This window comes from Cupressus sempervirens, chromosome 1 (assembly GCF_028749045.1).
Source record: "Cupressus sempervirens isolate cs-2001-9-10 chromosome 1, ASM2874904v1, whole genome shotgun sequence".
Taxonomy (NCBI): Eukaryota; Viridiplantae; Streptophyta; class Pinopsida; order Cupressales; family Cupressaceae; genus Cupressus; species Cupressus sempervirens.
The window spans coordinates 341,360,322-341,424,451 of NC_143118.1; the positions used below are offsets into that span (position 1 = coordinate 341,360,322).

A 64,130-nucleotide genomic window follows, 5' to 3' on the forward strand; every position below is an offset into this window, starting at 1 on the left:
GAGACGATTGTTTGACAAGTCCAATATGGTGTTTTCTGGAATCACATACTCCAGGCGGTACTCATATCCCTTCGCTGCAATCGTCATATCCTGGTTGAGTTTTGATTTATTAACTTGTGGAGCAATAAAGCCCTTCAGATTTTCGAGATGGGAGGGAAGATTTCCAACGAATTTATTGTTGGATAAATCTAGCATCTGCAAGTGGGTGAGATTTGTAATCAATGGAGGAATACGTCCCTCAAGTGCATTATATCCCAGGCTTAAAACTCTCAGCTCCTGAAGACTTGCAACATACTCGGGAAGCCCACCTGTTATTCTGTTCTTCCTGAAATCCAAGTGCTGAATGTGGCTACAGTTGGTCAAAGATGCAGGTAGGTCTCCGGAGAAGCTGTTAGAATGAGCAGACACAATTTCCAATGACTGTGGAAATTCGACCTGTAGATTTCCGTGCAATGAATTGTTTGAAAGATTCATCTTACTCAGGATTGTGCAGTTCCTAATAGATCTTGGAAGTGTCCCATAGAATCTGTTGAAGCTCAGATCCAAATATTCGAGCACAGTGATATTGAAGAATGATTCTGCCAGCCTGTCTTCAATCTGGTTTCCCTCTAAGGCAAGAAGTGAGAGAGGGAGATGGAATATGCTTCTCGGCACACTCCCTGTAACTCCGCCCCATCCGAGATCCAGCCATCCAAGACTGCTACAATTCCCTATCTCTGGAGGAATAGAACCCTCAATCTTAGGCATTCCATACATTGATAATTGCTCAAGCTCCCTCAGATTTCCTAGCTCAGGTGGTATTTTACCTGACAGTACATGATTATCCCCCAAAAATAAAACATTCATGGAAGAGCAATTACCCAGGCTGGGGGGAATTCTGTCTTGTAATCTGTTGGACTGCAGGTATAGAGAATCTAAAAGCTGAAGGGATCCGAGTTCTTGGGGAATGCTTCCCGTTAAACTGTTGTGAGAGAGTGCTATCAAGGACAACTGAGTACAGTTACTAAGAGAAGGTGGGATATGACCGCTTAGTGAGTTTCCTTCCAAGTATATATAATTGAGATTTTTTATCAAACCCAAGACAGAAGGGATCGAACTTGTGAGATTGTTAAAGCCAATGGATATACCTTGGAGAGACGTGCAGTTGCTCAAAGAATATGGAATTCTTCCGGCTAGACGATTGTTGGACAGCCGGAGGTGCTCTAATTTACCCAGGCCACCGAATTCCGTTGGTATGTTCCCCGTGAGGTTGTTGAATGAAACCCTAATCCGCCGAAGCAGTGTACAGTTTGCCAGAGTTGCAGGGATCGGTCCCCACAACCGATTCCAGCTGAGGTCGAGAAATCCTAAAACTTTGAGCTGCCCAAGCTGCGTGGGGATCCTTCCAGTCAGATTATTACCGGAGAGATTCAAAGTGCGCAACAAGGAGAGGTCTCCCAAGGACGGTGAAATTGTACCTTGTAACCCCAAATTAGGGAGAATGATGGAGACTACCCTTTTAGTCTGTCTTCTGCACCAGATGCCATTCCACGAACACACGTTGTCTGCATTCTGAGCAGTCCAGTTGGAGAGGAATTGAGTTGGGTCATTTGTAATGCCTTTCCGGAGGGAAAAGAGAGCCTCAACATCCTTCTCATCGGTATAACTGGAAGCACCGCTCCATTCGGATTCTTCAGCAAGAAGCCTCCCAACCTTTTTATAGCGAAAGAGGTGGTCTACTTTATTCTCCATTTGAGAACACGAGCCATTGATGTAACCAAAGGACGCAGTAGCCTTGTTAACTGACAACACCAAGCAGAGTATATACAGAGGAACTGCTATTGCTACTGCTAACTCCATTGACATTTCTTCTCTCCCCCACTTCCAAACTTCGCCTTTTTAAGTAAAATTTATATGCACGGAATGTATCTTTACAGTATGGTGACACGCTAAGATTTGATTCTAAGTTAAAAATGTTAAATAGTTCGAAATGAACTTATTTAAGCAAACTTATTCTTCCTGATCCTCAGTTAGCAGTGAATAATGCTGCCGTACTTTTCAGACGTATGCACTGACGATCCCTTCAGTATAAGCCCAGTAAAAGACAGAAGACAAGAAATTTCTTCCGAGATTTTTCTCATACCAGAATTTTCTCAATTTTATTCGCCCCGTGAGAACGCGAGCCTTTGAAATAACCAAAGTCTGCAGTCTTGCTAAGATTTATTTTCCTCATTCCGCGTCAATCGCCTTATGACCGAGCACATTGACTAATGTCAACAGCTTAGTGTAGTGCTACTTTTAACGCGTATGAGCTGGTATGTATCACGATTATGCTACCGGCCGTATGGAATGGTGTATATCATAATGAACGGTAATTGAACAGATGATATGAGCTGGGGAAAATAATTTTCTTGACTTCCCTATGATATGGGTGATGTAAACTTTACCCTAGGATCGTATTGTTGGTGGATATTAATTTCTCCACCAACCTATCGTTCCTCTAACATCAGCAGCCCGCACTTCAGCCGTTCCAGCCAACAACCCACCGAAAGCAGCAGACAATTTGCCGTCTAACCACTGTCTAACACACCAGCTGCACCGTCCAGCATTAATTATCCATCTATCTCTCTTACTATCCAGCATTTATTATCCATCGACCTCTCTGCGATAGAAAGTCTAGCATCTACCATTTAATATTTATTTTATTATAAATATAATAAATTGAACCCGTGATTAGTAGAGCCCATTTTTGGGTTTCTCCATAGTTTCTCCTCTCTTCTAGTTTCTCCTCTCCATGATTTCTCATCTCCTCTGGTTTCTCTGTTATGTTGTATTGTGATTTCCAACACGTATGACTTCCCTTCCACAAGACTCCGCTGTAAAAAATTATTTTCTTGACTCTGCGTCAAGTGGCTCAAAGGGAAGTATGTTGAGCTTTCTTATTATGAAGCGCATTGACTATGTTCAAAGGGAAGTATGTTGAGCTTTCTTATTATGAAGCGCATTGACTATGTTCAAAATCATTATGTAATGTTAGTCGTCATGCGCATGCGTATGTACTGGTGACCTGTCATATAATGAATGAATGGGGTGGAGAATTTTCAAGCCACTACGAGACTAATACTTTAAAGAGATGAGGAATTATATTCTGTGTTATTTTTATGTTCCCATGTCAGCTTTTCAGTTCTATATCTTAATTAGACAACCAATAGTTCTGTGAAGCATTTCTTTTTTTTAATTCAATAGCCATTTAAGCTAATTTTACGTTTTTAGAACTTGTAAACTTTTAAGTTAGATTTTATCAGTTTTTCTAATGTACTTTTATAGATGAGTGAAGAGCTTAAGATTAAGGTTTTGGCTTTTGATTATTCACAAAAAAATTTATAGGGACCGTGGAGTGCAAAGTGGTCAAAAAGTTCAATTTCAAAATGCTCACCCAATTCTCTCTATATTCATGCACCAATAGTCACTCACTCAAACAACATCAATTAATACATTTAAATAATAATCCCACAACAACATATATAATTAATTTAGAGATCATAATTTAGGTGCAATTTTGCTAAGAGTTATTCATTTATTTGTTAATTTTGTTCATAAAATAAATATATTTATATGTTAATTAGTCAATAGGCTAAGTTATATGGCAACGTATCGACAGGAAATTGTGTCATAAATTAGACATGGCGGTTGCCCGAAAATTGCGGTGTCATAAAGCAGATATGAAAATCTAAATATGTACGCTGGATGTTTGCCAATTCTTTTTTGTATGAACAATAAATTTTGGTAACATGTATCTTATTTAATGTGCAAGCTTTATAGCAATCTGATGTGTTGGAGGGAGTTACTCAGTCCAAATTTAGCTATGCATGTCTACACAAATTTTCAACAAAATTTAAGTTCAAATATTAATTTTTAACTACTTCAATTTGTGCAGGGAGTTTTATTAAAATTTTGGAAACAATGTATTTTACAAATTTATTTATCACATTTTTACATATTTATTATATGTTTGAAATATAAAATATGTATTTGAATAGGAAAATAGTTTTTGATTTAGTTTCAAATATAAACCATACAATATTATACACTAAAAACTGGAAAACAAAATACAAAAAAATATAAGATCAATTCAAACATATGCAATTATATTATTTTAAAAAATTAATAATATGTATTGTAAAGAAAATAAAAAGAATTAAAAGATATTAAAATTATAATATGGAATAAAAATGTATATATAATGTAGAAAATTTTCATATCTGGTGATATATAATATGTATATGATATTTAAAATTTAAAATGTATATAATATGTATATGGTGATATATCACAATAGTGGTGATATGTCCTACATTTTCATATCTACTTTTGAAGTCCACAATTTTAGGCAAATGCCATGTCTAATCTGTGACACAATTTCCTATCGATATGTTGTCATATAACTTAGCCTATTGACTAATTAACATGTAAATACATTTATTTTATGAACAAAATTAACAAATAACTAAGTAATTCTCCATAGAAAAATTGCACCTAAATTATGATTCCTAAATTAATTATATATGTTGTTGTGGGATTATTATTTAAATGTAATATTGTATTGATAAAATTACTATCTCAAGCATAACATACTTTGTTGAATGAAAACATTATGAAATGTAAAACATATAAAGCATTCAACACATGTTTGACATTAAGATTTTTACGTGGAAACCCAATTTGGGAAAAATCCCGAGCAACATGTCACCACTTTTTCACTCTTTCAAAGTGAACTCTATTAGGAGAAAATATTGTTAAAGGTTTACAATACACACTATTAAATGTGACCTAGTTAGAGGATTTAATTACCCTATTAGGAGTGGCTTTGTTAGAGGACTTTGACCATTCCATTTAGAATGTCACCTTGTTGAATGATTTACATAGACTGTTAAGTTTTTCAAATGACTGTTAGAACAACCTCTATTAAAAGATTTTCAACACAAACTATTTACAATGATTAGAAAGAAAATAGTAGGTTTTGATCTTTATGATTACAACTCACTTTGTAGGTTTAGATCATTATTCAGTCTATGTATTGATTCATTGATAAGATTCCCATTGTCATTTATGTTCTTGATTCACTTGGAAACCCTTCAAGCAATCAATCTTCTCCTTTAAACAAAACTTAAGCCATCTACTTAGATTAACTTATCAATATTAGCAACATATGCGCAAGCAATCCCCTTGTGCTTTGATTTCACTCTCACAGACTTGCAGTCACCCTTGTGCATCTCTGATCCACCTTTCTCTGTGCACCTCTCTCAATCTCATACATCACAAGTTCAGCTCTATACCTCTTTAAATAGGTAATTCTTACTTTGCTATTTTTCATGATCACCGTAGATCTTAGGGTTTACGATCAGGTTTAGAATGATTCATTGTATTTGTCCATCTTCTTAATCATCCTCTAGAAACTTTTCTAGAATCTGTCAATTAGGTCTTTACCTAATCCTCACCTTTAATTTAATGATCCAACTCATCAATCTTCTCTTCAACACAATTTACATCTCCTAAGAAATCAATTGAGTCAGCCAGAAATTAGATTTTCTCAAATTTATTCTCAACACTATTACTCAACAATCTCTAAATTCTGACCCTCTGTCATCATTGAATTACTTGATTGCTATTAAACTTCTATCTCAGCATCAGTTATCTTTCTCGATCGATACTGATGCTCGATCAACACTAGATTTGCTCAACACTTACCATGGTTCGATTGGCACTAGCATCACTTGGCATTCCTTAACCTTCTACTCTATTGCTTGGCTTAGCTTAACATTTTTTATATAAATAATCACTTTGTCTCATTAAAGTCTATCTAATCAAATATCCATTGTAGCTTCCTTTCCACAACTCTATTTTCCTCTAGGTGCTATTGTTATGAGCAATTTTTCATATCCTTTTCATCAATCAAATAGATATGACATTTAGATTAGGTAGAGATATGTCTTATCAATATTTTTGACATTAATGACAAAACAACAATTGTTCCAATTGTTAGTTTTCAACACATGTAACATCCCACTGAAGAACCCAAGAGAAATAAATCTAACATGTCTCAATGTTTACTATATTTTAATAAAAGTGTGTACAAAATAAGATAACAATGTAGAAGCAATATACACATACACATATATTATACATATGCAATACAAATACACATTCCATTCTTCAAGGGTTCCTTTACATTGAGTCATGTTTAACAAATTTATATTAATTATTTTGAATTGCAAGTACAATAGCCATGATCATGAAGAAATAATAGATACACCATCACATAAGAAAACACATAAATACAACTTATACAATGAAGTACATCTAATGAATAACATCCACTGCACATGTCGCAGGGTATGCAAAAATAGATACAAGTACATCAAAATACAAGATACATGATAGCATATACATAATAACATATATACATCAATAGAATAGAAGTCTTCAAGATAGAAATAAGAATTATAATGGTAGAATTGCATCAAGGAGCATTTGATATCTATCAATCTGAGAGGGACCTAAATCATAAGAAGTAAATACTTCTTGATCGCATGGTCACCTAGTCAGGCTTCTACTCCCACCATGGAGGGAAGATAATGAATGATCCACATCTAAAAGATCAAACCATAAAATAATCTTAGGAAAGAAACCTCAATGGCCAATTCTACCTTAAGGGTACACAAACTACTAAAGAAGAAAGATAAACAAAATTGAAAAGATGATCAATCAACCCAACACCTCATACCAAAGTCAACATCCATAAGCCAAACACAAAAATAGTACCAAACCAAAAAGATCAAATTCTGAAGGATAAACCATTTTCAAACCGAGTTTCAAATGTTAATAGTGCAATAACTAACATATATCAACTATCATCAAAGAAATAAAATCATCAATAATAAATACACCAACAATATAAAAAAGCACTAGAGAAAAATTAAAAATCTATGGAAAAGACTCATGCTAGATACTAGGGAGTGTCATAACATGGCCAAACTACTTGAGTTACCTTGGAATGATCTCTCATTAGACTACAGACACTCAAGTATTGAGTTATCCTAGACTGGTCACTATGGACCCCATACCCTAAACGTGACACATAAGAAACTAGAATACCCTCTCATGATGATGAGAAAAACCAATCATACCTCTCGCTAGGTATCATCCCATTCACATCCTTAGATTGTACAAGAACTCAAGGCATGAGTGAGGAAAACATCTCTAACTTATAATTTTAGTGTATCTCAAGGAAAGTTCTAGGAGGATTATTTTAATTACTATGCTAAAATATGTTATCCTAGCATTAACAACTTTGAGCACTTGAACCCTATTAGAAGTCACTCTCAAAAATATGTACCTAGAAAACCTCCCCTAAGCACATAAACCATGAATGTGTCCCATACCACAGCACCCATAATGATCAAACTTGGTTTCTTAACAAGCAACCCAATAATAAGTTGGTTCTCAAACCTCAAGTGAACATCAATGCTCAACCAAATATATCTCATTAATGCCATTTTCAATTTAAATCACAAGGCACATTACGGCATCTAGTTAGATATATAAACATTATTAAAGAAAACACAAAAGCCTTTAGTGTACAATCTAGTTGTCTAACTAAATGACTCACATGAAAAACATCACAAAAAGAACAACATATAACTTAAAGTATGATCACAAGGAAGAAAATTAGGTTTTTGAGCATATATATGACAAATTAATTAGTCCAATCAAGATGAAAATTAGATCGTTTATTAAAATTCTAAGGGATTTATGAAATAAATAAATTAAAACATCTGGTTGATTTTAGTCATTGATAAATAAATCCTCACTTTAAATCTTAAATTTTGAGTTAATATTATAATTTATTAAATTAAAATCTAAATTAGATTGCATTATATTTGAGAATTCAATTTGAGAACTATATAAATGACATGATTTGTCATGTGTGTGTGTACGCATGTATGCACATGTGCATGTGCATACGTACGCACATGCACATGCGCACACACATAAACATGTACATCTGTGTGTGTGTGTGTGTGTGTGTGTGTGTGTGTGTGTGTGTGTGTGTGTGAGTGTGTGTGTGTGTGAGAGAGAGAGAGAGAGAGAGAGAGATTAGAATTTCAAAATTTATTTGTGTCAACATGAGATGTTTGATGAGATTGAAACACCTTAGGAGAATGTTTTTTATTTCTATAGTAAGACCCCTTGGTGCAGGAGCAGCCACATAAAATATTTTGGACTTGATTTCAGCATGAATAATTTATCCCAATTTTGTCTTTATGATAAGATATTTTCTTAGGATTCATACAGATTATTGTGGGCTCATTCTTCCCCATTCTATATTGATCTAGAGTATTATGTAAGTTGTTCTTCCTATTTTGGTAATAATCTAGAATTTTCCATAGACCGTCTTAGCAAGTATAAATAGAGTTTTAGGTTTAGGTTTAGGTTTAGGGCAAGTTTTTGGGATATGAAATTACAAGGAGAAGAAATTTATAGGAGAGAAAATGTATATACTATTCATTTGATGAATTAATTAAGAAGAATTTTATTATATATCTCTTGCTGGTGCTGGTTCCTTTTGATATTGCTTCTATTTAATTTATCTCTGCATCATTTTTGGTATCAGAGCTTGGGGAAACCTCCTGAGGCAATTAGGGCAATTAGATTTTATGTCTGGATCAGTTAGAAGCTAAAACATCAAACATGGTCACCAATGCTAAACTGGCAAAGAAGATGCAAGAACATGAGAAAATCAGTAAGTGGTTATTAGATGAATTTGAGAAGATGAAGGGTCGGATGGAAAAGAAAGCAAAGGTTTCATCAAAGCAAGAGGAAGAAGGGGAAGAAGAGGATACCCCTGAGCAAGAGGTGGTTAACTTACCTGCAAACCAAAGATACTTCATACAAGCCCTTAAAAGAGTTGGCAAGAAGGATGTCAGAGGTGACCTACCCATCTTCTCGGGAAAGATGGATGTTGATGTTGTTGTGGATTGGATAGAAGCCTTGAAAAACCATTTTGAATGTGAAAATATAGAAAAGAAGGATATGGTAAAAATTGCCAAGTCAAAGTTGAAGGGATTAGCCCTCACTTAGTGGAATTTCACTCAAGGAGAAAGGGTCAAAGAAGGTAAGAACATGATAACTTCATGGGAAAGGACGTGTGCCAAGGTGAGAGAAACATACTTACCTGAGGATTATGAAATCCAACTTCATCGAAGGAGACAAAGTTTAAGACAAAAGGAGCTAGATGTCACAACCTATACTGAAGAATTCCAAAAATTAAGCCTAAGGGAAAAACAGAGTGAATGTGAAAGTGTAAAATTTGCTAGATATCTTAATGGATTGAGGTTGAACACTCAAGAAGAACTTAATTTATATTGTCCTGATACAGTACAAAAGTGTTATCAACTAGCTTTGAAGGTGAAAGTCAAATTGAAAATAAGGCAAGAACAAAATAGTAGAGGAAGAGGAAGAAATCAAAGGGAAAGAGGAAATTTCCAAGGAAGAGAACAAAACCATGAAGATCACAAGGAGATAAAGCAAGAAACCAATCAAAGCGAAGGAAATTTCAAAGGTAACTTTAGAGGTAGAAGAGGCAATTCAAGAGGTGGATTTGGTGGTAGAAGGAAAAGTCTAATTATTTGTTTCAGTTGCAATAAGGAGGGACATTATGCATCTAGGTGTCCGGATAGCGCAAGTTCAAGTTCACAAGGTGAAAGAAGAACACATTTGGTATAAGATGATGAATGCCAAGAGAAGGAGATGGCTAACTCAGATAGTGTACTTGAAAGAGGAGAAAGTTTAATGATGAAAAGAAAACTTTTGAAAGTGCCTACTACCATGGAACCACCACAAAGGAAAACTATCTTTAGGACTGCTTACAAATCCAGAGGTAAGGTATGTAAAGTCATTACTGACTTAGGATCTACTGAGAATTTAGTTTCTCTTGAGATGGTTCAGAAGTTAAAACTTAGGAGGATACGTCATCCTTTTCCTTATAAGGTTTCATGGCTAACAACGGGTCAACAAACTCTTGTAAATGAGCAAGCATGGGTTGATTTTCATATTGGAATGTATAAGGACAAAATTTTGTGTGATATAGTTGACATGGATGCATGCCACCTATTATTTGGTAGGCCCTGGCAATATGATTCACAGGCACAACATGATGAGAAACTCAATATATACACCATCAAGAAGGATGGAAAAGTGATTAGATTGATTCCATTTGCTAATCATGAAGAAGTGGAAGAAAATAAAGAGAGGGAAGCCAAAATTATGATGGTTGATAAAAAGGAATTCTTACAGGACATGAAGGGTGAACCTAAACCTTGTTTTCTTTTGATGCCTAACTCACAACCACAAGAACCCATTGGAAATGATAGAAAGGAGGCTGAAACAAAGAAGGCAATTCCTAATGAAGTGAAAGAACTTTTGGATAAGTATGAAGGTTTGATTTCAAAAGGTATGCCAAAGTCCTTACCACCTATATGAGACATTAGTCATTGTATTGATTTCATTCCTTAAGCTACTTTACCCAATAAGGTTGCATACAAGATGACACCTCAACAAAATGAGGAGATTGCTAGACAAGTAAAGGAGTTACTCAATTCTAGCTTAATTACGAAAAGCTTAAGCCCATGTGTTGTACCTGCTATTCTGGCACCCAAGAAGGAAGGAACCTAGAGGTTGTGCATTGATTCTAGAGCCATTAATAAGATTACAATCAAATATAGGTTTCCAATGCCAAGAATTGAAGATTTGTTGGATTGTTTGGGAGGTGCAAAGTATTTCTCTAAAATTGACTTAAAAAGTGGGTACCATCAAATAAGGATAAGAGCTAGAGATCAATGGAAGACAACATTCAAAACCAATGATGGATTATATGAATGGAAGGTAATGCCATTTGGACTCTCTAATGCTCCTAGTAGCTTCACGAGACTTATGAATGAAATACTCAAAGCCTTCAATGGTAAGTTCATCATAGTATATTTAGATGACATAGGAATTTTTAGCAAGACAAAGGAAGAACACCTAGAGCACATTGACATGGTTTTGAGAAGACTTCATGAGGAGGAATTGGTAATAAATTTGGAAAAATGATTGTTCATGGAAGAGGAGCTAACATATCTTGGTTTTGTTATCTCCCAAGGTAGCGTGAAGATGGATAAAGATAAGGTAAGTGCTATATTATCCTGGCCACCCCCAAAAATAGTTGGAGATGTTAGAAGCTTTCATGATCTTGCTACATTTTATAAGAAATTCATAAGAAATTTCAGTTATATATATGCTCCTATGTTAGAAACTATTAAAGGGGGAAGGAAGTGTAAGGTTGCATGGAGTCAATAAAAAATTGAAGCTTTTGAATTGCTCAAGAAAAAGGTTAGTGAGAAGCCAATTCTTTCTTTACCTGATTTTAACAAAGTTTTCCAGTAGAATGTCATGCTAGCAAGGTTGTTATAGGGGCAGTTCTTAGTCAAGAAGGAAAACTAGTGGCTTTCTCAAGTGAAAAACTCAATGAAGCCAAGCAAAAATACTCTTCATATGACCTAGAAATGTATGCATTGGTTCAAGCTCTCAAAAGGTGGAGACACTACTTGTTGCTAAAGGAGTTTGTTGTGTGTACCGATAACCAAGCCCTTAGTTTTCTAAATAGCCAAGACAAATTAAGTCATAGGCACATGAAATGGGTGGAGTATTTACAAGCCTATACCTTCACCTTCAAGCATAAGAAGGGCATATCAAAAAAGGTTGTTGATGCTCTTAGTAGAAGGAATCTAATTGTCTCCCAAATACAGCTAGAAAGTGTGGGAATTGAAGCACTCAAGGACATGTATGTAGTAGATCCAGATTTTGGTAATATCTACAAGGTATATATGGAGTTTGGTGAAAGATACCATGCTGATTTTCCTAATTTTTTGATACAAGAAATACTTCTTTTCAAAGGAGGACAACTATGTGTACCCAAGTGCTCTATGAGGACAAACATTATCAAAGAGAAGCATAGTGGAAGAATGGGTGGACATTTTGGTTTGGATAAAACTTTAGAATTGGTTAGAAGGTACTACTATTGGCCTAAACTTCAAATTGATGTTAGAAACTTTGTGGAAACATGTATGATTTGTCAAAGGATCAAAGGAAGGACTACAAATGTAGGGCTTTATCAACCTTTCCTAATACCATCTAGACCCTCAGAAAGCATAATGATGGATTTTTTAATGGGGCTACCATGAACACAAAAGGGACATGATAGTGTATTTGTTGTAGTAGATAGGTTTATCAAAATGGCTCACTTCTTACCATGTAAGTTGACCTATGATGCCTCTCATATAGCATATCTCTTTTTCAAGGAAGTCATAAGGATTCGCGGGCTACCTCTCAACATAGTTTTAGACAAGGATGTGAAGTTTGTAGGACACTTTTGGAGAACTTTATGGAGGAAACTTGGAACCAATTTATCATTCTCATCAGCCTACCACCCTCAAACTGATGGCCAAATAGAGGTACTTAATAGAACTTTGGGCAATTTGTTAAGAACACTCACAAGACAACATGCAGCAAAATGGGATGTAATCCTACCCCAAGCTGAATTTGCATATAATGACTCCATCAATAGAAGTACAGGAAAGTCACCATTTCAAGTGGTGTATGGCATTCATCTTAGAGGGATTTTTGAGTTAAGAGATATGAGTTCACAGCAACAAGTTAGTGCCCAAGGAGAAGAATTTGCTACAACTATAAAAGAAATCCATGATGAAGTCAAAGCACAACTCCAACAAACCTCTGACAAGTATAAGAAGCATGCAAATCAGAAATGGAGACAATTAGAATTTGAAGTGGGAGATCTAGTATGGGAAAATCTCAAGAAAGAGAGGCTACCAAAAGGTAAATCTACCAAGCTTATGTTGAGAAAACTAGGTCCTTGTCAAATATTGAAGAATCTTGGAACCAATGCTTATGAGATTCAATTTCCACCTAAGATTGACATTTCTCCCATCTTCAACATAGCAAACCTCACACCATTCAAAGCACCCACTAAAGAAATTGATATAGGATAGATTGTTGATACAAAAGACATTCAATGTTTACCATTTAAGCAGACACAACAGCTAGAATGGATACTTGACACCAAATTCATAAAGAAAACAAGAGGAAAGGAGTCCCAATAGTATTTGGTAAAACTCAAAGGTTATTTGGATGTAGATGCCATTTGGATGATCGAACAAGATATCAAGAAGCACGGTACCACTCTACAAGTGCTCATCTCAAGTGGGCTTGAGATAAAATTTCTTGGGGAGTATGGTGTAGGAGCACCCACATAAAATATTTTGGAGGTGATTTTTGCATGAATAATTTATCCTAATTTTGTCTTTACGATAAGATCTTTTCTTGGGATTCATACAAATTATTGTGGGATCATTCTTCCCCATTCTATATTGATCTAGCGTATTCTATAAGTTGTTCTTCCTATTTTGGTAATAATCTAGAATTTTGCGTAGACTATCTTAGCAAGTATAAATAGAGTTTTAGGTTTAGGTTTAGGGCAAGTTTTTGGGATATGAAATTACAAGGAGAATAAATTTGTAGGAGAGAAAATTGATATTGCTTCCATTGAATTCATCTCTGCATCATCCCTTACATTAAATCCTTGAATTACCTAGTTTTATGATTAAGACATATTAGATTTGTTAAGTCCCTTAGATTATCTTGAAGTTTCTAGATTATGTTGTGTATGATTTTCTAGTGTAGCAATATTTGGACCACAAACCATGATCTATCAATGAGCTAAGAAAGTTTCAAAAACAATGATGACAAAATATATGTAAAACAAATATGATTATAACATAGATGTGTTATTTTAGTGTCCCAATCTAAATTTTAGTGTTATTCTCAGAGCATAAAGTTTTAAAGAATATTTATATCTTACATCAATGTAAATCTAAATTGATGTAAAGATACTTTCAAAACTTTTTTGCCTTAATCTATGATGCTTGATAAGATTGTATGGATCATGGTATTTAGAAATAGTTGAGGAGAATAATGTTTATTGCTATATTGAAGCTCCCTTTAGATAAATTCTTTCAATAGCTAGTTTTATCATTTTGAACAAAGCCCGAAAAGACAACATACATATATGTGATTGTAATGTAGATTTGTTATTAGAATTTCCAACTATAAATGCTCGTAGAATTATTTATCTATATTTTTTAATTGCACAATAAATTCTTATAGTAAGTTCTAAAGTGTAGCTTTAAATTAACACAAATTTATGCCAAGTGTAGTTAAATCAAGTATTATAAATAGATTAAAAGAAATTAAAACTTGAATTAAAACTTGAAAATTTGGTTCAATCTCAAGTAACATAAGATTGATAATAAATGTTTTTAAGTGCTAAAGAGTAGCTTTAAGTTACACAAATTTATGCCAAGTTTAATAAAAACAAGTAATATAGATAGAATAAAAGAAATAAAAATTTAAACTGAATATTTAAGTTTTTCATTGAATATCAAATAATATAAAATTGATAATGAATGTTTTAAGTTCTAAAATGTAGTCTTCAGTAAGATCAATATATACCAAGTCTAGTAAAACACAAGTAATATAAAGAAATCAAAATAAATAAAAATTTAAATTAAATTAATTTTTTTTGGGTTCAATTTCAAGTAACAGAAGATTGATCCTAAGAAAATAATTAGAATCTGAAGACAAAATTACATAGAAAATATTATCTTAAATTAAGTAAATTGTCTTTTTTAAATTAGTTAAAAAATAAAAATAAAAATTTACATAATATACAATTTCCCCTTAATATCAAATATTAGAAACATTAGAATGCCTTAAATGATTATGGTGCAATCTGAAGAAACAACTTAAACTTTGAAAAACAATGTGAGCTCCTTAACCTGGCCGAGATATAAGGTTAGGTTTCTGTTTAGATGTTTCCCAACTTATTTGATTTTGTCCAAGAGCTTCAGAATTACATTGATTTGTCAAAATGGAGTTCATTTAGCTATTTTCTTCAATGGATTAGGACTGAACAGAACAAGCTTTCAAACTGTATAGGTTCTGTTAGAATCAGTTCATTTGACTATTATTTCTCTTGAAATACGAATTGGGCCTTAAGTGAACGAATAGTTAAAATAAGATATTTTGTTCTCCACATAAACTTGTTCAAGACAGAGGTGGTTTACTGCAACCTGAAAGGGGCGATGCAGAGCTTCCAAATGACATACGGCTTGCTGAAGACGGTCTTCATTTGGCCATTTATTTTATTTATCAATATTGTCATTCCTTCTGCAGTAATTTGAAGTGCCACCTTAACAGACCTGAAATATTGGTGTATTCATGTGGTCTAACCATCGAATTGTGCTCTGTCAGTAAAAATTCATTTAATATATGAAACACCATAATTACCGTTCATTATGATATGCACCATTCCATACGGTTAGCATAATTGTGATCTACACCAGCTCGTACGCGTTAAAAGTAATACTACACTAAGCTTTTGACATTAGTCAATGTGCTCCCTCATGAGGCGATTGACGCGGAATGAGGAAAAGAAATCTTAACAACTTAACAAGACTACAGACGTTGGTTATATCGAAGGCTCGCGTTCTCACGTGGAGAATTTTTAGTTCCTGCCACAGCAGGAAACAATAGCGGAGGCTTTTCTATTAACTAGTTATTAAACTTATCTTCAACATCCAATAAAATTTCATCATTTAATTTTCATTTCTTAGTTTAATCAGTGAAGCTGCATGTTGTTTAACAGATCAATCATTCCAAAGTTTTTAAAATTGTACTATTGGTTGAGTTAACGGTGGCAGGATGGAAGGTAGATTCAAGAGGTAAGAGAACGCACATTCCTCTAGGAACTTCTCTGTTCGAGATGGACTTGAACTTGGTGCTTGCACATTTAACAATTTCATATTGGAACCGGCAGAAAAGAAAAGTTCTTTGTCCATTGAAAATTGTTTTGTTTGTGTTGTCTAGTTCTCCATTTCTGAAAATTGTGGTGCTGCCACATATATGATGATGTGTTTAAATATAGCTACTTGTTTATAATGGAATTCTATAATTGGTGTCATTTTGAATCGTCTTTTCCCTAGATAATTGCTAAGCAGAGCGATGGGGTTCCTGTCTATTCTCATGGCTCCAAGCAGCTTCAAATTGTAGTAGGCTTGCTTCTGGTACTATGTATTGCTCGCCTACATCATTGCTCCTCTATTTACGTTCTGCAATGCATATGAGTGTGGGTTAACTGACTGGAGTTTGGCCTCCAATTACAGAAAATCAGCAATATTCATCTTTGGGGTTTTAGCGGGAAACGATAATGGCGGTGCGTTTGCAGCTTTAGCTTCATGTGGGCTACTGCTATCTATTGTGAGCACTGCTTCAGATCTTGGCAGGATTTCGAGATTGTGTACTTATCCTCTCATACTTTCTGGCTTTTTTACAAGGATTTGGTTTTGAGATCCAAAATTGGAGAATGAGGTATGGCCATCTTGGGAGTAGAAGGGTTTTTTTCCCCTCCTTCCCTCCCTCATAACCGCCTCAAATTTTCATGCATATTTAGATGAAAATATTAATTTGAGACTAATTATTCATGGGCTTCAAGAAATTACTAAGAGTGGCAACATGAATATTAAAGTTGTTATTTTTGTGCACTCCTCTGTTAATTTCTCCTTTATTTTGGAACACTAATTTTAAAGGAATAGCCTAAAGAATAGGCATATTTTGGTCAAAATACCAGTTGTTTAGGTCTCGGATATGATGTATAAGGAGAGTCTATTAATTTAGGTCTAATTTCTGGAGTATTGAACACAATCATCATGATTTATGGCTAGAGCGTATTTTTGGTATGGGATGAGTATGTTAATTTAGGTATCAGATCAGATGTTTTGACCATGATAATAACAGTTTTTGGCTAGTTCATGTTAATTTAGGTATTAGACCTGATATATTGATCACAAGAATAACTATTAATATCTAGATAATTTAATGGAAAATGTTGTGTGACTGCTACAGTGTGCAGGTTCTGTTCATTGAAGGAATGGAGACAACAGCCTTTCCGTTGGAATGGACTATGAGTAAAATGGTGAGAAACTTCACATTGCCTAGAGGCTGCAGTCAAAAATTACATTTGTGGTAGGGAAGGAGTGTCTTGTATGATAATCTGATCTTTATTATATTTAAATTCTTTAGTAACTATACTCTACATTTTGTGAGGCCTGCAGGTGCAATCTAAAGTAGGGGTTCATACATTTCACAACAGTGTTAGATGCTAAAACATGGGACAAGTTCAACAAAGAAATCATTTGCACTAAAGGTTTGCAAATGCTTACAAGGACATATTGAGTCTGAAGAAGTTGCAGGCCTTATAGAGGTATTGTGAAAATAAATATTTTATAGTTGGACTCGTACACTTCATCTTTACCATCGCCTCCTTCTAAAATAAAATTCTTAGCTAGTTCCTTATGAATTAATTTACTCCATGTCACAACTATGAAAGCTATAAATTATTTTATTCATTTGGGAATGATAGCAATACCATTTTGAGACCATAATGATCATCACCATTTGTATTTAAACACAAACATCACATAAAAATGGACAGAAGAGTTGATCACTGAAACTTCTGACAACTGTGTACTATTATAAGTTAGCCAATAGTGTTGATTCAAGAATAGTACAAATGTAAGTTCTATGCAACTTCAACTTATAAGTTATAAGCACCAAGCATTGTTTGGGTAATTTATTGGTGGATGTTGCAATATTAGTCATGGCCTTACTTCTCTATTATTTCTATACTATCTAGTTAGTACTCCGGTTCAGCCAGCGTATGCAGCAATTTTCTTCCGTCAATACTACTATAGTTGTTTGCGATAACTCCCTTTCTGTAAAAAAAAATAAAAGTCATGGAATTTGATATCCTTTAGTTCTAGCATTGTTGCTTATTTTCTACAATGCATACATGTTGTGGTGGATTTCCTACCTTCTTATGGTTGTACATGCCCCCATCATGAGCACAAACTGAAATGCCATATTAAAACCAAACACAGGCATCATGTGCCTCCTAAAATCAAGCATAGTCACTATGAGCACATCAAGTTTAACCAGAAACATCATATGCACAGGCATGGAGGAAAGAATAGAAATCACAGATTTATCCATTACCATCCTATGAATTTTGATGCACCCTTTGGGTGTAGAGTCATCAAGGGCCCCATCATGATGAAGGAAAAGACATCGTGGACACTGCTGCGCATATGGTTATTATGACTCTGTCACTGGCCCAATAGCTGGGTGTGGGCCTCATGTGCCTATGCCTCCACCTCAAGGTAAAATTGTTGCTTTACTATTACATGGTATATTATATGACAAGGGTTTTATTATCAGCAGCTTAGAATAACTAGGCAACATGCAACAGGTTTGGCATTGTTTGCTTCTTATGTGCAGAGTAAGCCAACAAGATGTTTTTGCCTTTTAGTTGCACTAATTTTCTATTATGGGATGCATTGTACTAAGATATTGCTTGGTTACAAGCATACTTGCCATTACAGATTTATTTGGAATCTGTATTTGTGGATATATACATACTTGCCATTACAGATCTATTTGGTATTTACATATTTGTGGACATATTTCAGTATACTAGCTGGCTACAAGATTTTATGCAATTACATATCTATTTGGTATGTTTACCTTGTAATGTCCCTTGTCTGATTTATGGGATTTTGGGACATTGGACTCACGAATTCAATTCCATCAAAGACTCTAGATGGTTTTTTACATATACCTGCTCATCTTTTATAATGACTACTGGTTGGAGGCACTTTGTGTGATACCCCATGGTTTCATGATGTGAATAGGTTATTGGGGAAGATGCTAAGGGAATCCTACTTGTACACTATTACTTACAGTGATTAGGATTATTTGATAACATCATGGAATTACATATACCTATTCATCTTTTATAATAATGACTACAACTTGTTTGCAGACTCTAATTCTAGATAGAAGTTGACAATCCACATTATTAAAAATAATTAGTACCTTATTTGAAATTCCAGGGCAAACTAAAAGTCCTAGGAGACATTACATAGTAAAATCAATTGTAGCACATTTATACTGCTTATGTATCTAATGCCTGTACATTCTTCTACTTGTCTTTTCAATCCTTTACCAAGGTAAGAACAGAAGGGAAAGCCACAACCATAAGGAAGGGTAAAGCAAGTACAATTTAGAATCTTTCTGCCATTGTGCATCTGAGAAAATGCTCATTTGTTAGTATGAAGGGAAGTGCATGAATGTTGTAAACTCCTAGCTTGTGACGTGTTTATCATATTTCTATTATATGCATCCTAAATAGCACTCTTCTGCTTCTTGGCAAATTAATATAAGCTCTTTTCGCTAGTTAGAAAAAAATGATTGTCTGAAGCAATCAAAAATTTGTTTTGAACAGTATATCAGTATTCTTTTGATTAGTATATCAGCATTTTTCTTGAGAAGTGTTCACATGAACAACAATTTGAACAAAATCCTAGATAAAGTTTACTTGTATAAGATAAAGTTTACTTGTATAAGCGTACCAGTTTTGGACTGTATCTATACTGACTAAGAGGTTGTATTGTAAATTCATGAATTTCTTCTAGGTAGACTGTAACCCTTCAGTATAAACAACGTTAAAGTAGAAAATCTGGGCCTATAGGCTCAAATGATCCTTGTCAAGAGAATATAGGAACCACCTCTATTATGAGTTATGGTAGCTTAATATTACTGTTTTATTTGCTTTGGAAGTTCCAAAAAATTGTAGAATCAAAATTTGGTTGACAAAACTTTGGAGGAAAGTCAATTTTGGTTTTGTCTGCTGATTTGGAATACCTTGAATGTTTACCTACTCATTTGGAATAACTTGAATTTTACCCTACATGGAGTCCCATATGAAAACAATTGCTTTTGTGAGATACATGTTTGCTTGCAACTCCCTTGCATGGAGTTGCATATGCAAACTGTTTTTGTTGGATACAATCAATTCAACTTATATTGGATGACATGAATGTCAAATTGATTTGTAAATGAGAAAAAAAATTGTCCTTTTTAAATTATAATTGAAAATATTGTGGATACCCACATATGAGGGCTATGGTTAAGTCTCAGCATCAATTTTCAAACTATGTATGGATTATGGATTGCTTGTTTCAATTTTTTCCTTGTTACCCTTTTCATTTCATTGCAACTTCACCTGCATGTTCTGGATTTCACTCTAGAAATTGTTGGCAACGAGTTGGAATTTAATATGAATACAAAGATTTGTTTCTTATAAAAAGGTTTGAAAAGGCTTTGACTAAAATAAAAATTGGTCCCTTAGTGTATTTCCATTCAGCTTAGCTTAATACACACTGTCAAGGAATCCAATGCATTCCACTTTGCGCCAAATCTTCCACTTATCAAAAAATTCTGACTTCAGTTGTGTTGACATAAAACAAAGAACCTTCCAAATCTTTCTACTGTAATTAATTCATTATCTTTCTTTGTTTGTCCAAGAACAAATCAAGCAAAGTAAACAAGCAAAACCAAAACAATTAACCAAAAAAAATTCCAATCTTTGGCAGGAACTTGCTTGCCCTGTAGCTCTTGTTTTGAGAAAATTCAGGTATGAGAATAATCTCTGTAGAAATTTCTTGTCTTCTTCTTTTACTACAATTCATCAGTTTGGAAAAATAAGTTAATTTTGACCTATTTAACATTGCTTATTGATGACCCCTTTAAACAATATTAAGGAAGAAATTAAGTATGGAAAAATAAGTTAATTTCGAGCTATTTAACACTTTAAATTTAGGAATCAAGTCTTAGTGTGTCGCACTTAAGCCCTTTGCTCACCATTCTATAAAGATGCATTATGTGCCTATAGATATTATAAGGAATATCATGCCAAGTTGCACACTGGAGTTGAAAAATGTCCATCTCCTCATTCATGTCTCACCTCTTGCATTTTGGCTATAAATTTAGTCATCTTGCACTCATTTTGGTCTTCAACCTCTATCCTTAACATTCATATTCAAACAAATTAGGCCTAAACCACGCTTCCAGTACTCTCAATAGCATTCGTCCCATTATCATATTATCATTGTCATTTGCTTTCAATTATGTGCACTATAGGCAATTGGAGCTACATCAACAATGGAGAAAAAAGAAGGACATGAGAACAACAATTAATTAAAGAGGTTGTTTTACTTGTTTTAATTCCTTTACTTTTATTAGTTTTCATGGTAGATTAGATTGGGTTTTGTGGTTGCACATAGTATGCTAGGTTTTAACCCATTTTCTAGTCCTACGGTGGGATGGATATAGGTGATGAGAAAGATGCTCCTTCTATTGATTCACATAAAGATAGGATCTCTGAGGGCCATTCAGAAAATAAGTTGGATGGCATGAAAATAGATGATGATTCTAGGGAGAATTTCATCCAAAAAACTTATGATAATAAGATTTCCCATTCCCTTGTCAAGTCTCATAAGGGCATCACTTCCCCTTCCCCTACAAAGAAATCAAATAAAGGTAAAAATTCCCAAAAGAATAAGGTACATTAGACAAATATCGACAAGGATACTTTTGCTACTAGGATTGAGGATTATCATATCTCTAATTCTAAATATGTACATGTAAGTAGTGATAACAAGGAAGGATTTTGTAATTGATGAGACTAATACAACCTCTTCTTACATCAATTTTCTTAGCAAATCCAAGGAAAAAGATAATTTATTGTTGGGTATCGATAGTTAGACTTACAATGAAATTCGCTCTTTGGAAATAAAGTTAATAGCCTAGAGAAAAATACTAGAGGAGGAAAGTGATTTAAGGAGGAAGATGGAAGGAAATTATGATGATGATTTGAGTCAACTTAAGAATTTTGAGGATAGGATTAACAAGATCCTTAAGGACATTCATGACAGAATTCATTCTTTTGTCCTAAAACTAATGAATGACAAAGGAAAAGTGAAAGTGAACAAAACAAGGTATTGAGGTCAAGGTTGATCTAAACAACAAAGATAAAGATTTGGAGACTACAAAGGGACTCGACAAAAGGGTAAGGGTCAGACTCAACCAAAAGAATGTTAGCATCTATGGAGCCTCAAAGAATACTGAAGAAGAATCTGATGTGATGTAATGTTAATATAGGTGGTTAAAGATCTCAAGGATATTGTCTCGGTTTAGGTTATTTTTGCATTGTTGGTTGTTTTTTCTATTTCAGTGTTTTTGTTTGTTGTAGTCTATCTTACTATACGTATTATTTTTGTTAGTTGTTGGATGACTAGAAATCTATTATATATTACTCCAACATAGTTTTACTTTCTATCTTTTTTGAATATCTTATGTAATCTATACTTTCTGAACTAGGGTTTCAGGTCTCTGCAAAACCTATTTTTACCCTAATCTAAGAAATGAGGTATGGCATGGGGTGTTTATAATGGTAAGTCATAATCTTACCTTGTCCCTTTTTCTGTCATAATAACTATTACTAAAAATACATGTTGATAATTTTTACCTACAAAAAAATGCCAAAAGAAATTATGTACAATACTAATTATTTTTTACTATGTTAATAATAAATGAATACTACAAGACTATTGGTCAATTTATATTTTCAATGCACATCAAGTTGCACAAAAGTGTGTATTTGTTGTTAAACAATGAACTTCACTATTTACAAGGATAGATACAATGGCATGCTCCAAGATTTAAAATGTATTATATTTTATGTACTAAACATGTATTGTATTTATATACAAACATGCCCAACTATTGGTGTCACTTATAAACATGTGATATAATGGTACATAATATGTTTTACAAATAAAAATGAACTTCCAATGTTGTTTAGATTTTCGGTCATATTGAATTTAGTTAGGTCCTTCATGGGATAATGAACTATGGTCCCTTGATTGTGGAGGGATCTTTAACAATTAACACAAGGTGTTCAATGATTTTATTAAAGCCCCTCCCAAGAAATAATGCATATGACACATAGTAAACATGTTATAATCATGTATTATTATGTCTATTAATTAAGATATACTAATTTTTTTATGCACTTGGTAGATATTGGCATAGTAGGGGTTGGTATCTAGGTGACACTTTGAAATGGACTTGTTTTACCACTATGTATGATGGTTTCTACTTAGAGATATGTGATTATCTAGAAGCCAAAATCTTAGCTTTAAGAAATTAACTTGCACATAGTGACATATCAAAAAACATTAAAGTCTAGCATACAATTTATTATTTGTAGATGCACAAAATTAGAATGTGCAAATAGTGGGTCATTGATAACCTCGAATTACCAGTCTTAAAAGACTATCCCAATAATAAAAACACATTTGTACTAATAGTCTATAACACATGTACAAAGAGTTGATCACACATGCACAAATAGTCAACCACACATGTATAAATAGTTGATCTTTTTTTAGCCTTTTTAATATTTGTTTGTTGGTGATTGACTAATTTGTACACCACTATTGGGACATGTCATAAAGACTATTCTGACATTTCACCACAAGTATTGGTGTTTTATGAGTAAGTGATTATTGGAGCATGAACATAGTGAGAATTGGGTGAGCATTTTGAAATGACACTTTTTGACCAAAAGTTAAAACCTTAGGTTTAAGCTCTTCACTCATCTATAAAAGCACATAAGAAAAATTGATAAAATCTAACTTAAAATTTAGTAGTTCTAAAAGCATGAAATTAGCTTAAATTGCTATTGAATATTTTCCCTAGTTGAAAAAAAAAAATGCTTCACAAACTATTGGTTGTCTAATTAAGATATAGAATTGAAAAGCTGACATGGGAACATAAAAATAGCTCAAAATACAAGAACTCTTGTAGAGCTGAAGTCCCTACCTTATGGAACATAGTATACCATGCAACTTCAACATCTTTTTATTTTTTAAGTAATATAAAAATAAATAAAAAATACATTGTCAACAAGAGCTCTAGAAGAGCTTGAGTCCTTGTCTTTGCAATTATTGATTCATAGAATAAAAAATCATTTATCTTTAGACCATATCGATGTAATAGTCAAAGACATACAATGTTTTTGAAAAGAGAAGTTATAAGTTTTGACAAATTTAATTTTGATTTTTAATTAATATTATAAATTTTTGTTTTATAGAATAATGTTTCAACTAGCTGTTGTTTAAAAATATAGAACTTAATGTAATGCATTGTGAAATCATGAGATTTGGATTAATAGATTCATAACCAAGAAATTTAAGATTTTTAGAATTTTATTACATAAGTTAGAATTTAGAAAAAAAAATTTTTTTACAAAGTTTTATTAATATATACTAAAGTCTATATATATAAAGAAATACAACTCTTAATAGCAATAGTATATTTTAATAAAAAATCAAATTTAATAACTTACGATGATTATTGATTTATATAAAACTAATTTTTAAAATAATTTAAAATATATTAACGTTTTTAAAAACTATTTTTAAAACTAAAAATTGCGATAATTAATTTTTAGTTTTTTAATATTGAAAAAATGCAATTTACAAAGGAAAGAAGAGCAATTCACAGAGAACTATAGGAAAGAATGAAGAAAACATTACAATAGAGAAACAAGAGGCAAAACAACCACAAAGGTACATAGAGAAGAGTACACATTTTCAAATACAATTTATTAGAATCTGGATAAGAGGCTAAAGACTATGAAGCACCCCAATTTGTTGATTCTTGATTAGCTGAACTACTTGGTGTTGGATACATTGGACCTAATATGTTGTCGTGGTACTCTTCCTAGAATCTACCTACAGTTGAGTGAAAATAGAAGCAAGACAATAAAATATGTCTGAATAAAGTTTTAGAATTGCAAATTCTTGATGATCATAGGAGTTATCAAATACTGCTTTACAATGGACTTTCCAGATGTGCAATAAGATAGTTTGTCAAACACTTCTAGTAATGACATTATTTCGAAACCCAACTCCAAACAAAGCCAAAAGTTAATATTGATTAGACATTATTTTTGTTCAAAGTATTGTGAGGTGGAAAATAAAAACATTACTTTTTTTGAAAATCTAATGAACTTGTTACAAATGTGGAAAAAATGAAGTTGTAATGCATGATAATGAACTTGTCACAAATATGGAAAAGATAAATAATTAATGCATTCATTAATGCATGATAAAGTAGTTAGAAAATATTTGTATTTTTGTTGGAGAAAATTGAATTTTCTCCCTAGGAAAATAGTCATTAGCCAATTGAATAAAGGGATTTTTGTTTTCATAAATAGATTAAAAAATATACAAGCATATGACTTTAGAAATAGAATAATTTTTCACTAAAAATTAATATATGAGGGGTAAAAATAAACAATAGTTCCCTGTCTGGGTTTAATAAGATTTTATTTATGTACTATTTTTTAAGCATGTCCATACATTGTACCAACTTTTTAGTAAAAGTTGAAAGTAATATAAATTATCAATTTTATTTCTCAATTTTTATGTACTTGAATTCTTTTTAGAAGAATATCCTATAATACAAGTAAAAATATCCTTAAAATAATAAATTGGCATTATAAACTATTTTTTCAAAACACTATACAATTTATGTTTCCCCAAAAGAATTGAACATGTCTCATAATTCTAAAAATTCTATTTAATATATTATACATTTACATTTATAAATGATAAAATCAAATAACATTATATGCATTCAATACTAGTAATAGAAAACTATTTTTTTAACATAAGTATTGGTCTAAGATTTATGAGTGCACGTGCACATTTATATCTATTTATTAGCATACAATATATTTCAAGTGTGCTATTGAATATATATATCTCTAATGAAAAATATCAATTGTGTTAGTGACTCGTGAACTTTTATTTCCAAAAACTCATTATAAAAAAGAATAATGTTTGTTATTAGTTCCTGCCTACTACAGCAGGATACTAACGCATCTGCTAGATGCAAATAATTTTTTTATCCCACCAATAGTCAATTTTTTTTTTTTTCTCATATACAAATGTCTAATGTTCATACATTTATCTATGATTTCAAAATATGAAAAAAGCTAATTATCTTTATTGTGATTGGTTGGGAGTAAAAATATTGAGTAAAATTAATTTTCATTACATATAAATATAGAATTTTCAAAATCTTTGCAAATACATTGATTTATAAAACTCTATCAATGCATTAATTACAACTTTATCTTTTCCACATTTGTGGCAGTGGATTAAGTTTTTAAAAAACAATCATTTTTATCTTCCACCTCACAAATGAATGTCTAATCAATATTAATTATCACTATCTATTTTTCTTACCAAATTAAAATATAGATCTTTTAATCAAATATAGAGTTAATTTTTTATATTTCTTATTTTAAATAGATTTATTATTTAAGATGGTTTATGAAGAAGAAGTCATATGAATTTATAGAGCTAAATGTTTTATATTTCTTATTTTAAATATATTTATTATTAGCTTTACATTTTATAACTTTTTACATTTATAAATATAATAATATTAAAAGAATTATTTATTTGTAATTTTTATTTCAAACATATGTTAAACTATAAAAGTTCTTTTTATTTAAGTTCTAAAAATATAAATTTAATGATTATTTTGATAGATTAAAAAATCATCCTAGAAGTACAATTAAAATTTATATTATACAATTATGTTCTTTTGTTTAAAATTATTTAACTATATTTTATGATTATTTTGTTTAAATATTTAATATATTTTAATTTATTTGAAAACACAAATATGTGATATTCAATTATTAATAGATGCACAAAAAAATTTAATAAGTCATGGAAGACATCTTATTCATTCGCCAATATTTGTGTGTAGTGATACTAAGATATCAATCAATAAATGAATTTTTTTCAATGAGAAAATTCAATTCCTAGTTTCCATATATGTCTCTTATTTTTTGCACCATATTTCACATGTTGAACAAAATATTGGTGTAAATGCTTAATATTGCAATGCATTCACAATGCTAACTTCAACTATTATTCAAAATATGATTTCTTTTCCACTTCACTTTAACCCTATATTTATCCATTCCATGAAAACTCCACAACTATTAAGCATTTCAGCAGGAACTATGACACTTTGCATATCTTGTTAACATATCCACATTTTCATAGAAAAATAATGTCATAATTGCTTCTCAAGCAAACTTCTATCATTACAACATTCAGACCCCAATCACAAAATGACAAAAGTTTAAAAATATGATCATGTACATAACTTTTGTATTGCCTTTGAGAAACTTGCATATTAGACCATTCCTGTTTAAATTTTTTCTTTTAAGAAAGTATATTGTATTAATAAAAAAATAATTTTAGCTTATATTTTAGAAATGTTAAATTAAGAGAATTTGTTTTAAATTAAAACATAACAACAATTTTTATAAGATATTTTTAAATGTACTTGGAAAGAAGAGAAGATAAAGGTTGTATTCACAAATTAGAGAAAATACACAATAGTATGACATTTTGACAAAAATAAAAATTATTTTAACTAACTTTATTATCTTCACACTATATAGAAACAAAAAATTCAATCCTTAAACAAATTTTAATACAAAGATTAAACCTTAAATTAATAAAACTGATAGAATTTTGCCATTTTTGTGCATTTCTACAATGACATTCTATTCCAACTTCCATAGTCTTCTTAGTAATCTTGTAATAATTTTAAATTCTATTAAAATTAAATAGATAAATTTGCATCTCAAAATTTATTTATTTTTAAAAAATTTAAAGATACTCTTAAATATGAATTATAAATGATAAATTTATAATTTCTAAATTTTATAATATTAACTCTTAAAATATTTCAAAATTTTATAAAAATAATTACATAAATAAAATAAATGTAAAAATTAAAATGATAAAATGACTTCAGCACTATTTTTGATTTGACACTATTTTTATCCCATCTTTTCTATTAATTACTTCCCACCCTGCTGAAAATATTATTTCGGTCCTCATCTCTCGAGCTTTCTCGGCTCCTTATATTTATTGTCTTATTATATTACTTGGTGGAGCTTTTTTACTGGATCTGCTATTTTTGTTAATCTTTGTGGTCCTGAAAACAACTCTCCAAAATAAAGCCCTAACCCAAACCTCGACGAGGATAGTATTCAGTACCCTACTGCCAAAGCCCCTTACTCTTCACACTCAGAAAATTTATGGGTCTGATCGATGACGCCAGTAGAGAGGCCACAACTCCTCAATTGCAGATTTTAAAGGGCGAGTGAATTTCTGTTTATCACTTAAAAGAGCACTAATTTGGGGGTGTGAGTTAGGGTGTAGATGGAGTTGTACTGAATTGTGTAGGAGGAAGTTGTGGCTGCTGGATTAGCCATTGTTGTTTTTCCTGCTGCTATTATTGCCATTGTTTCTGCTGCTGTTGTTTTGGGGATTGAGTCTAACCGCATTCTGGCTCTATGGGAAATAAATTTACTACAAACATTGCCTCTCCTCAGATTCAGAGCAGCCCCCAAATGGCCTCGTTTCTGCATTAACATTTAGGAACACAAGTATTTTTGGGTGCTAAATAACACTCTGATCAACGATTACACAGTCATCATTGAATTCGATCCAAAATTTTCATGAACACACACAATCAACCAGAAAGAACAGATAGAACAGATAAGGGTATTATAAATTTTGAAAAACTGACATCTTCAATTGATAGAGTTCCAATAATTATTCTGGATTAAATGGTTTACAACCCCGTTTCTAAATTTGTCTGTGTTTGCAAAAGACGATAGCCAAGGCAACCATCAATGTCCATGAACTCCGTCTTTCAGCTTGGAGAATCTGTGTTGAAAAACAAGAGAATGTCTTGCCAACCGGGACAAACAGGGGCATGGATTCATGGACTGGACAGTTTTCAGAACATTACAGCAACAAAAGGAAGTGCCAGAAGCTTCCAGATAAATAGGAAGAATTTCTATTATTTTGTGGAATTTTAAAAAAATAGTCCCCAGCAAAATTGAAAATGGCCAATTGTAAAAAAGAAATTAATCAAGAAAAAATATTTTAAAAATAAAGCCATTATTAGAATTTAGAGTTTGACTAATTTTTAGCAAGGGACAAATGAAAACATTAGTTCCTGCGTATAAATAAGCTGGGACTAATAATTCCTTGTCTTTTTAAAATGTTAGTCTCGTAGTGGCGTGAAAATTCTCTACTCCATTAATTTATTAGTCCCTGCTGCTTTTTTAAGGCAGGGATTAATGTTTTCGGTGAACCCTTTTTAGTCCTTAATTTATTCGAAATATTTAAAAAAACAATTATGATGTAGTTATTGCTAATTTATGATTGGACGAAACAGAAATTAGTGGGGTTTTCAGGCCTTTTCAGATTTTAAAATTGAAATAAATTTCCTCCGCAGGCATTAAAAGACATTGATTGTTGCCATTACGAAAGGATAGAAACGCACTTATGGCGTGTCAGAAAGCATGAAACAATGATTAATTTAAGGCCACCGACTGCAGGATATAATGCATATATTTTTTCGTTGCAAGAAATGGCGGTTTAAGTTTTGTGAGATATTTGGGTTTTCCAAAACTTTCGTTTGGCTGAAGACTGTGTTTTCCCTCTGCATTGAAACCCTGTACGCGAGTTATCAGAAGAGAGAACAACAGTAAGAAATCTACAACTGAAGTTTCATAAACCTTTTCAATTTTTTTCCCATTTTGCAAAATCTAGTTGTGATGTTTGAAAAATCTTTCAGTTTTCGAAAATTGCTTTCTCAGTTTTAAAAATGTTTTCGTTTTTTAAGATTATAAAGTAGGTGTTAAAGATGGGGAGTGAATGGGTTAATTCATAGGCATTTTTTCCCTTGCATTTATTGTTCTCTACGTGATTCACTCCAAGCCAGGACGTATTTCGGTGTCTTGATTCTATTTTCGTCAATTTCTGATATATGGATATTTAATCGAACAAGTTCCCGACCAGCCCATTTTGCCTTTTACTGTAAGGAGTGAACAATCAATGTGGACTGTGTATTCAATGCCGAGGAAATGAAACCTACATAAACTTCAATATTTCCAATTACAAAAAATGCCAGAAACCAACATTTCCTCAGTCTTCGATCTGATAACTATTTCGAAAAGTTGAGGTTCTAAAAGTTAAAAGTTTTACAATAAAATTCGTATGTATAACTTCAAGCAAAACAGAAAAAACGACCCGAAACTTTGGCTTGCATTCGGCAAGCCTCTTTTTAGATCAAGCTGCCTCAAACTGGATTTATTTTTTTCCAAATAACAATAAACAAAGTTTTCTTTATTCCATTCATATTTTATAATTTTTCTACTATAAACATTATCTGTTGTGACTATCTTCTTTATAGTTTCTGAATAAAAAGTGTAATATGAACAAATTTCTGTAATTTAGTATTGGCATTTTGATTTTGATGTTAATGTATTTATTTTAGAAATAGCATACTGCTTGTTTAAACAAGTTCTTTTCATTGCATCTCATAAACTGTTTTTGCTACAATGAAACAAAGGCAGGGACTCAGGGTCTACCAGAGCCCTTGTTATATGACAAGTCACCAATACATACGGATGCGCATGACGACTAAACATTACATAATGATTTTGAACATAGTCAATGTGCTTCACAATGGCTACATAATGATTCTTGAGAAAGGTCAACAAAATTCCCTTTGAGGCAATTGACGCAGAGTCAAGAAAAAATATTTTTACAGCGGAGTCCTATGGAAGGGAAGTAATACGATCCTAGGGTAAAGTTTACATCACCCATACATAGGCGTGGGATGTAATTCCATGCTCATATCAGCTATTCAATTACCCTTCGTTATGATATAGCTACACCATTCCATAAGTGTGATTTACACCAGCTCTGACACGTTAAAAAATGTAGTACTAATCTTCTGACATTAGCCAATGTGCTCGGTCATGAGGGGATTGACGCGGAATGGGAAAAATAAATCTTTAACAAGATTGCAGACTTTGGTTACATCAAAGGCTTGCGTTCCCACGGGGAGTATAAAATTGAGAAAATCCTGGTATGAGGAAAGTCTCGGAAGAAATTTCTTGACTTCTATCTTTTAATGAAGGGGTCGTCAATGCACACGTTTGGTAAGTAGGGCAGCATTATTCACTGTTCACTGAGGAATTAAACTTAAAAAAATAAGTTAATTTCTAATTATTTAACATTTTAACTTATGAATCAAGTCTATATGTACACCCTCTGCTCACCATACTGTAAAGATACTTAAAAAGGCGAAGCTTGAAAGTGAAGAGGGAAGAAAGGCCAATGGAGGTAGCAGTAGCAATAGCAGTTCCTCTATATATACTCTGCTTGGCGTTGTCAGTTAAGGAGGCGGCTGCGTCCTTTGGTTACATCAATGGCTCGCGTTCTCAAATGGAGAATAAAGTAGACCACCTCTTTTGCTATAAAATGGTTGGGAGGCTTCTTGCTAAAGAACCCGAATGGAGCGGTTGTACCAGTTATACCGATGAGAAGGATGTTGAGGCTCTCTTGTCCTTCCGGAAAGCCATTACAAATGATCCAACTCAATTCCTCTCCAACTGGATTGCTCAAAATGCAGACAAGGTGTGTTCGTGGAATGGTATTTGGTGCAGAAGACGGACTAAAAGGGTATTCTCCATCATTCTCCCTAATTTGGGGTTGTAAGGTACAATTTCTCTGTCCTTGGAGACCTCTCCTTGTTGCGCACTTTGAATCTCTTTGGTAATAATCTCACTGGAAGGATCCCCTCGCAGCTCGGGCAGCTCAAAGTTTTAGGGTTTCTCGACCTCAGCTGGAATCTGTTGTGGGGACCGATTACTGCAACTCTCGCAAACTGTACACTGCTTCAGTGCATTAGGGTTTCATGCAACAACCCCACGGGGAACATACCAACAGAATTCGGTGGTCTGGGTAAGTTAGAGCACCTCCGGCTGTCCAACAATAGTCTAGGCGGAAGAATTCCAACTTCATTGAGCAATTGCACGTCTCTCCAAGGTATATCCATTGGCTATAATTATCTCATTGGTTTAATCCCTTCTGTGTTGGGTTCGTTAAAAAATCTCAATTATAATCTACTTGGAAGAAAACTCACTGAGCGGTCATATCCCACCTTCTCTTAGTAACTGTATCCAATTTTCCTACATAGCACTCTCTCACAACAGTTTAACGGGAAGCATTCCCCAAGAACTAGGATCCCTTCAGCTTTTAGATTCTCTATACCTGCAGTCCAACAGATTACAAGACAGAATTCCTCCCAGCCTGGGTAATTGCTCTTCCATGAATGTTTTGTTTTTGGGGGATAATCATGTACTGTCAGGTAAAATACCATCTGAGCTAGGAAATCTGAGGGAGCTTGAGCAATTATCAATGTATGGAATGCCTAAGATTGAGGGTTCTATTCCTCCAGAGATAGGGAATTGTAGCAGTCTTGTATGGCTGGATCTCGGATGGGGCGGAGTTACAGGGAGTGTGCCGAGAAGCATATTCCATCTCCCTCTCTCACTTCTTGCCCTAGAGGGAAACCAGTGTCATGTCCCCAATTTTCTGGTGACAGTTCAATTTAATTAATTTAATTAATGGTTGTCCAAGGACGACTAATTAGTTATTTTAATTAAATAAATAAATATTAAAAGATGACCTTGTATTTAATAAAGTGACTTTAGTATTTAATAAAGTTACTTGGAGTATTTAATAAAGTCACTTGAGGGATAAGATCAAAAAGGGTTCTAGAAGTCTCTGGAGAGGATGGAGGAAAAGAATAAATAGGCACCCCGGGGCTCCATTCGAATCAAGCGGTTGTGTTATCTCTCTTTGATTTTCAGATTGTGATTCAATCACAGGTGCATTGTGGAACCTAGGGTTTCGGCAATTGTCACAGTTGGCCATTGAGAACGATAACTCTCAATTGGTACGCGATTTTGAGGGTGTGAAATATCATCCGAATTATTGCAGATTGGAGGTGACGCTGCAGTCATTTCATCAGGGACAAATCTGTGACCTAAGGTCAAATCTGAGGATCAGTGATTATTGGAAGGTAAGCTAGAGCGGAATTAATTGTCACTTAGACAAACTATTGCAGTATTGAGTGGAAAGACGAAGAGGAGCCGGGAAGAGAGTTAAAGACAAGAATCCGATTGTGGTCAACAGATCCAGATATCGCAGGATTGATGATCCATTAATCTGCTAATCGGAGTGAGTTCCCTTGTCATTTGGCGCCTTACTTTCCATACATTTCAGTCATTGAATGTATTGTTTCTTTGCGGGGGATCCAAGGAGATTTCAGGCCAGAGCAAGGGGGTCGGGGTGCATTTGTACGGGCCGGCAATTAAGTCCAGACACCGTTCCCACCACTGTTTAGAATCTGCTCTCCCGCAGCAAGCCGATTAATTGGAAGTCGCACTCAATCTACATCTAAGTGGATAGACCGCGGAGGGAATTGAATTTCGCTTCAAGCCGACTGTAGAAGAAAAAACCAGTCTCCGGTTTAATCACATTCTCCTGCGAGGAGCCGGGACAACGAGCAGAGGGAGGTCATCGGGCAGAGAGGCGTTTCCCATATAAACTCCGGCGGCTTCTTCCGCAAGATGTCACTGCAGTCGGTAAGAAATCGCATGCACTCCTATTAATTACAAGGGGGCACGGGTCAGACCATCTAAAACTGTCATTGGCACTTCATGGTGAAAGCTTGAACTTCAGGATTGCATTAGACCCAAAGCTTGGGTTCCATTCAGAGGGAATAGACGACTGGCTGAGTAAACAACATATAACGAATTTGGACGGCACTAAGAGATAAAATCTGAATTGATATTATTTTTCAAAGATCAGCGGATTCCTTCGTACAGTGATTCTCTGATAAGCCAAGTTTGACGCCCGTAGACATGGCAAGGTGAGGGCTATGTGGAGCTGTCCGACTCTTCGTTGGATTACAATATCGACAGTTTTTGAAGAGGCCGTGAGTGTTAGTTCGTAGAGTCATTGCAGAGAGGCAAGGCAAATATTTAGCAGGCCCTTTGTCTCGAATTGGGAAAGTGGATGAAGGAATCACCAACTTAAGGAGATCGTGGCTAAAGACGCAAACAAATCAGGTTCTCAATAGATCATTAGAATCAATTTAATTATCAGGCATTGTTACTCTTTAACCGTATGGAAACTTGTTATTGATACTTGGGTCTGTAATCACTGCACTATTACAAGAGTCTAATATTATTGGCATCCCAGTTATCATGGCATCCCTTGTATAACCATCTTATTTGCAAGTAGTTTCAGAGACAAATTCATTCCAGCAGTATTAGTTGTTTGCTAACTGTTTGACGAAATGTCAAACCTCTGAAGTTTTAAGATTTTGGTGCTTAAATAGTCAATAATCCTGACGGGGTTATTTCAGTGGTATCAGAGCGTGTTTGCTAACTGTCTGACAAAATGCCTAATCATTGAAGTTTTAGTATTTTGGTGTTTAAGAAGCAAATATCCTGTCGGGGTTATTTCAGTGGTATCAGAGCGGTTTTCTTGCCATCCTGTGGGGTGAGAACCGAATTACATGAGTGATCAGCACTCGACTTCAAACAAGATGGACAGGTACAGCACAAAGTCTCCAAGGGCACAATCTCGGACAAGAAATAGACAGAGTATTCAGAGTCGGAAATGTGGAAAGGAGGACTATTCAGGTATTCAGGACGAGCTCAGAAAGATCAAACATAACATGTCTGAACTGTTGGTTAAACAGCACCGTATGCTTGACAGGCTGTTCGTCCCAGCTAAGGTGAGTAAATCAACTGGATTTTGTTTTGGTAAATCTTCTCACGAAGCGTTGACAGATACAATGAGAGATGTTACGAGGAACCTTAATGGGGAGTTCGAGAAACAAGTGTGCAACCAGTCAGAGGTTTCAGTTCGGTCACAGGAAGAAGCGGTGAAGGACATTATGCTGATGGATAGTAACTGTCAACTTGACACTCAAGTTGAGACAGTTGAATACGAGTTTCCCAAAGGTGATGTCTCATGTACTCAAGGTAGTTTGGTTCCGACAAGCAATGATTTCAGTGAAGTGAGTTCAGATAATGATAAAGATGTCATTGTGCATAATGATGAGATACTTGGTGAAGATGAGCAAACACTGAGTATCCATGATTTTGCTGACAGAGAGTACCAGGCTCAGTTAGAAGCTTCGTCACATGAGGATGAGAATGGCAGTACTTCACATGATTTGTCCAGCCAGCTGAAGGTAAGCAAAGATAGTATTGTGGCTTCTTTATCTCATCATGATAGGATGCGGGAGATGTTAGAAGAGCACATCCAGATGATTCAGTTACAAGGAAGACATAAGGGAGTTCAGGCGAATTCTTCTTGCTGTGACTTACATGCAATTGGTGAAGGAATGGGAAAGACGAAGTTGAGCTATTTACATCTCCTATCAGACCGTGACCATCTTCTTAGCCTTGCCAAAGATTATTCAGATGCCTTGAGGAGGAAGGAGGAGGAAGTTGTCAAGCTTTCTTGCGAGCTTGAGGACACTCGAGCAACTTTGGCATTACAGGACTGGGAGAGACATGAGAATGAGCATGGCATGGAGCTAAGTTTAATTTCATCTGGTACGTCTAACACTCAACTTTCTACATTTGACGGATCATATATGGTAGCTGATAATGCTACGAGTTCATCTTGCATTCACATCCAAGATACAAGGACAATGGCAGATAGGTATGTGAAGTTAGCTGGTATTGGTCACATTACTCAGGTAAGTAGTTTGCTTGAGTTACCAGTTTTCTCTTGCATATGGATTCGGGAATGTTTCAGCAGCATTTGGGATTCAGTCAACCGAAGATCTTTAGCACTTAATGGTAGCGATGATTGTTTAAATACTATCATGGACTGGATTAGCAGAACACCTGGTGTTGTCTTTCTTTGTGCCAGCAAAACATCCGATGTTGGTATTAGTTTTTATGCACCGTTGTTGGGTTTGGTTCATATTTCCAGTCGACCATCCTTGCTGAAAGGTGTTGAAGATTTTTCATATTCGCCAGTGTGTACAGATGAGTCCCAGGATCGTTTTGACCTTGATAACATCCAGGAGGATGAAGTGGATAGTTTTGAAGACACAGTTTCTTTGTCAGTTTCTTTGGGTACAGAAGAGCTTGACAACAGTACTATAATTTTTGACAAATTGGATATTGATATGGACCTTGGAGATGATTCACAAGATATGGATGAGGATACTCCTTTAAGAGCTCCAGAAGAAGATTGTTGGAGACAGTTCAGCCAGAGCCAACATGTGGTTAGCCAGTTGAAAGTTAGTGAGCAAGACATTGCTATTGCTTGTGAGCATTTTGATACTGCTCGTCATTTGTTGGCCATTACTGGTTGGGGTACGGCTATGACAGATGAGTCTAGCGGTGGTTACTTTTCTTTGGGAGAGATTCATGCCTTGCGTGAAGCTGTTCGGATATTGAAGCAGGATTATTTACGATTGGTAGCCGACCGTGATCACTTAGTTGAGTGGGGGAGTACAGCATATGAGGCACTCTTGGATCGTGAAGAGGAGGTGAGTGAGCTTTCCCAAGAGCTCATAGTGACTACTGAGGCGTTAGAGGACACACAGCGAGATCTACAGAAGTCGCAGTTTCAGTTGAAGGAGGCGACCATGGAGTTGGAGCATTTGCGGTCAAAACCAGCCCCAGACCCAATTCATTTGACTACTGAGGTAGATGACGGTAAGTACACTCCTACAGTAGCTTTTGAGGAGTTTATTGTTGAGACTGACATACATGTTCAGGGTTTGGAAGAAGTTGGTCATAATGAGTTCGGGATACCGGTAGAGTCAAGTTTCCAGATTGATTCTTCTCAGATAGTTGATAGTGTGGTACAGCTGAGTATGCCACCCTTTCAGGAGGACCAGTTGTGGTGTAAAGGAGAGTATGTTGATGTTTCCTCATATAATTTTTACTGCACTGAACCGTTCATGAAGTATTTGTTGGATAGTGCATGTGTTCAGTTAGACTCGCATAAGGTGACAGAAGGTGTTCTCATCCATGATACTAGTGTTATTCGCGGATTGGTTGAGAAGATTATAGGGGTCCTTTCTACTATGCTACCTCACAAGGATCTCGAGGAGGAGTTTGTTGAGCAGAATGCATGGGATCCTAGCCAGCCTACAGTCACTTGGAGTCAGAAAATGGAGCCATCTGTTGATTCCCAGTTCAGTGATGATGAGTTAGCAGCAGAGTTTGGAGGTTCTTATCAGCATTATGCGGTAGGGTACGCTCATCATTTTCCTTTTGACATAGAGATAGAAGATTTTATTTCACGCAGATGTAGATTGGCTCCAGTTTCTTACCATCCATTAGGGGATAGATTGGCACCATCTTTCGAAAATAAAATTGGTAGTAGCAAGTTATTCAGCCTGCAGCATCGATACACCCGGAGCAGTTTTTCAGAGATTGAATTTGCTGGCAGTAATTCAGGTACCTATGGCTGTTGTCATATCTACAATGCAGTTGGGTGCAGGTGTCTTTTTGACAGGGGCTTGAGTTTTGATAGAGTTGATGTTTCAGTTGGCTTGAGTTCCGCAGAATGGCTTCTTCTACTGACATCTACAGTTGGGTTTCAGATGATTTCATCAGAGTTGTCAGTTGTTTGGATGTTGAATACAGTTTCTCAGCTACTGGTATTGATGATTTCTCCACGGGAGTATGATGCGGATTGGGATGATACACAGATTTACATTTGGGATCCAGGCAGACTGATTGGGTCATGGTTCAGCCATTGCTTGGGGACAAGCAATTTCAGGAAGGGCGGACTGTCATGTCCCCAATTTTCTGGTGACAGTTCAATTTAATTAATGGTTGTCCAAGGACGACTAATTAGTTATTTTAATTAAATAAATAAATATTAAAAGATGACCTTGTATTTAATAAAGTGACTTTAGTATTTAATAAAGTTACTTGGAGTATTTAATAAAGTCACTTGAGGGATAAGATCAAAAAGGGTTCTAGAAGTCTCTGGAGAGGATGGAGGAAAAGAATAAATAGGCACCCCGGGGCTCCATTCAAATCAAGCGGTTGTGTTATCTCTCTTTGATTTTCAGATTGTGATTCAATCACAGGTGCATTGTGGAACCTAGGGTTTCGGCAATTGTCACAGTTGGCCATTGAGAACGATAACTCTCAATTGGTACGCGATTTTGAGGGTGTGAAATATCATCCGAATTATTGCAGATTGGAGGTGACGCTGCAGTCATTTCATCAGGGACAAATCTGTGACCTAAGGTCAAATCTGAGGATCAGTGATTATTGGAAGGTAAGCTAGAGCGGAATTAATTGTCACTTAGACAAACTATTGCAGTATTGAGTGGAAAGACGAAGAGGAGCCGGGAAGAGAGTTAAAGACAAGAATCCGATTGTGGTCAACAGATCCAGATATCGCAGGATTGATGATCCATTAATCTGCTAATCGGAGTGAGTTCCCTTGTCATTTGGCGCCTTACTTTCCATACATTTCAGTCATTGAATGTATTGTTTCTTTGCGGGGGATCCAAGGAGATTTCAGGCCAGAGCAAGGGGGTCGGGGTGCATTTGTACGGGCCGGCAATTAAGTCCAGACACCGTTCCCACCACTGTTTAGAATCTGCTCTCCCGCAGCAAGCCGATTAATTGGAAGTCGCACTCAATCTACATCCAAGTGGATAGACCGCGGAGGGAATTGAATTTCGCTTCAAGCCGACTGTAGAAGAAAAAACCAGTCTCCGGTTTAATCACATTCTCCTGCGAGGAGCCGGGACAACGAGCAGAGGGAGGTCATCGGGCAGAGAGGCGTTTCCCATATAAACTCCGGCGGCTTCTTCCGCAAGATGTCACTGTAGTCGGTAAGAAATCGCATGCACTCCTATTAATTACAAGGGGGCACGGGTCAGACCATCTAAAACCGTCATTGGCACTTCATGGTGAAAGCTTGAACTTCAGGATTGCATTAGACCCAAAGCTTGGGTTCCATTCAGAGGGAATAGACGACTGGCTGAGTAAACAACATATAACGAATTTGGACGGCACTAAGAGATAAAATCTGAATCGATATTATTTTTCAAAGATCAGCGGATTCCTTCGTACAGTGATTCTCTGATAAGCCAAGTTTGACGCCCGTAGACATGGCAAGGTGAGGGCTATGTGGAGCTGTCCGACTCTTCGTTGGATTACAATATCGACAGTGTTTGAAGAGGCCGTGAGTGTTAGTTCGTAGAGTCATTGCAGAGAGGCAAGGCAAATATTTAGCAGGCCCTTTGTCTCGAATTGGGAAAGTGGATGAAGGAATCACCAACTTAAGGAGATCGTGGCTAAAGACGCAAACAAATCAGGTTCTCAATAGATCATTAGAATCAATTTAATTATCAGGCATTGTTACTCTTTAACCGTATGGAAACTTGTTATTGATACTTGGGTCTGTAATCACTGCACTATTACAAGAGTCTAATATTATTGGCGTCCCAGTTATCATGGCATCCCTTGTATAACCATCTTATTTGCAAGTAGTTTCAGAGACAAATTCATTCCAGCAGTATTAGTTGTTTGCTAACTGTTTGACGAAATGTCAAACCTCTGAAGTTTTAAGATTTTGGTGCTTAAATAGTCAATAATCCTGACGGGGTTATTTCAGTGGTATCAGAGCGTGTTTGCTAACTGTCTGACAAAATGCCTAATCATTGAAGTTTTAGTATTTTGGTGTTTAAGAAGCAAATATCCTGTCGGGGTTATTTCAACCAGATTGAAGACAGGCTGGCAGAATCATTCTTCAATATCACTGTGCTGGAATATTTGGATCTGAGCTTCAACAGATTCTCTAGGACACTTCCAAGATCAATTAGCAACTGCACAATCCTGCAGAAGCTAAATCTTTCAAACAATTCATTGCATGGAAATCTGAAAGTAGAATTCCCACCTTCATTAGAAATTGTGTCTGCTCATTCTAACAAATTCTCTGGATACCTACCTGTATCCTTGGCCAACTGCAGGCACCTTCAACACTTGGATTTCAGGAATAACAGATTGACAGGTGTCATTCCTGAGTATGTTGCAAATCTTCACGATCTGAGGATTTTAAGCCTGGGATATAATGCACTTGAGGGACCTATTCCTCCATGGGTTACAAATCTCACCAACTTGCAGATGCTAGATTTGTCCAACAACAAATTCGTTGGAAACATTCCGCCCCATCTCGAAAATCTCCAGGGCTTTGTTGCTCCACAAGAAACAAAATCAAGAGTCAACCAGGATATGACGATTGCAGCAAAGGGACATGAGTACCGCCTGGAGTATGTGATTCCAGAAAACACCATTTTGGACTTGTCAAACAATCTTCTCGGCGGGGAAATACCAGAAAACATTGGAAGTCTAATTGGTCTGAGGCTTCTGAATCTGTCTGGAAATCAATTGGAGGGGAGAATACCAGCATCTCTTGGAAATATCGCCACTCTAGAGCAGTTGGACTTGTCTAGGAATGGCCTGAGCGAGAAAATTCCACAGGATCTATCCAAACTGACCATGTTGGCGTCCATCAATGTTTCCTTCGACAGATTCTGCGGAATGATACCGATTGGAACGCAATTTGACACTTTCAACGAGACATCCTTCATGGGAAATCCTCCATGTTTGTGTGGGCGGCCCTTGCAAAAGTGCCAAAGAAATAATGAAACTTCAACAGGAGGCAAGGAAGAGAGGTCGCTGCTGAGTGTTGTGGAAGAACACATGTCGCTGATCGCATTGGGTCTGGGATTTGGCATTTCCTTCGGTGGAACAATCTCTCTCATTAGTGGAAAGGATACAGTTTGGCGTTTGCTTCACGGCTAAGCGCTTTTAGTAAGATCCGGCCAGCAACAGTAAGAGAACGACATACCTTTTCTGCAGAGAATTTTTGTGTCAGATTTTTCAATGTTGAAATTTACTTGTGATTCTTTTGGATTTTTCTTATAAGAAAAAAATTTCAATTACAAATATTCAACCAATCTTGAAGTAAATAAACAATGATAAATGCACGACTATTACAAATATTTGATGAAAGCACCATCCTTTTTTATTATAGGAATACTTCTTTAAGTTTTTAAACTACTTTTATTTGATTTACTAGACAACATGTAAAGGATCTTAGGAATAACATTATTCTATAAATGCATGTCAAAAATTAAGAGTAGTCCAAAAGGAAACTTAAACACAGGGTTAGAATTATGTCTTCTTTATACTACTACTTTAATAATGATTTAGTTACTACAATTTTAACAAGTGTTTATGATGTATTGCTATGTTTTGATTCTTAATATTAAAAAATATAGTCCAAAAATATTATTTTAGTGTATTTACTTAAATAAAACTTGTCAAAAGCATCACACACATGCGCTTTTGTATGTAACTCTGAAAATATTTGAGGGGGTGAACTAAATGTTTCATTTAATCCTAGTTTTCATTTATTAAAATTAAAAACTAGCATAACTAACATTCTTTTTTAAATAATGTAAAATATGTTCATATATCAAATTTCAAATAATAAATAAATATATAGATCTATCTAACCACATTCAAATATTCATGTAAACATTCTACTTGAATGTATTCATTTAAACATTTTTAAAAAAATTAGAAATCTAATCCAAAATTTTACTAAAAGTAAAATATTAAAATAGTAGAAAAATACAAAGTGGATGACTCACTCCATTATTCCAATAGTTTAAAATTCAATTCAATCTTGTAATTTACACTGAAAAATATCTAAGCAAATCCTGAGATGCAAGTTGTGTTAGAATCTGAAAAGATTAATAACCCAGAAAACTAGTGCAAAAGGTAAATATCTAAACTATGAATGCAAATGATACAAAATCAAAATAGCATCATAGAGTTGTGAAAAATCAAACTATTGCAGTCACTGATTATTAATCTCCTATCGTAAACGATTATTAAACTGCTAAAAACAAATTCTCAGCTAATATCGAAAAATAACACAACTGCAACTTCACTTAAAATATGGAAAGAAATGCGCAACAGAATCAACACAATATTTTTGGACAAATTGTCCCTGGAAAAACCCCTAAGGGAAAACCAGTTCTACAGATGAGAAATTATATTAAACTTCAGCAAATCAAGAGATACAAAATTCCTTGCCTCACACTGGCAGAACTCCGACAACCTCCTAATTTCTCCCGCTGATATTTCTCACTTCTATCCCTGCGCTAACACTGCGCCCTTGCTAACACTGCAAGACTGTTTGCTAACACTGCAAACTGCTTCACAAAAGCTTCTCTCTTCGCAAAGCTTCCTGCAAGACTGTTTGCTAACACTGCAAACTGCTTCTCCAAAGCTTCCTTGCTAACACTGCAAGACTGTTTGCTAACACTGCAAACTGCTTCTCCAAAGCTTCCTTGCTAACCCTGCAAAGCTTCTCTCTTCTATTTCCTCCAACTGCCCCCTAGACCCCTTTTTATACTACTCTCGTTGGTAAACCAACGACCGAGATTAAATCAAACCAACGGCTGAGATTAAGACAACTCAATAGCCAATAATAGAATTGGTTGCAAGGTGTCCAAAAGAGAATCTCTAAAATTAGTAAATAATAACCATTTACTAATTTTTGGCAAGTGGACAAACAGCTGTCCAAACCACCCATAAATACAACCGCTATTCATAGATAAGGACGAACAGCTGTCCAAGCTACCCATAAATAGTGCTGCTATTTCCGGGTCAGAAATAACAGCTGTCCAACTAACAATAATTAACACTCCCTCTTAGCGAGGAAGCTATTCTGCATGACACCCATCTTATCTCTGAAGAAGATAAATTTGGCCTTTCCCAAAGCCTTCGTCAGAATGTCTGCTACCTGCTCATCTGTAGGTATGTATTGTAGTCGAACAACTTTCTTCAATCTGCACACGTGGGTCTCTTTGCTGTGTGCTACAAAGCCTTCTGGTTGTTCTATGTATACCTCCTCCTTCAACTCACCATTGAGGAATGCTGTCTTGACATCCATTTGATGGATCTGCCATCCCATCTGTGCTGCAAGTGAGATTACAGCTCGTATAGAAGTTTACCTGGCAATTGGAGCAAATGTCTCCTCATAGTCTATTCCCTCCTTCTGAGAGAACCCCTTTGCCACAAACCTAGCCTTGTATTTCTCGATGCTACCATCTGCACCGTGCTTTATCTTATAAATCCAGCGTGATCCAACTACAGCCCTATCTGTTGGTCTAGGTACTACCTCCCACACATCATTCTGCATTATTGAAGAATATTCCTCAACCATAGCATCTCGCCATACCTGATGTTCTGCAGCTTCCTGATAGCTAGAAGGCTCACTATCTACCAACTGACTAACATAGTCATTGAACTTGGCTGGTTGTCTTCGCTGTCTAGTACTCTTCCTAGGAGCTCCCACAAACTCCTGAGTATCCCTTTGTGCACAATCTCTGATGAAGTGATATCTGATATCTATATGTTTAGACCTATCATGAAACACTGGATTTTCAAACAACTTGATGCAACTCTGATTGTCACAATGTATCACAGTAGTCTCAACCTTCTGACCAAACAAGGCTACTAACAACTTCCGAAGCCATATAGCTTCACATGTCGCCATGCTAGTTGCTATGTATTCTGCTTCTGCTGAACTTAGAGCCACAGACTTCTGCTTCCTGCTGAACCAAGATACAACTCCTGATCCCAAGTTGAAACAACACCCTGAAGTGCTCCTTTTGTCTATTGTACTTCCTGCCCAATCTGCGTCAGTATAGCCTATCAACCTGATACCTTCACCTCAAACATATCTGATCCCATACTCGACTGTACCACACAAGTAACGTAGCACATGCTTAGCCGCTCTCCAATGCATTCTCTTTGGTTCAACCATGAACTGACTAAGAGAGTTTACTGCAAATGCTATATCTGGTCTAGTGTTGACCAAATACATAAGCGAACCAATCAACTGTCTATATAAAGTGGAATCTACATCTTTCTCCTTAGATGTATCGTCATGCTCTGTGCTCACATCTGGAACACCTGTCACTGTCTCACGAAGCAATCTAAGTGCTCCATGATGAATATGGCCCAACCTCCTATGCCATAGCTCTCCAAGATCTCTAGGATTATTGTTTCTCATAAGTGCCTTAGGAGTATCAAACTGCAATCTATAAAGGCGACCACTCCTAACTCCAATAGTTATGGGTGATTTCCAATCCTTGTGCTTAATCAACACATGTGTCCCTCTAAAGAGTACATTATACCCCCTATCCTGAAGAACAGATACAGAAATCAAATTCATACCTAAGCCCGACACATATAACACATCATGAAGAGGAATGATCTTTCCATTCTCCCTCTAAAACTGAACAGTCCCTTTCCCAACAGGGTTGAGTTTGGACAAGTTTCCCATAGAAATCTAGATGTTGGTGTCCTCCTCCTTGTAACTGGAGAAGTACTCTCTAACTCCTGTCATATGAAATGATGCCCCACTATCTATATACCAAACACACTGTGAGGTTGAGCTAACCATACAAGCTATGAGTGCAAACTCATCTTTCATTCTGCTAGAGAGTTCTTCTGCACTTGCTGAAGCTGCCACCTGCTTCTTACCCTTTTTCCTCTCTGGGCAATCACTGACATAGTGGCCAAACTCGTGACATCCAAAGCACTTGACCTTAGAAAGGTCCTTCTTCTTTTCACTTTGTGAATTTGATCCTTTGCTAGATCCCTTCTTTGCTTTCCCTTTACTCGCTAGGGCAACGTTCTCTTGTTCCACCTCATTTTTCTGACTCTTGTTGGCCCCATTGACAAGACTTAGTCTAAACTCCTCCTGAGTGAAATCAGTCCATAGTCGATCCCAAATCGGTAAAGTATCTCGTCCACTGACAACTTGAACAAAGACACTCCATTGTTTAGTAAACCCATTTAGGGCTATTCTCACTAGCTCATCATCACTAGGGCTATCTCCAACAGCTGCTAACTCATCCTTGACAAGTCTGAGCCTGGTGAGGTAACTTGTGACATCTTCTCCCTGATTCATCCGAGTATTCTTTAGCTTCTCTCTGAGAATCAACTTCCTGTTAGTGGTAGCATTCTGGTACAGATTTAGAATGGCATCCCACATCTTCTTTGCTGTATCTAGCTCCGAGATATGTGGAACAATATGATCCTTGACACCATCAAGGATAATCCTCCTCGCTTTGGCATCGTCCTTCTTATATGCTGCAAGCTGCGTTGCATCCGTTGGTACAGGTACACCACTGGTAGCATAATCCTTGATACCATTCTCTTCCAACAATAAAGAAATTCTGGCCTTCCAGACACCAAAATTTGAGGCACCATCCAATCTATCCTGATCTCTCAAACTAGCTAAAGCCATCTCAAGGGTTTAAAGCAATAATAAATCTAAAGAGATCAAAATTTCTTTCCTAGGGCAAAACTCTTCTACCCTTAACAATGCTCTGATACCATGTGAAAAATCAAACTATTGCAGTCACTGATTTTTAATCTCCTATCGTAAACGATTATTAAACCGCTAAAAACAAATTCTCAGCTAATATCGAAAAATAACACAACTGCAACTTCACTTAAAATATGGAAAGAAATGCGCAACAGAATCAACACAATATTTTTGGACAAATTGTCCCTGGAAAAACCCCTAAGGGAAAACCAGTTCTACAGATGAGAAATTATATTAAACTTCAGCAAATCAAGAGATACAAAATTCCTTGCCTCACACTGGCAGAACTCCGACAACCTCCTAATTTCTCCTGCTGATATTTCTCACTTCTATCCCTGCGCTAACACTGCGCCCTGGCTAACATTGCAAGACTGTTTGCTAACACTGCAAACTGCTTCACAAAAGCTTCTCTCTTCGCAAAGCTTCCTGCAAGACTGTTTGCTAACACTGCAAACTGCTTCTCCAAAGCTTCCTTGCTAACACTGCAAGACTGTTTGCTAACACTGCAAACTGCTTCTCCAAAGCTTCCTTGCTAACCCTGCAAAGCTTCTCTCTTCTATTTCCTCCAAATGCCCCCTAGACCCCTTTTTATACTACTCTCGTTGGTAAACCAACGACCGAGATTAAATCAAACCAACGGCTGAGATTAAGACAACTCAACAGCCAATAATAGAATTGGTTGCAAGGTGTCCAAAAGGGAATCTCTAAAATTAGTAAATAATAACCATTTACTAATTTTTGGCAAGTGGACAAACAGTTGTCCAAACCACCCATAAATACAACCGCTATTCATAGATAAGGACGAACAGCTGTCCAAGCTACCCATAAATAGTGCTGCTATTTCCGGGTCAGAAATAACAGCTGTCCAACTAACAATAATTAACAAGAGTTAGTCTCCAAAAGAGTAATGCAAATGCTGGAAGCAAAATAGCATTAAGAGGATGCAAAAACAAGAGATGCAAATATAAGCCAGGTAGCATGCTTATATAGGCTAGGAAGAGGGAGGAGGTGGCAACACCAACCAATGAGGAGCAACCATCTATTGGACTAAAGATAGCAAAGTATCTTCCCAAGATAGCTAATGGATGCTCACATGTAGGAAAGTGACACCTCACAACCATTCACCTAATAAGACATGCTTTATTAACCTAAGCGAGATTATTAAAAGTGTAGGAAAAACCTAGCAAAATAAGAAAAAAAAAAAACTACATTAACACCCCCCCATAAGCGAAGCTTAGGTGGATGCTAAGCTAGCAAAGCTATGAAAGTAGGAAAATGGGTCTTGGCAACAAGGCCTAATCAGGTACCCAATATAAGAAAAAGAACTAGATGAAGGAAACTAAGCCTCCAATCTAGGAAATGTCCCAAAGAGAGGAACAAAAAGAGCATGAAGCATCTTCGAAGCATGAAGCTCCAAACACTGTCAGAAGAAACTACTGGAACCCCCATTGAAATAGTGCATGACCAGGTAGAGAAGACAAAGTCTGAAGAGCTGATCAATCGAAGAGGTGACCTCCAAAGGTAGGAATGAATGAGTGTCTATATAGTAGATGAACCATCTCATCGAAATGCATAGGTGCCTAGCCACTGCATCCGCCTAGTACATAGGAACAAAAATTGAATACATAGATCACTCAACCGAACCAAAGAAGCAATAGAGCCAACAGGTGAACCTCCCCATAATGATGAACAGGGAGAGGGGTGACAGGAACACTGAAATGCAATGCCAAAAACATTTGCAAGAAGAAGAATCGGGAACACCAACAGTGCAATAGAAGTACAAGCACAGGATAAAGGGCGGTGTCACCGACACACTGCATGGGCTAATGTCATGGAAGAAAAATTTATTTGACAAAGGTGGATGAGCACAAAATGGAAAAACATCATGACACCCCATGGCACTTTATAACTGAGTGTGAGTACAAACAAACACAAGGTGTACAAGATCCTAGATATGCAAAAGCAAGCACTTTATCTCAGTGCATTTACAAAAAAAAGAATGCGGACTTTCGGAAGAAAGGCGTCTCATGTGCAACACCAAAGGAGGCATTAGGCACACTCCATGGAGATGTGAAATTGTGGAGGAACTATTTCTCATTGTGTAAAAGAGGTAGAAACAATGTTTTTATGAGGCCAACTTCAAGATTTGCAATCTAAAGCTAGGATATGAGGGCAACTTCAAGATTAAGATTTGCAATTTGAAATTGCAGACTTTGGTGAAAGAGCTTAACTTCAGGATTAAGATTTGCAATCTGAAGTTGCAAACTATTTTCAAAGATTGGTGAAAGAGCTCAACTTCAGAATTAAGATTTGCAATCTAAAGTTGTAGACTACTTTCAAAGATTGGTGAAGGAGCTCAGCTTCAGGATTAGGATTTGCAATCTGAAGTTGCAGACTACTTTCAAAGTTTTGTGAAGGAGCTTCATCAAAGTTTATCATCTTGGTGAAGGCTTTTCAATTTTATTGGATTAATGTAATAAGGAGAGAATGTTGCACTTATTACATTAATTAGGTTAGGAATGTTGGACTTATTACATTAATTAGGTTAGTGAGAATGATTTTTGAATTAATGTAATAAGGGGGAAATGTTAGGTTTATTACATTAATTAGGTCAGTTTTTGTGTTTAGATTAGATAAATAAAATTAGTTCAGTATATAGTTGTGGAAGTTATTCCCGTAAGTAGTTGTTGTAAGGGAAGTAGTTTCTATAAGGGAAAATAAAACTATATAACGATGCTCAGACATCAATGTAATCATTTTCATATCATTCCAGTAATTCAATATGATTTCAATATCATTGTTAGTTTCAATTCTATGTGTATCCGAATGATCTGAATCAATAGTTTCAACATTTTATATTTTTGCTCTTTCATTTTATTTTTTCAATTTCACATTCTTTGGACCTGTTACAACGAAGAATCCCCAATTCGCATTTAAATTTGTCAGCAATAGTTAACTGCATTATGAAAAGCGAAATGCTTTTCTTTTGCTTTGGGGAAAACTTGGAAATTTGGTACGAGTGATTCTGTTCTCCACGTGAAAATTTGGAAGTGACGGCTGATTTTCCACAATTTGATATGCATTTTGAAATGACCAGTGTTTTCTCCGCCTTCCATTTTATATTGGAATCTTACGATTTTCTCCACAAGTGATGACTGAAGTAGCTTCTTTCTATTTTTTAATACAATTTTATTCTGCGTGCCCCAAGACTCATTGGTTTGACCAGTTTATGACAAAACTGAGCTGTTTAAAAAGACACAAGAGTACTAAGAGTTAAATGCTTTTCCTTCGCTTTGGAAAAAACAATGGAAAGTTTGTACGAGAGATTCTTTTCTCCGTTGATTTCATTTACCATCTGTACCCACTTTTGATCATTTAATAAAATGCTATCGAAGGTAAAATCGATTTTCTTATACAGTTTACTATTAGAAGCCTGTTCAAGTTGGGAAGAATATTGAATCCTTCACCACTAGGAAGTTTTCAAGACAAGGAGAAATCTTCTTATGATTATTATTGTATTTCAGTCAATTCGCTTGATTGAAGTGATTGACAGTGTGGAGTTTTGCAAGATGATACAAATGATTCAAACCATTTGTTTTCGACCAAAAAGCCCCACACGACTCAAACAAACCCTTGGTAGAACTCAAGATGGTCCGATCGTAGGTCAACCAAATTAGTTGGACAACCAAACTGATAAGAACAAATGTATTAGAAGCTTTTGGATCTAGAATATTATAATTGATTATTTACTTTATTTTTTATAATAAAGATCATGCTTTTTTGATGCATGAATAGAGTTTAGCTAATCTTTAGTAGAATGTAGAATGAAGGAGGTTGGACATTCAGGAAGTCCGAGATCAATCATGCTTTGATAATTCATGAATAGAGTTTAGCCAACCTTTAGTACAAGGTATACAAAATAAACATTCAAGAAGTATGAGATCAATCATGCTTTACCAATTCATTAATAGAGTTTAGCCAACCTTCAGTAGAAGGTATACAAAATCATCAAAACTAGAGATCATTTGCATAAGAAAGTGTAAGAATGGAAGTAAAATTTTGAGTGCATTTTAGAATATGAAAAAAAAAAAATTTAACTATAATATTTGTCTCAAGGTGCTCAAGGTGTTCAGGGTGGCTCTATCATGACTTCGATGAATAATTGTTGAACTCTAGCTAAAAAGTATGGGAAACAATTCAGCTTGAAATAGAAGCATGTGCATCTACCCTATAGAATGTGGAGATCTCATACCAACTACTTTAATAATCATCATGTTTAGGTTTAAAAATTACTTTGGCGAAACATTGGGCCAAAGGACCAAAGTTTCTATGTGACAAATTCATTACGTAGCTAGTGACAATAAATATGAAACTTTATTTTTATTTTCAAAAGACAGATACCAAATTTACTAATTTAATAGGTTTCTTGAAACATAACAATCACAGATTTTGTAGTTATCACTTTTATTTTTATTATTTAAACTTGTATCTTTATTGTGCAATTATTTATGCTTCTCTTTTCTTTCTCAAGGTGGGATTGTAGCTATACAAAGCTCTTGTTTTGTTTCATTTACTATCATTGATCACTTGAGTGTATTAGGATTGTTAAGCTAGAAGTTTTCTACAATGTAAACATTTATATATATTTTTTAAAATGATGTTCATTTGAATATACATCATTTTAATATTTTATGATAAATTAACAAGATGGTAGTTGGGAGATTGGAATATAGATGATTTGTAAAATGGGCATAGTTCATTTCTTTGACAATTACTACCAACTTTTTGTGCTCCCCAAACTTAAAATTTAGTCAATTGTAATCACTATGGTAATGACAAAATAGGTTGCATTGCTTGCATCACATCCAATTTAGCACAATTACATATATATTAAAATTAATAAAGGTGTTTATTTGATTGGTTGTAGTGGAGTATCAAATCTTTTTAAAAAATCATAATAACTTAAGTGGCAACGTAATAGTTGGTCGATCAATTCACTTTCTAGCAAATTTATTATGCCGAGAGGCATATACAATGGGAGCAACAATTCCCAGCATGAGAATATTCCAAGGAATAATTCGTGTAAGTAAAAACATTTTATTTATATTTATGTTCATAATGTTTGAAAAGTGGAAGGAAATGTCACCATATTTCAAACATTTCAATCTAAATATTTATTATAAATTAAGAATAAGAAGCCAAATGGAGGCCAAAATAGTAGGACCCAAAAAAAAAGTGCCCAAAAAATAGGTGCTGAAAAAATTGGCCTAAAAAATAGGACCAGAAAAAATAGGGCTGAAATGATTTCTTTAAAATTTTAAATATAAATTATATTCTCTTTATTAAATATATTTTTTCTTATATTTTGTGGGGAGTGGGGGAATTTGAAAAAAATTTCATGGAATGTCAAGAGACATCTATTAGGGGATATGAGGAGCCTCTTATAGGTTATAAAACAAATGCTTCTCATTTCTTTTTCTTATTTGTGTTTCTGGAAAGAAGAAGAGGTGGAGATTTTTGGAGTAGATTGGAGTTTTTGAAAAGGAGTAGATTAAAGTTTTAGGGTAATTTTTTTGTAGGTGAGATTTCTATTTTTAATTTTTATATTTTATTTAGATTTAGATTTAGTTATGTATTTAGATTTAGATGTAGATTTAGTTTCAAAATTAGTTATAATATTCTATTTTGATTTAGATTTCAATTTCAGTTAGTTTCATCTCAAATTTAGAATTGTATTCAAAATTGTTAAGATTTGCATGTAAAAGTTTAGCATTAGTTTCATCTCAGATTTAGATTTAGAATTTGAATTGCATTCGAAATCTATTTGATTTGTATATTTGATAATACTTTTCAATTTAGTTTTAGATTTTCCTATTTCATATTAGTTTTAGATTAGCATATTTCAAAATGCTTTTGGTTTGCATGTTTTAGATTTGTATGTTTCATAATATTTTTATATTTTCACATTTTAAAATATTTATATTTCACATTTCAAAATTAAATTTTATCATTAAGGTGGACAGCAAGGTCCCCATATCAATAAAATATGTATTTACTAAAGTTGATAATTAATTTAAAATAGGTAAATTGTATATTTAGTTTATATTTTGTCCTTATTTAATTATATTATGTGTTTTATTTAAATATTTTCATAGTATATATAGATTTATATTTATATTTATGTTTGTAATGTTGAAATGTGGAAGGAAATGCCACCATATTTCAAACATTACAATCTAAATGTTTCATTTGAAATAATTCTCAGATTTATTTATCTTATTTGGAAAATTATTCATTTTAAAGAATTTATGTTAATTATTAATAATTTTTTTATTCTCATTGTTTCTATATATTGATGTTTGTTTATAACTTTGTAGGTTACTACTTGAGTTATGCATGTCTCGAACAAAGAATCAAATATTATTGATACTAGCTTGACTACTTGAATGACCTCAAGTGATTTCTTTGAGACTGAGTTTGAAAAGTGGCTACAAATAATTAAAGAGGCATGCACAACTATAATAAAAGTTGTGGAGAACAACATATTTCCAATTGACTATGTTGAGGAAATGGAAGTAATGTAGATGAAAGATGCAAAAAATTCCTTCTGTGACACATCTACAAAAATGGATGGGTTTCCCTCAATGATGAAAGAAATGTTTCGCAATCATTGTTCAAATAAAGGTCATAAAGGAATCATAATGATTAAAGAATGTGACATTTTTTACACCATTGCAAAGATTTTGCTTATATATAATTCATTCTTGTCTTTGATTTCAGAATTTTACTTCTAATTAGTTGTATTGGGAGTTTTGTTTCCCCATTGTTCTATGTAACTTTCATGAAGAAGAGAACAAGAAAAACTAAATTTTTTTTGTACAAAAGATTTCTTCAATGGATATGGTTACTAAATAGGTTAATTAAGAAATGAAATCATAAGCCTAAATAGATGTCCTTAATGACATGCATATTTATTGATTACATTTCTTGATCATTGCAATAAAAATTGCATTTGCATGATTAAAAATTCAACAATATATAATATTTTCACATCATCATAAAGAAAATGATAACCATAAAATTGTTTCTTAGATATTCTTATCTAAACCTAACCCTAACCCTAATTTTAACCCTAATTTTAATTCTAACTCTTAACTCTTACCCTAACTCTAACTCTTTCTCTAATTCTAACCCTAACCCTACCCTTAATTATAACCCTAACTCTAACTCTAACTCTAACCCTAACTATAACTATAACTATAACTCAAATTGTAACCCTAACCCTAACACTTACCCTAATTCTAACTCTAACCCTAACCCTAACCCTAACCCTAACACTATATATAACTCTTACTCTAATCCTAACCCTAATTATAATCCTAACTCAAACCCTAATTCTAACCCTAACTCTAAATCTAACCCTAACCCTAACCCTAACCCTAACCCTAACCCTAACCCTAATTCTAAATCTAACACAAATCCCAACTTTATCTGCAACTTTAAGTCTAACTCTAACTCTAATTCTATCCCTAATTCTAACCCTAACCCTAACCCGAACCCTAGCCCCAATTCTAACCCTAAGCCTAACTCTAACACTAACACTAACCCTAACCCTAACCCTAACCCTAACCCTAAGACTAACACTATAACTTTGATTGTAACCCTAATCCTAATGCTAACCCTAACTATAACTATAATCCTAGCATTAACCCTAACTCTAACCCTAATTCTAATCCTAACCCTACTTCTAACTCTAACTCTAACTCTAATTTTAGTTCAAAACCTAACTCTAATTCTAACCCTAACCCAAATTCTAATCCTAACTATATTTGTAACCCTAATTCTATCCCTAACCATAATTCTTACCCTTTCCCTAACCCTAACTCTAAATCTAGCCCTAATTGTATTTGTAACCCTAATTCTCACTCTAACCCTAACCCTAACTCTAACTCTAAATTTAATTCTACCCCTAACCCTAATGCTAACCCTATATAACCCTAATTCTAATCCTAATTCTAACCATTTATGGCTGAGGCTCAGGCATTGCTTTCAGGATTAATTCTTGCCAAAAAAGGGAGTTTTCATGTGTGCACATTGAAGGGGACTCTCAAGTTATAATCTTAGCTTGTGTCAAGAGACAATCATCATCTTGGAAACTTAAGTATGTGCTTCAGCAAATTTGGAATATAATTGATCAGTTTTAGGAGGTTAATTTATCACACACATATAGAGAAGGAAACAAAATTGTTGATTATCTCTCTTTATGTTGTAATGGGATTACTACTTTTACATTACAACCATTAGCATTCATGGAGTACTACAAAGACTTGCAGAAATTGACATCTAATGAGTTTGTGGACTGCCAATAGTAATTGGTTATTTCTTACATTTGCTTGAATAGGGAATACCATTTAATTGTCGAATGCTAGTATTACTGTCGAGTTTCAACTATTGTTGAGATACAATTCTTGCCAAAATTCAGTAATTGCCAAGCCAGGTAGGGTAAAGCTTTTGCCGAGCTACATGAACATAGAGTATACCGTGCAATCTCGGATTTAGTAATGACCGAGTCTCTTGAGCCTCACCGACATACTCGATTTAATGTCTACTGAGTGTCTACTTTTGCACTGTGTATACCATGCAACTTTAGGTTTAATGTTGATTGAGTTCCTTGAGCTTCACCGAGTAAATCAGTTTAATGTCTACCGAGTGTCTATGTTTGCCGAGCTACATGAACACAGTGTATATCATGCAACTTTGAGTTTAGTGTTGACCAAGTTCCTTGAGCTTCACCAAGTAAATTAGTTTAGTGTCTACCGAGGTTTTACCAAGTATTAAGTGGCAGTGTGTTGAACGAGCTCCAGACGGATTTTTGCCAAGTTAAGTAGGGCGAGGCTTCTGAATCTATCTAGAAATCAATTGGAGGGGGTAATAGCAACATCTCTTGGAAATATCACTACTCTAGAGCAGTTAGACTTGTCTAGAAATGGCCTAAGTGGGAGAATTCCATGGGATCTGTCAAAAGTGACCATGTTGGCATCCTTCAACAGACTCTGTGGAATGATACCGAGTGGAACGCAATTCGACACTTTCAATGAGACATCCTTCATGGGAAATCCTCCATGTTTGTGTGGGCAACCCTTGCAAAAGTGCCAAAGAAATAACAAAACTTCAATAGGAGGAGAGGAGGAGAGGTCGCTGCTGAGTGTTGTGGAAAAAAACATGTCTCTCATTAGTGGAAAGGATACAATTTGGCATTTGCTTCACGGCTAAGCGCTTTTAGTAACATCCGGTCAGCAATAGTCAAGGAATGAGAATTTTTGTGTCAAATTTTTATTAAAACTATTTTCAATGTTGAAATTTATTGTTGTGTTATGTACATTTTACATGGTACAAAAGTTAATGTTCTAGTACTTGTCATTCTTGTGGATTTTTCTTATAAGAAAAAAATTTGAGATATTCAACCAATCTTGAAGTAAATAAACAATGATAAATGTATAAATGCATTACTATTACAAATATTTGATGAAAGCACCATCCCTTTTTATAGGAATACTTCTTTAAGTTTTTTAACTACTTTTATTTGATTTACTAGACAACATGTAAAGGATCTTAGGAATAACATTATTCTATAAATGCATATCAAAAATTAAGAGTAGTCCAAAAGAAAACTTAAACACGGGCTTAGAATGATGTCTTCTTTATACTATTACTTTAATAATGATGTAGTTACTACAATTTTAATAGTATTTATGATGTATTGCTATGTTTTGATTCTTAATATTAAAAAATGTACTCCAAAAATATTATATTAGTGTATTTAGTTAAATAAAACTTGTCAAAAGCATCACACACACATGCACTTTTGCATGTAACTCTGAGAATATTTGAGGGGGTGAACTAAATGTTTCATTTAATCCTAGTTTTCATGTATTAAAATTAAAAACTAGCATAACTAGCATTTTTCTTTTAAATAATGTAAAATATGTCCATATATCAAATTTCAAATAATATATAAATATTTACATCTGTCTAACCACATTGAAATATTCATGTAGATATTCTACTTGAGTGTATTCATTTAAACATTTAAAAAAAAATTAGAAATCTAATCCAAAATTTTACTAAAAGTAAAATATTAAAATAGTAGAAAAATACAAAAGTGGATGACCCACTCCATTATTCCAATAGTTTAAAACTCAATTCAATCTTGCAATTTACACTAAAAAATATCTAAGCAAATCCTGAGATGCAAGTTGCCTATCTTGAATATACGTGAATTATTATGTTTTGATGTAAATGTCCCCATCTTAGAATCGATAATTTTAAAAAAACCTGACTAGTGACACATTCCACATTAAAAATAATATAAATATAAATATAAACAACATTTAGTAAAAACTGACTCTTAAAGGAATGTAGTTGGATCTAGCGATGGAAGCCCCCCCAACCCCCTGAGAAGACTTGATATGAAGTGGGCATCCGCTTGGGACTTAGGCTTGATGGTGGCACAGTTTGATAACTCCAAAGCTATGGCCATGCATAGAATGATGTGGCACCCCCCTCCTGAAATATAGACAAAACTAAATTTTGATGGCTCAGTCATGGCTAGAAGCACTACAATCGAGGGTGTCTTCCGAAATAGTACGGGGGAGTTGGTGGTTGCTTATACTAGGAACTACGGAGGGGGTTCAAACAATGAAGTGAAAGACATGGCTCTTCTATGGGGAATGAGAATTGCAAGAGCTAGAGGAATTAACAGACTAAAAATTGATGGGGATTTGATATTGATTTTTAAAGCAGTTAAAGGAGAGGGCCGGAGTAGCTGGTCCATATCATGTATGTGTATGAGCACATGTGCACACACATGGTCCATAGAGAAGACTCTAGCTTAAAATTAACATACATATCATTATCTGATTTTGTGGCCAACAAAAAATAAGTGTTATGATATTCTTATTAGGATTCAAATGTGTAGTGTTTTGAGTCAAATTTGTTGACTCTTGTTTTAGGAGTACTAGTTCACAAGAACCAATATCTTATGAGAATGAATGGAATGCTTAGCACTCATTACATATAGGTGATACTCATAGAGGTGACGTATTGAGACTTGTTTGATGGCCACCCATCCCAGGACTACTCTATCTTGAATGTGTTAGCTAAAATGTTTCCTGCATGGTTAAACTCACTCTATTTTGAATTTTAGAAACAAATAAAGAATAAAAGGTTATTGTTATTCATAAGAATTTTGTTTGATATTAAATATAAGAAAATTAAAATAAAATGTGAACAATAATCTATGTGAAATATCCTTTCATACAAATTAAGGAAGTAGGAAATAGCATCCTTTATCAACAAATAGAAAGTAATCGGGAAATATTAAAAATAAAAATATATTCTATCAACTATATGCATTGATGAAAATGAAAGCTCTAAAATGTTCTAATTTAAGGAAATTTAACTTTAGGAGTTTCACAATAATGCTAAGTTATTGGCTACAGTACGTAGGTTTTTTAATTTTTGAACAATTGCTCTATTTCTTTTGCTATCAATTCTATGCAGTTTTCTTTGCTTTCTAGTGAATATATAGTTAAATTATAGCCAAAAAAGTCATAATAGAGGTTTTTGATATAAGAGATATGAGAAAAAATGTTAGGCGAGTGAGTAAGGGTTGGTGCACCTTATTTTTGTGGTTCATTACAAATTTAATATTATTAAGGAAATAATTATTATTTAAAAAATAAATATAAAAATTGACATGATATACCATTTCCCCTCAATATAAAATATTAGAAACATTGGAGTGCTTTAAACATTTACCACAATCTAAAGAAACAACTCAAATTTTGAGAAACAATGTGAGCTCCTCAACCTAGCTGAGATATATGTTTATGTTTCTGTTTAGATGTTTCCCAACTTATTTGAAGTGGAAAAAAATTAGGTGTGGTAAATGGACACCTCATCGAATTTTCTTAACACGTGTCTTATCATTGCAATAACATCCCTACCATTCTAACCTATATTTGTGACATCTTTTAAAATGTTGATGATGTTTAAAGCATTCACTTCAATGGTCACATTTTTCCTTGTTAGCACTAAGACGCCATGGTAAAGAGCTAGGAGTTCAACCACATAAGTTGTTTAAACACCCAAGTTGACTAAGTAAGCAACCAACATGTCCCATTCTGAGCTTCTCATAAGGCCACCCCCACCCACCTGACATAGGTTACTCATAGAAAAACCATCAAAGTTTAGATTGATCCAATCTGCGTTGAGGGTTGGGGGTAATTTTAAGTATCATTAGAGTGTATGCTTTATCAATAATAATTTTAACACAACTTGGATATATTCCTTTAAATCAGATTTTAAGTCCTTCAATTTTAATAAATTTTAAATAAGTTCTACAAAAATAGACAACTAAAAAGAATAACATTTTATGAACTAACAATGGTAGTGAATCATAATAAATAAATTATACAATTTGTACAGATAATTGAATCAAAATAATATATTATGAATTACATACTTTAATAACTATGGTAATGTATAATCAAGCTTACCTTCATTTTGCATAAAAAATGATTTGATATCATACTAGTAATAGCTTGTAAGTTCCACCTATTTCCTACGTATGATTCTCCATATGCAAGAGTGCCCGTACCCTCCTCCCCCTTGATCTAAAGCAGGCTTGTCCAAACATGTTTCTAGACCTTTCTGTGAAACCACATGCTACCTTTATAGAGGTTAGGGTTGACCTTACACTGGTCTCTTTTGGGTTGTCTGGTGTCTCTGAGGATTTGGCCTTTCTACCCCCCCTCCCCTAAGACCTTCTCATGATGTGGGCTCCCAAAAAATGGTAATCCTAAAGCCAAATTGGAAAGGGTTTTCCTTGGTCTCCAAATCTATGGAACTTGGGGATCTTCCTAATGTGGTTTCAAGATTAGAATGGCCTATGATATCTCTACCAAACTCAATGGTTAACTCGATATCCTTTGGGCTCTCTCTGACTCTGGTTCATAAGTTTGTATCTTTTAAACCTAATGTGGATATGGTTAGGAAGTTGTGCACATCTAATTGCAGGCTAGGGAGATCTATGACAATTTCGGTGATGTTGGGATGTCTCTTTCTTTTTATGTTCATAAATGAAGCAAACAAAAACATTATTTCGGAAGGCTCTTGGCAATTTGGTAAGCACCTTTTATTGCTAACAAAATCGAAGTTAGGTTTTAATCCTAACCTGGACCTCCACAGGCTTGCTCTGGTTTGAGTTTGATTTTCGGGACTCCCCTCAGAATTCTAGGATGAGAATGTTTATATGGATTGGGGATTTCTTTGGGTACTTTATTAAACTTGACATCACACCTAGTACTAAAGCTAGACTAGGTTTTCCAAGATTCTGTGTGAATGTTGTGGTGAAAAAACCCTTACCAAACTTAGTAGCCCTAAAGTAAAAATGGGGTGCTTGGTCACAACCCATCTTGAATTAGGATGTCACCCCTTACTACCAAAATTGAAATATGTTTGGACAATGGTTGTCAATTGGGAACTCTCCTGCAAAAATAATAAGCTGAAGGAGAAAGTCTCCTCCCTTGGAGTGTTTGAAGTGGGTTGCTCAACAGAGGCAATGATAAAGCATTAGGATAGTGCTGAGTCACCTAAAGGCTATGGATATGGGTTTGTAATCCTTTTAAGCTATGGTATGGAAAGAGAACCCCCAAATGGAGGAGGAAGGGTTTGCAAAGGAATTTGAGCTACAGATTCTCCCAGGTGCTAAGGTAAGTAATCACCTTAAGCATATGGAGAATGCAACTAGGGTCTTAATGAGCATTGGAAATAGTGGAATAGGATTTGAGGAAGGGGATATTCCCTCAATGAAAAGTATTGTGGTCACATCTTAGGAGGAGGGAATAGTGAAATACCTTTATGGGACTTTTTGAAGAGGTTCCAAGGACCTAGTAGCAATTGGAGCCTTTCCAAAGCCCCTCAGGAAAGAAAAATGTCTCATTGTAGCTAGGTGTGACCCTAGCAGTGTCCAACATGAGAATTATTGAGGTTTATTCACCAGACCCAACCTCCCTAAGCTCAAAACAATTGGTAGATTTGCACAGTAAAATGGAATGGACTATACCCATGAGAAAATAGTAAGGTGTTAGGAAAGCTTATGTTGGGATGAATGTGAAAGCTGGGAAACCACTAGGAAAGACTATCTGCAAGAGGAAGGTGGTAAGGGAAATAGCACAGGGCAAACAGAAGACCTTAGAGGAGATAGAAAAATAGAATAGATGAAGATTATTTCTTGGAATGTGAAGGGGTTCAATAACCCTAGGAAATAGTATGAAGTCAAGAAGAGGATTTTTTATTTGAAAGCAGATATTATTCTTTTGCCTTAGGTAAAAATGATGACTCAAACATTTTCTAAGGTTGTAGAGTATGTTCAATCAAGTGAGAAATTCTCTTAGTGTCACTATTGGGTGTCAAGAGGCATATCAACTCTTTGGAACCCTAGCATGTTATAGGTAAGCAGATCTGTCTAAACCCTCATTTTACTATTTTTGCTTTTGTTTCCAAAACCCATTGATGGAATACGTTTAATCTTTATGCCCCAAATACCTAGACTAGAAGACTTAAGGTTTGGGAGGAGTTAACTGATATAAAAAATTCAATGAGGAATGAGAAAATGTCATGCATGGCAGATTTTAATACCCCCCTTTACCCATTAGAGAAGATTGGCAGCTTGGAAGACTTCTCTGAAAGTATGTATGATTTGGAAAACTTCCTAGGGAGGAATGTGTTACAAGCTAGGGTTGTCATTGCACAAAAATATTGACCTATCAATGTTTAATACAACCACTAGACTTATAGAACACATGAGGTAGTTAAGCTATGTCATGAATGTCGAAGGAGAATGTTGGTGGTTAGTCCAACTATCCCCCCCAGCATTACCCAAGGATGTTTGACCCTATGACCCAACTCTAATACCACTTGTTACAAGATAGGGTTGTTATTACACCAAAACATCAACTTGTCAATGCTCAATACAACCACTTGACTTATATATAGAACATAGGGTAGTTAAGCCATATCACAAATCTTGAAGATGAACGTTGATGGTTAGTCCAACAAAATGACTTCCTGCATATTGATCTCTAGGGTGTCCCCTTTACCTAGTCAAACAATAGGATGGGGAACAATCTTATTGAGGTTAGATTTGACTAGGCTCTAATCTCTACTAATTGGGATATACTCTCGAGTAGCACATGGACAACTTACCCTAGGACCATCTCTGATCGTTCCATGCTTCTTTGTTCCTAAAAGTTGACCCAAAAGGCCAAAAGAAGACCCTTTAGATATGAAATAATGTGGCACTGACACCTAGATTTCAAAGATTATATCTCTTGATGGTGGAATATCCCAGTTCATGGATCTACAATGTTCTCCATTGCTATAAATCTTGAGAAGATATAAAAGGAGATTAGAGGTTGGAGCAAATCATCTTTTGCTAATATTTTTAAGGAGAAGAAGGAGACTGAGAGGAAGCTAGAGATCCTACAAAAGAATATGGCCATTGGTAACATTGAAGTGCAACAAGAAGAATAGGCCTACTTAATGGAATATGATATTAGGAAGAGACAAATTTATTTGGAAACAATGTTCAAGTGTTTAGTGCATGGCCGAGGGTGACAAGAACACAACTTTCTTCCATAGAACAACTTCAAAATGAAAAAAGAGGAATACCATAAACAAACTGTTGGATAACACTAGACATGAGTTGGGGCATGAGGAAGTGATGGAGAAGTGTGCATCAAACTACTTTCAGGATATCTACAATCCTTCCCCCCACCATCCAACATAGATATCAATACTTAGAGGAATTATTATCGAACATGATCCTAGTAATTGATGAACAAATGAATAAGGACCTAACTGGAATTTTTTTTGAAAAGAAAGTTAGATTTTATTTTTTCTATGGGCTTCTATAAAGCTCTAGGTCTAGATGGTACTCCCCAAATGTTCTTCTAAGAATTATGGGAAGTCATCAAGTATGGTCTCACCCACACTATTTTGGATTTTTCTAGAATGAGAAAATTTCTAAAAGAACTCAACCAGTCCTTCATGGTTCTGATGCCTAAAACTAATGAACCTGAGTGACTAGGGGAATTTAGACCTACAAGTCTATACAAAATGATTTGTAATATTTGATCTATGGTCATGGTTGATCGTATTAAAGCCCTGTTAGACAAAATTATAGGCCCCCCTTAGAATTTGATTGTCCTAGGTAGATAGATTCTAGATGCAATGATTACAGCCCATGAGGTGATCCACTCCATGGAAAAATGTAGGAACCTAGGTATGGCTTTAAAATATGATATTCTAAGGCCTATGATAAAGGGAGGAGGGAATTTTTACTTGAAATTCTAATCAAACTAGGCTTTGATGAGAGATTTCTAAGAATTGTTTAGGAAGTTGTCAACACAGTTTAGTTTTCAGTTTTACTAAATGGAACACTAGAAAAAAATTTCACCTCTAGCCAAGGTCTTATCATCCTACCTATTCATTATTTTTGCAGAAGAGTTGGGAAGAAACTTAATGGATTTATCTCATCAAGGTGAAATTAACGACATAAGACTTGTCTCATCTCTCTCACTACAGGTGCTTGAACAATTTGTCAATGATACCTTCCTTTATGGTATCTCTTTGATCCATGAAGCCAAGGCATGGAAGCATCTACTTGGTCAGTATGAGGAGGATTTTGGACAATGAATAAACTTTCAAAAAATTAAGGTTTACTTCTTCAACACATAAAGGGACCTTAGGTGGAAAGTGATCAAAATATTGGGTTGCCAAGAAGTTGAGTTACTAGACATCTGCCTTGGTCTCCAAGTCACAGTTAGAGAGGTAACATCCTAGTAATGGAGTGGGTTGGTGGAATGCATTCAGAGAAAGCTTGTGGGTTAGAAAGGAAAGATCCTGAGTAATGCAAGAAAACTCCAAATCCTCTTGACATCTTTACAAGGGATCCCAATGTACCTTCAATCCCTCTTTAAACTCCTAGATAGATATAAGAACCTAATTAAAAAAATCCAAAGGAATTTCCTCTAGTCGGGGATGAAAGAGAAGATAGGGCTAAGCCTTGTTAGCTTGGTAAAATTTTGTAAGCCCAAGCCCGCATTAATAATTTCTTTAAACTTGACGAGTGACATATTCCAAATTAAAAAATTAAAACTTAAAATATAAACATAGTTTTGAAAACAATCATGGGCACATGTGATCTAAACATCCTCCACAAAATAATTTTGCACATGCTTGTTATTTGTGATTTGTTAGCAACATCATTTTTCTAAGAAAACATAATCTTTTTGTTGTGCTTCTCTTCTAAAGACCTACTGCTATATCTATGTGACATTGCTATTTATTTGACAATTTAATGCATGAAAATGTTAAATGCTCAATAAAATAAAAAAATTACGGTTTAAACGAAGTGAGGACTATGTCATATTTGACTAAAAGAAAATTATTTCCAAAGGACTTCATTGGTAATGGAAGAGAAATCATATTTTATACCTAATATTAGATGTACTTAATCATGTGTGCTTTTTTATATCCAGTACTTGCAATCCTATGCAAGTTGTTAATCAAGAATCACATGCAGTAGGTGTTGTTGACAATTAGTATTATTTGTTCCATTGATAAAACCCATTGCTTGCCTATTATGCCTTGATCTTGCCCAATTCAAATGTCTTACAAATAAAAAAATCAATAAGAGTAACATGTATATCATTATTTAATTGTATGACTAACAAAAATTAAGATTGTGATATTCTTATGAGGATTCAATTTTGTGGTATTTTTTATTCAAGCTTGTGGACTTGTGTTTTATGAGCAGTGGTTCACAAGAACCCATATCTTATGAGAATGGATAAAACACTTAGCACTAATTGCATCCAGGTAATCATCATTAGGGTAAAGCACCAAGATTTCTCATAAGGTCACCCATTCCATATCTTCTCTTTCAAAAGTGTTAGCTATAAAGTTTCCCCCATGGTTAAGCCCACTCTACTTGCAACTGCATAAACAAAAAATAGAAAAATTCATTGTCTATCATAGAGCTCTAGTATTGTAAATAAGAAAATATAAGAAATGTGTGAACAATTGTCTATGTGAAATATATTTTCATACAAATAAACAAATTAGGAAATAACATCTTTGTTTCACAAATCAAAAACAATATGGTAATATAGATATAATAATATATTCATCCAACTATATACATTGATGTAAATGAAAACTCTAAGATATGCTAGTTTAAGGAAATTTAATTTGAGTTTCACAATCATGTTAAGTTATTGGCTTTAAACATGCGGTCTTTTAAAATTTTGAATGGTTGTTTTAGTTTTATTTTTGTATCAAACAATTCCTTTCTTTCTACAACACATATAGTTAAATTATAGTAAAAGAAAAAGCCAAATCAAAGGTAGTTGATATAGGGGTTATAAGAAACTGTGAAGGAAGTGACTTAAAGTCATTGTACCTTATATTTGTAGTTGGTTTTTGAATTTAATACTATTAATAAATTTTTTGTTTAATAAAATTATTCATCAAAGGTTGTAAATGCTT

The 64,130-nt window shown here is 34.7% G+C and overlaps 1 protein-coding gene and 1 pseudogene across 1 annotated transcript in view; one reads left to right on the plus strand and one right to left on the minus strand.

The window, feature by feature from the left end:
• The window catches only part of LOC149577600 (uncharacterized), a 2,590-nt gene extending 733 nt beyond the window's left edge, over window positions 1–1,857 (minus strand). Inside the window, exon 1 of the mRNA XM_089790057.1 lies at window positions 1–1,857. This exon is cut by the window's left edge and continues 733 nt beyond it. Coding sequence (XP_089646183.1) covers window positions 1–1,845 — 1,845 coding nt within the window. The 5' untranslated portion in view covers window positions 1,846–1,857.
• Window positions 1,858–31,355: 29,498 nt separating this feature from the next.
• On the plus strand, window positions 31,356–40,903 carry LOC149577601 (uncharacterized; annotated as a pseudogene).
• The last annotated feature ends 23,227 nt before the right edge of the window (window positions 40,904–64,130 follow it).